At 34.0% G+C, this 62,834-nt stretch overlaps 3 protein-coding genes across 3 annotated transcripts; 2 read left to right on the forward strand and 1 right to left on the reverse strand.

The window, feature by feature from the left end:
- Positions 1-1,342: 1,342 nt before the first annotated feature.
- Positions 1,343-2,425, forward strand: LOC111406814. The gene has a single exon (XM_023036186.1). It carries the CDS (start codon positions 1,343-1,345, stop codon positions 2,423-2,425), a length of 1,083 nt encoding a protein of 360 aa, XP_022891954.1.
- Positions 2,426-21,756: 19,331 nt separating this feature from the next.
- On the forward strand, positions 21,757-27,859 carry LOC111406815. The gene is made up of 7 exons (XM_023036187.1): positions 21,757-21,793; positions 21,866-22,014; positions 24,608-25,300; positions 25,554-26,048; positions 26,292-26,351; positions 26,480-26,896; positions 26,989-27,859. The coding sequence occupies exons 1-7, from the start codon at positions 21,757-21,759 to the stop codon at positions 27,574-27,576; spliced, it is 2,439 nt and encodes an 812-aa protein (XP_022891955.1). The 3' UTR covers positions 27,577-27,859.
- Positions 27,860-59,454: 31,595 nt separating this feature from the next.
- Positions 59,455-61,926, reverse strand: LOC111406147. The gene is made up of 3 exons (XM_023035373.1): positions 61,115-61,926; positions 60,005-60,093; positions 59,455-59,917 (listed from the first exon to the last, which is right to left on the reverse strand). The coding sequence occupies exons 1-3, from the start codon at positions 61,856-61,858 to the stop codon at positions 59,803-59,805; spliced, it is 948 nt and encodes a 315-aa protein (XP_022891141.1). The 5' UTR covers positions 61,859-61,926; the 3' UTR covers positions 59,455-59,802.
- Between the last annotated feature and the right edge of the window lie 908 nt (positions 61,927-62,834).

Consider the following 62,834-nt stretch of genomic DNA (forward strand, 5'->3'; position numbering starts at 1 on the left):
TGATACTCGACATTTTCCGGGAAAAACTGCGATCTGATCGCTTCCTTGAGGAGATCCCAAGAATCAATTCGAATCCTGTGGGCCTGAATGTCCGCATATTTGGTTCGCCACCATAATTTTGCATCTCCACCCAAATACATGGTGGCTGTGGTTATCTTTCTAGCTTCATCTTCGATCGAAGCTGCTAGAAAGTACTGTTCCATATCAAACAAGAGGTTTTCGACTTCTTTTGCATCACGTGCCCCTCCATAGGTACACGGTTCAGGAATTCTGAGTCTAGGAGCATACTCGTGTGCGGGAGCTTGCCCATTGCCCACCGCACGTTGGAGTACTCGCAATTGAGCTCTCAACGCTTCCATTTCATCCTGCAGATCAGGAATGATTGCAGCAGCTTCCGTCATTACTGCGCAAGCTCTTTGGCTTTCATCCAATTGGATGTGTAATCCATGAATCTCAGATTCGGCCATCTCGACTTTTTCCTCGAGACCTTCCACAACATAGCACAACCTACAACCTAGTAGCTGTCTCATCAAGCGCATCCACGCGCTGTTTCGTAGTACCCTTCTTGTGAGGCTCTACCACTTCAGTGGTGTGTGATGTAATTGGATCCATAGCTTTCTTATCGAGGGTCTTGAGCCGCGGCTCTGATACCAACTTTCACGGGGTGCCTTTCTTCTTGGCACAAAAAGGGACACCGTGCGGCAGTAGTCTGCTCCGCTAGACTACCTTCAGCCTTTTCTCGGTCGCGTCGGGACGAAAGAAAATTTGATTGCAATTTTGTAGAAAGCTTACAATTAAGAATTTGAATACATTGAAAGTAAATTGAACATTGATTGCTGAAAACTGAACATTACAATTGATGAAAGCAGAAAATTACAAATGCTGGTGCAGGGGGCGGACACCAGTGAGCTTGAAAGATTTTTGAATGACTAATACCCCCTATAATAGCATTCTGAACAAAAACCCAAGTGACGGGAGTAGACGTTTAAAAGACGAGGAATCATACTAATCTTTTACCAATATCAGAGCTATTTTACAATTAAAATAACTATTACAATGAAACGAAAATTACAACTCAAACTTGAAGTAATATTTACAATGTGCGGCCGAAGTTGGGCAAACTGCGGCTGCGATAGTGTCAAGGGGCTAAGTAAAGCTGCGGTCCTTGACACTTGGGCAGGCAGCAGGCTCAAGCAGCACCTAATAATGCAACAGGTGGTGCTAACACAATGAGCTCGATTGTTGAGCAGTTTCGTCGTTTTAAACCTCATCTTTTGATGGTAAAGGTGACCCTTTAGCAGCTGAGGAGTGGCTTAGAAGACTTGAAGGGATCTTCGAGCACATGAGCTGTAACGACGCTCAAAAGGTTTCATGTGCAAAGTTTATGTTGATTAACGATGCTGGACATTGGTGGGATTCCGAAACACATACTAAAACTGCAGAACAACTATGTAATCTCACTTGGAATCAATTTAAGGAGTCGTTGATGGGTAAATATTTTTCCCGGCCATTGAGGGATCAAAAGGAGGTAGAATTTCTCCAACTCGCGCAAGGAAATTTACCACTTGGGGGGTATGAAAGAAAATTTGAACAACTTTCTAGGTATGCTCCACACATGGTAAACACTGAGCTGACGAAAACTAAAAGGTTTGAAATGGGGTTAAAGCCAGAGATTAAAGGAATCATGGCAGCCCAGCAGTATACTACTTATGCGGAAGTTGTACGTCGAGCACAAGCAATTTCTAATGGTTTAGGATTGGAAAAGAAACCTCAACCCGACACCGAGATTTCTGTAAAGAGAAAGTGGCAAGGTCACGACAAAGGTAGGAATCAAAATCAGAAAGTAAAGATTTGGTCAAACTCAAACAAAACTTTTCCTCAATGCTCCAAGTGCAATAAGCGACACTTGGGAAAATGTCATCAAGGAAAGGAATTATGCTACATTTGTGATAAAAGTGGTCATTTCCTTAGAGGATGTTCAGAGAAGAAGAAAGAAGGTGACCAACTTAAGAAGGGAAAGGCCAGAGTATTTGCTTTGACGGGAGAAAAGGAGGACCAGAACATAGACGTAATAACAGGTATGTTACCAGTATTCGACATACCTGCTATTGTTCTTATGGATTCTGGATCGACTCATTCATTTATTTCTATGATTTTTATGGATAAGATTGGGAATGAATGCGTAGAAACGAATAACATTTTAGAAGTTAGTACACCCTCCGAGGAAGTCATTAATACTGATCAAATGGTTAAAAGTGTTAAGTTAGAGATTGAAGGAAAAGTACTAAAGGTGGATTTGTACATCTTGGGAATGAAAGACTTTGATGTAATTTTGGGTATGGACTGGTTGGGTAGAAATTATATAACTATCATATGCCATAAGAATGAAGTCTTATTTCAAAAACCTGGAGAAGAAAAATTTTGATTCCTTGGAGCAAGAATTGGGACTCTACCCTGATTGATATCTACAATGAAAGCAGAAAAGATGTTGAAAAAGAATATGTGTCGAGGATTTTTATTGAATATAAATAATAAACCCCAGTCCGAAAGAAAAATAGAAGATGTACCAGTAGTGAATGTGTTCGTGGATGTTTTTCCTGAAGATTTACCTGGTATACCGCCAGATAGGCAAATAGAGTTCACAATTGACTTGACCCCTGGGACAACACCAATATTTAAGGCTCCTTATAGGATGGCACCAAAAGAATTACAGGAGTTGAAGATGCAACTACTAGAATTATTGGATAAGGGTTTCATCCGGCCTAGTGTATCCCCATGGGGAACGCCGGTATTGTTTGTTAAAAAGAAAGATGGGTCAATGAGGATGTGTATTGATTATAGAGATATTAATCATTTGGCTATAAAGAACAAATATCCACTCCCAAGGATAGAGAATCTTTTTGATCAATTGAAGGGTACAACGGTGTTTTCAAAAATAGATTTGAGATCAGGTTATCACCAACTCAAGATAAAGGATTGTGACATCCCAAAAATAGCTTTTAGAACACGGTACGGGCACTATGAGTTCACAGTGATGCCATTTGGGTTAACCAATGCACCAGCTATGTTTATGGACTTAATGAATCGTGTTTTTCATCTATAGCTAGATCGATTCATTATAGTCTTCATCGACGATATATTGGTATACTCAAAGGATAAGCAACAACATAAAGAGCAGTTGAGAGTGGTATTAAATACTCTTCTAAAAGAGAAGTTGTACGTCAAATTCAGAAAATGTGAATTCTGGCTAGATCATATTGACTTTCTTGGTCATGTGATTACTGCGTAAGGAATTGAGGTAGACCCAACTAAAGTTGAAGCTGTAACAAATTGGTCTAGACCGACCAATGTAGGCGAAGTTCATAGTTTCTTGGGTCTAGCTTGCTATTACCGGAGATTTATTGAAGGATTTTCTAAGATAGCTGGACTACTGACACAATTAACTAGAAAGGGAGTAAAGTTTCAATGGTCGAATAAGTGTGAAAGTAGTTTTCAAGAATTGAAGCAAAGATTGGTTTTGGCACCAGTATTAACAATATCAAATGGTTCTGAAGGTTTTGTTATATACAACGATGCTTATAAACAAGGTTTGGGATGTGTGTTGATGCAACATGGAAAAGTCGTTGCCTATGCCTCTAGATAGTTAAAATCATATGAGCAGAATTACCCAACTCATGACTTAGAACTCGCAGCAGTAGTTCAGGCACTAAAAATATGGCGTCACTATCTCTATGGTAGTAAATGTGAGATATACACGGATCACAAAAGTCTCAAATACTTATTTACTCAAAGGGAGTTAAATATGAGACAAAGGAAATGGCTAGAGTTGGTTAAAGACTATGACTGCACCATTCTTTACCACCCAGGTAAAGCTAACGTAGTTGCTGATGCTCTGAGTAGAAAGACAGCTGGAAAGTTGACAATTCCAACAACTCAAAAAGAGTTAGCTAAGGAATTTGAAAATTTGAGGCTAGAGGTGGTTACATCTTCGATACAAAAGCCAGCCATTGTTGTGGCTCTAATTGTTCAACCAACTCTTAGAGAATGGATTAGAAAAGCCCAAAAGAATGACCCATTTTTGTGTAAAATCATGACTGGAGTTAGGACAGATAAGCAAAAGGGATTTGCAATTACTGATGATAAGGTACTTCTATATAAAGGCAGAATATGTGTTCCTAAAGATAAGGGATTAAGGAAAGAAATTCTTGAAGAAGCACACTCTACCGCTTAGACAGCCCATCCAGGCAATACAAAAATGTATCGAGACCTTTGAAATACATTTTATTGGAGAAATATGAAAAGAGAAATAGGACTTTTTGTAAGTAAATGTATGATCTGTCAGCAAGTAAAAGCTGAACATCAGAGACCTTTAGGGTTGCTTAGACCACTAGATATACCGGAGTGGAAATGGAAACACATTACCATAGATTTCGTGGTAGGACTTCCGAGATCGGCTAAAGAGAACAATGTTATCTGGGTAATAGTGGATCGTCTTACAAAGTCAGTCCATTTTCTTCCAGTTAAGATGACATTTACCATGGAGCAATATGCACAGATTTATGTCAAGGAAATAGTGAGGTTACACAGGGTTCCTGTTTCTATTATTTCAGATAGAGACTTGAGATTCACGTCAAAATTTTGGAAAAGCCTACAAAATGCTATGGGAACAAAACTGAAATTTAGTATTGCATATCACCCACAGACTGATGGACAATCTGAAAGGACGATTCAGATACTTGAAGATATGTTAAGAGCTTGTGTACTAGATCTTGGTGGTAGCTGGGAATCACACTTGCCTTTAGTAGAATTTGCCTATAACAATAGTTTTCAAGCAACTATAGGCATGGCACCTTACGAGGCACTATATGGTAGGAAGTGCAGATCACCTATCTACTATGATAAGGTTCGAGAAAGAAGGATTCTTGGACCTGAGATCATAGATCGAACAATACAGGATGTGAAAAAGATTTGAGACAGAATTAAGGTTGCTCAAGACACGCAGAAAAGCTATGCCGATAGAAGAAGAAAAGATCTCGAGTTTCAAGTTGGTGACAAGGTATTTTTGAAAGTTGCTCCAATAAAGGGAGTACTTATATTTGGAAAGAAAGGAAAATTGAGATCAAGATTCATTTGACCATTCGATGTATTAGAAAGAATCGGAGATGTGGCATATAGATTGGCATTGCCACCAGAACTTTCAGCAGTACATAATGTTTTTCACTTATCAATATTACGAAAATACTTACAGGATCCTATTCATGTGATCAACCATCAAAATTTAGATGTACAACATGATTGGACCTATGAAGAAATGCCATTGAGGATACTACAAAAAAGGTTCATATATTGAGAAATAGGGATATTCCCTTAATCAAGGTCCTATGGCGTAACCATGGAGTGGAAGAAGCAACTTGGGAAAAGGAAGATGAGATAAAAATCAAGTATCCCGAACTTTTCAACTAATCTAAGATAAATTTCGAGGACGAAATTATTTTAAGGAGGGTAGGTTGTAGAATCCCAAATTTTTTAAATTAATTCGTATATATTTTATTTACCATTTAATAGGAATGCAATGTTTGGTTAAGTCCTTATGCAAATTAATTGATTATCTCTATAGTTGTTTTAGATCTATATGGATATCTTATTAGTTGAGGGACCGAAGTGAAAATAAATATCGAATTCTTTTATACTTTATTAAATGGGCCAAATAGTTAAGTATTGAAGGAGTTAGAATTATCCTACCAACATTCGGTTCATTTTGAAGCTCATAATAAATGGTGAATTATGGACTCGGGAAGAATTTAATTTGGATAAGTTAGACTCGAGTTATAGCCAATTAAGAAAAACTACTTAGTTAATAACATTAGTTGCCAATTCGGACTAAATTACTATATCAATATTAGGCTCACTGGATAGCTCGTAATTAATCATATATATTAGACTCGAGAAAAAATCGTTTTGGATAAGTCAGTGCCAATAAATTATCGTTTAAAGAAGTTGATGGAAGAAAAAGAAAATTAGTTTTCAATTTAATTAAAGTCTTGGAATGAAATCGTGCTATTGCCAGTTTTTTTAATCTTGTAATTGTGTATCTTTGTAGGCATGGTAGGTAAGGTAGGCTTTATTTTAATATTTGTTTGCATTGATTTTGGAGAAATAAAATGGTAGGTTTTACGTCTTTGCCTTGATTTCGGGGAGTTGTCAATTAGTTGTAATTTAATATCAATTAAATACTTAGATTTTTGGGAATTCATAAGAGGAGCATATCACGTGGAATTTGGATTTTTTAAATTGATTTTAATATTGGAATAGAATAGGAATTATGCATGCAATTCATACACTTTTTTTCACATGTCCACAGAATTATGCAATCATTGTGTCTCTTGCCAAAAATCTAATAGAGAATCTCCAAATTAGTTTATATCAATTAGGGAATTGGATCAAATTCTAGAAAACTTTGGACGGAATTTTTGGGGTAATTAACCCGAATATTTGTGATTTGTTCTAAAGTTTACACACCACACTACTTTTGTTCTACTATATAAATGACATAAGACCTTAAGAATTTTACAATTAAATACTCATTCTGTAGTATGCTTCAGTACGTCCATTATCTCTCCCTCTTTAAAATATTCCTCCATATTATTAAGACTTTTTTAAGGGTTTGGAATTTCAATCACGTTTTCTGCAATTTTGTCCTCCACTTTCATCTTCAAAAGGTGAGATACTCAATGCTATTGGTGGTTTTTCCACATCTTTTCAAATGCGTTATTATGTATGAATTTAATTACTTCAATTCAGGCTCCTTTGGGGAAGATCATGATATATTTTAAGGCACAATTTAGCCTTTACGTTATTTTGCAGCGCTTGCTAGAATTATCATTTGTCATGATGTGATAGTTGTCATTGTATATTGGTAAAAGAATTTATTTGTAATTCCATATTTGACTTGAATGTGGAGTAGCAAGTATCTCATTGAGTATAATTCGTTATACTCATCCCCTTTATTTACAATTTTCAGGTAAGAATTAGTATGTTGGATGGCGGTGGATGGATTTGCTATTGGACCAACGGATCCTCATCATGAAGTACTTTAACTTTCAAAAACACTAGAATTTTAATAATAATGGGGGTTTTTTTTTTTTTACTCAATTGTGAGTATATTAAAAATTTCAATTAGTTCTAATTGTTCTAATAATGTTTTGATGAATGATATGTTTTCAAACGTTCCGCATATTTTAAATTTATCTTTTGATTAAATGTTATTCAATTTTTTTACAGAATTTCTCATTATATTAAAGCTATTTATTTCAAGCCCTTTGATATATTCATGTTTCGGGTTATTAGATTTCAGGGCGTTACACCGCCCTATGTATGAAGAAACAAACTAGATTTCAGTAAAAAATTCTAAATATGTATATCTGTTGAAGGTTTCAAGTAAATACATATAATATCATTATTACCAACCAATAATTACTCCAGCATATTGTTATAAAACCTTCATTTTACAATTTCTCAAAGTCGCTATTGTTAAGTAGCTCTAATAAAGGAACCAAATTCTGGTTCAAAAATCACAGTACATTTTAGCAAAAATATTGATAATATTTAAATTTATCAAACTTTCTTCTTGAGACATGTCGGAGAGGATGCAAATAGATGGAAAATTACGTTCCACAAGCACCTTATTAAGCTCCACTGCTTTGTTTACGCTTTTGACAAAGATGACGTCTTGATTAAAGTCCAATGCATCCAAGAAATCATTCAACTTCCTGTTCTTCTCCAGCTCGCTCAATTTTTGTTTGTGGGTAAATTGAGGGAGAAGGCAAAAGATTGTTTCTGGGTTTTGCCATTTGTGGTGGTAGCAATAGGGTAGTTTGTGGTGGTGGCTGTTGTTGGGTGGCGGTGTTTTTACCTTAGTTTGTAGTTTGGGAGTAAAGATGATGTTGGGAAGATGGGGATGAGGAAGAGGATGACGATTTTCTTTTCGATTTTTCTTGATTTTGGTTTTTTAATAATTTATTTGGGACTAATTTTCACTTTTTAGAAACATTTGGAAGTATTGTTGCAATTAGTTTTTTATTTTTCTTTTCTTTTCATTTTGTTTTATTTAAAGATGAGGTATATTCATCATTTCATAACTTTTTTATTGAGATATTAGATGAAAAGGATAATTTCCACAATGAAATATGTAAATAGGGATAAAATAAAAAAATAAAATGAAGGTGAGAACGTTTTTGCACAATGAACTTCAAATGTAGGGACATTTTGTTATAATAACTCTATCAAAGAATATCTAAGGATGGTAAGTGAATAATCCTGTATAAGTTGCATTAAGGAAATGGAAGAATTTTCCTATTTTGAATGTTAAAACCTAAAAATCACCGTTGTCACTTTCTGTTGAAATAACTTACCATCCAGTCAGTTAAAACTGCTGCTGGTTTAGACATGTAAACTTTTTTCATGTTTTTGATAATTTTCTTGACATTTTAAAAAATAAAAATCAATCTACATATTAAGTAAATCAATAAAAATAACAACAAATAGTAAAGTCTTGGAAGATAAAGAGTTTAGTGATTGTATTGCATTGATGAAGAATAATCCTATTTAGTATCACTCATGTTACATTACCAATTTAGGTAACGTTAAGTAATAGACTCAATGAAAGGTAGAATTAAATGATTCATTTAATTATATATCTCATTTAATGTCATATAAGTTCCACGTAGTGTTTTAGCATCATTAATGCTAAATAATATTACTCATTTATGAATGTGAAAGGGAGTTTCAACTCCCAACATATATCCCCCTTTTTTGCCTTTGTAATTTACATCTTGGAAGAATATTTGGAAATAATTGAACAAAAGTAAATTAAATAAAATGTTTGTTATAAAACTAAATGAACAAAAGAGAAATATAAAAGGAAAAATAGAGAGAGAGTCAAAATTCAAATGTATATTTTATTGAGAATCAAGACCCGTACTTATAAGATTCAAAATGAGAGTTACAATCAGGGTGGAATAAACTCTTGTAGAGTAGATATGGCTTATTTATGTATCATGATAAAATCAAATAATCATAATAATTATTTTATAGTTTTACAACACACCCCCTTTGATGATTATTTGCACAATAATCGACTCATTAAAAATCTAGTTTGGCAAAAATTTATTGAAAAATAAAATTATCAAACAAAGGAAAAACAAAAGATTACAAATAATTATAACAAATTGGAGTGATAAAATGTTATCTCATTAAAATCTTGTTATGATAATTCGGTGAGACAAAAGTTGAATGAAGGAAAAAGAGTACAGATATTCCCCTAATATCAATGAATGAAAAATCTTGTTTCAAGCCATTCATGTCTTTTATGTTAATGTCTTCATTATCATAATTCTTGCGAAGTATGTTTCTTGTTATCTTGTCATAAAACAATAACATCTTTATACGAGATATTCATCAACTTTTAATGGTTGTAGTAACATGATGATTCGAAAAACAGTTCTTACTCTCTTCGGGAGTTTTATACATATACAAGTATTATTTTGAAAATAAATGTCTTATAGGTTATGGATATTCATTACAAAAGGAATATGCCTTGTAAAAACTTTATTAGAAAAAATTCTAAAGAAGGAAAAAGAGTATATTATTTTTTTGAATATACCGTAAAAATTACCTCAATAAAAACCTTGACAGGAATTCCCTATGGAATAAACCTTGATCAAGGAAAAATAGTACAACATTAATAGCAATGCCCAATGAGATGGCTATGACCACATTTCAAATTTTTTTATGCATGTCAAGATAAGTCACTTGAATTGTATGTTTTAGGCATATTAAATTCTTCAGGGATAATATTAATAGTCTTGCATTGGCTATAATCACATTTCAAATTTCATGCATGTCAAGATAACAAGATACGAACTTGTGATTGCATCCATCACAATCATTGTGAAATTCACTTTGTAAAGAGTCTTGTACTATATATTATGACTTCATTTTTCTTATTTCCTTTTCACATAAGTATACACTTTTAGATTTTCAGTCTATAGGCTCAAAAACTTCAATTTCTCTATAAATTCAATTTTACTAGGATTATATCTTTTCATTTGACCAATTATTTCTTTGATCGATATGACTCAATGAAATTATTTCGGTATCCTTGCTATTCATAATATAAAGCGATACATTATGTACAAAAAAATTGTTGACAAAAATATTGTCAACAATTTTTTTTTTCCCAATTCAACTTCATTTTCATAAGGATATAATTTATTGAGATATCTCTACTTTCAATATTTCCAATACTTGAATCTCTATGGGGGTTTTACAAGTTAAATATCGTGTGAAAAACTTTGGTGTGGCATGATATCAATAGCAATCCCTAATCATTTAATAGTTATATCATATGTACTATATACAAATAATATCTGGATGGTCAACATGATATGTTACGGGACCCATATATCACCCTACTTAATTTTCAAAATTATAAGGTTTTAATCCAACATTAGTCAGTGATGGTCAATTACCAATTTATTGATACAGAGAACAAGCATTATATGTGAATTCGTTGAACTGTAAAATCTTCTAGTTCTCCATTAAATGTTCATTTAAATTCTCATTTTGCATCATTATTGATCCAATTCATTATCTATTTGAACATGCCAAACAATAAAATATTAGAGTTTTTGAACTTTTGATTTAATACAATATTTTTTTTAATTTACCAATTTTAGTATAGTGTATCAATTAAGAAACACTGTTATAAACTTTGTAGGCTTCTCTTTTATTTATTGGAGAACAAATTACCAATATTAAGTTTGTTTTTCCAAATCACACAATATTGACTCTTTTGGAGTCTTGAATAAGAATTGTGCATTTTTCAGAGCAACACTATTGATTTATATAAATTGATTCAAACAATTTTGCAATATTCTTCTGCATTATTTAAATAACTAAATCATATTTCGTTTTAGAGCAACAACTCATTATTTTAGTATTTTAATATTCTTCTAGAATATTATAATTGCAATGCCATGATATTAAGAAGTAGGTAATATTATTTCAGTTATAACATGTAAATTGAATACAAAAATTGAAAATGCACATCGTAATGATTATAATCTGTACATAACAATTAATTAAAGAAAATGTGTCAGTTTATCAATTGAAATTGATAAGTGAATGCATGTACTAGAATAATTATTTAAAATAATAGTGCAATTTGTGTAAAAGTTATTTCAGCAAGACTCCAAAACTAGACATGCTCTTAGCAATCATACAAGGCCACGATTTCCTCTGAGTGACAAGTTTACCCTCATGACCATTGTCCCCGATCCGTGAAACAATTATCTTCTTATACTAACTGCGAACACAATTATTAAAAATGAAAAATAATTAAAAGCAATCTACACGAGACATCGGTTTTGAAATATAACTTTTTAGCAACTGAAAAGGAAACACATAAAAGGTTAAGAATTTTAGACATGATTGGCTTATACTTATTTATTATTTATTATATAGCTGACTACCACCACTCTTCAGTGTCATAGTTATCTCCCTCCCAACACTCGTAATCATCGCTAAATGAAACATAGCCATCATCAGTAAATGATACCTAGTAGTCATCCGTATCTGGCTCGTACCAGTTATATAGCGCATAATTGTTTATTAGATCATCATTGCAGCTTCCTGATATGTAGTAGTTCAGTTGCTCTCCGTCACTATCTGAGTCGTAGTGGTAAACTTTCTCGTCATCACTATCCGAGTTGCAGTAGTAAACTTGCTCATTTTCACTATCTGAGTCGCAGTAGTTCACTTGCTCGTCATCACAATCTGAGTCGCAGTAGTAAACTTGCTCATTGTCACTATCTGAGTCGCAGTAGTTCACTTGCTCATAATCACTATCCCAGTTGTAGTAGTAAACTTGCTCATTGTCACTATCTGAGTCGCAGTAGTTCACTTGCTCATAATCACTATCCCAGTTGTAGTAGTAAACTTGCTCATTGTCACTATCTGAGTCGCAGTAGTTCACTTGCTCATAATCACTATCCCAGTTGTAGTAGTAAACTTGCTCATTGTCACTATCTGAGTCGCAGTAGTTCACTTGCTCATAATCACTATCCCAGTTGTAGTAGTAAACTTGCTCATTGTCACTATCTGAGTCGTAGTAGTTCACTTGCTCATGATCACTGTCCGAGTCGTAGTAGTTCTCTGCCATCTAATGAAACCACCACTACTTCGGATTTGGCTTCCTTCCACCTTATACATCGACTTCTTTAAGCAACTATGAATAGTAAAAGTCTTGGAAGGCGAAGAGACTTTCTTTGTGAGTAGTGATTCAAAATTTCGAGTTAAAAATATTAAGAACGACGCTTTGAATTGAGATTTTCGAAGAAGAAGTGAGACGGACTATTTGAATTAGAAAAGGAATAAATTGTTGTTGTGTAACTTCACACACATCAGATTTCTAGGGATTGCTTATGTGTGATGAGAATAAAATAAGGAGTTGACTGCTGGAATCAAGAAGCTGCTATCTAAGGGATGTCTGCGTATGTGATTAATTAATTAATTCTGGACTTATGTAATCTTTTCTGCATAAATAACATTCAAAATTTCTTTTTCTTCCCAATTAATACCAATTGTAGTACATAATTTTAAGAATAAGAATGGTAAATTTTTAAGAAAGTAACCCTCTTTCACTGGGTATAATCAGATGAAAATATTAATTTATGTTTTGAAACATAATTTTTTGAGAAGCAATTGTTATACATCCCTTGAGGCCCTACCTGGGTCCCATTTGGCAGCTAAGCTGACGTGGATGAGTTAAGCCCACATGCACGTCCCATGGACGAACCCATGAGGGGTACCAAACCCATGTATAACCGAACCCATAACACCGAACCCTCTCAGGGAAGGGAGTCGAGGCTCTTTGATGAAACACCCTCCTAATCAAATCTACTGATATGATTGACGTGACAATCCCCTGCCACTGTCGCTATAGCCAACCTATTTGGTCAAGTCTATTGCTGCAAGCTATAATTTATGGAAGGAATATAAGTTTAAAAGCTCACATTTAGTATCATTCAAGAGTAATATAAGTTTAAACTCTGATAATATAATTTTGCTCTCTCTCTATATTTTCTACTTTACTATCAATATTGACCCCTTTTCAACATATTGGAGGCTCACATTAAAAGCCCTCACACACTCATATATTTCTTTTCAAAACTGACTTGATCGTCGAAGTGCGCACGGCTGGCTCCACCCCCACCAGTGAAGGCCACGTGTGTCTAACGATTTATCTTAGTATACAGGAATATGGCTTGTTAGGATATGAGAAGTTTTGAGATCTGTTGGCCACGTTAGAGGTATGTTTTTCGAGGTCAATAGCAATAGTCAATAGCTAAAATAACTTTCTTGTTTTAACTTATAAGTGACAATGAAGTGAATGTTTGCGTCGAAGTAAATTTCTACATATATCTAGTTTAAAAGACCTTCGAGGACTTTATAATCGATTATGGTCTCATGAAAGCGAATATTAAATTTAAGAATAATGCTACCTGTACACCTCAAGGTGTATGCACGGGATTAGATCCCTCCTCACATGGACGTGGCTCACAAATATTTTATTGTATATGGGCCTCCTTCCACGTAAGATGTGTAACTCATATGTACACCATTATGTACACGTACCATCACACTAAGATAAACCATTAATCCTATCAAGAAGCGTAAAATCGGGTTTGTCAAAACTACAACTTAGGCCCGACATTGGTAGGTAAGCATCTTACTGGTTTTTTCTATTTTAATTTTCTTTCATTAGAAAATCACCAACAAGGAAAAAACAAAATTTAAAATCTGCTAGGGCAACCATTGCTCCTAGTCTAATTTGATTCTAATTTGAATTCCCTTGCAAGTTGTAAAAAATTCACCGTTTTATTTATACAACGCATATTTTATTCAGTAGTTCTTAAACTTTTAATCAAATACTCCAAAGGTTACTAAACGTGAAAAATTAATTGATTCCCCCCCCCCCCCCCCCCCCCCCCCCCCCCCCCCTTTTTTTTTTCTTTTAATAACTTTCTTGTTTTAACTTATAAGTGACAATGAAGTGAATGTTTGCATCGAAGTAAATTTCTACATATATCTAGTTTAAAAGACCTTCGGGGACTTTATAATCGATTATGGTCTCATGAAAGCGAATATTAAATTTAAAAATAATGCTACCTATACACCTCAAGGCGTATGCACGGGATTAGATCCCTCCTCACATGGAGGTGGCTCACAAATATTTTATTGTATATGGGCCTCCTTCCACGTAAGATGTGTAACTCATATGTACACCATTATGTACACGTACCATCACACTAAGATAAACCATTAATCCTATCAAGAAGCGTAAAATCGGGTTTGTCAAAACTACAACTTAGGCCCGACATTGGTAGGTAAGCATCTTACTGGTTTTTTCTATTTTAATTTTCTTTCATTAGAAAATCACCAACAAGGAAAAAACAAAATTTAAAATCTGCTAGGGCAACCATTGCTCCTAGTCTAATTTGATTCTAATTTGAATTCCCTTGCAAGTTGTAAAAAATTCACCGTTTTATTTATACAACGCATATTTTATTCAGTAGTTCTTAAACTTTTAATCAAATACTCCAAAGGCCCCCCCAATCTTCTTTTGGTTTTCTTTCCAATCAATTACGAATTCGCATATTCATTCCAACCACGCTTCCACTACAAGCTCTATTAACTGTTGAAATACACTTTGCAAACCGCACCCAATATTGGTGAAGTGAAAGCCATATGAGACGGAGTTTAAAAGGCTCGAGCCAAGTAGACAACATATCCCCGTCCAGGCTAACAAAGAACTACTATTATAATGCAAGGAAAATGCTTAACGCGTGACTTGAGGGCCAATACATGACATCTATGTTAATGAATAAAATGTGATAACAGAATCAATTATGAGTTAGTCAATAAAAAGCTACCACATAGTACCCTGTATGAGAACAGTCATCATAGTACTCTATATGAGTATAGTTATACTTTGATAATGTTGGATGTCACTTTGCCAAGGGCCGTTAATACTATATCTTTTGAGTATGTCAAAAATCATATGAAAGTAGTGAATGATCAATAGATGATTCGTCACTTTTAGATATTAAAAGATTATGATCTATGTTTTATTTAATTAAGTTGATAATGAAATATTTGGCCAAGATATACTCATAAGTCAAAAAGAAGTTTTCGACTTATATTAACTTAATAATGAAAGATAAGATATAATCGATAAACGAGATTAACACATTTTCATATCTCGTAACTGATTAGATCAAATTGATGAAATGATTATAATTTCACAATAAACGAACAAATTTGATTTTGTCATATCACATACCATTTCTCATCACATGTGTTGCCCTAAGACATTACTAGATGTAATTCTAGGATGACACATGTGGATTAGTGATAAATTAAAAGGAATGCTTTAATTTATTTATTTTGATTGTAGGTATCATGATTGAGAACCTAATAAGTCACAAACTAAAGAAAAAACTAGAAAAATGATATCCACAAATTAATTATTTAAATTAACAAGTATTGAATAATTAATTAATTAATTGGATCTTTTATTAATAAGCCCAAATTAATTAATTCATGGACCAAATTTAATTAATTATATTAATTAAATATTGGATTGGATTAAGTTATAAGACGAGCTAAGCTCGTTTGAGCTTATATAAATAAGCTGCTAGGATTTAAAAACTATAGAGAATATAATTCATATTCTTACTGGTACAAGAAATGTAAAAACCATAGTTCTCTAAATCTTGATCCCTGTGTGAATTTTCATTGGAGGCCGGACAATTGAACAGCTGTGGATTGCAAATCGTGATTGTTAGAGTTTAAGAAAAGCAAACTAGTTTTCGGAATTCAACAATTTTTTTTTTAATTTCTATCATAGTTTATATTTAAACACAAAACAGATCCTTGGTTGGAATTAAAATTTTACTCAAATTATATTGTGCATGATTAAGTAAATTCCCAACAGTGGTATCAGAGCCTACTTTGTGTTTGTTAGAAACTGTTTTGCATAATGAACAATTAAAAGTTTATTGTTGATTTCTTGTTTCTAGCAATTAAATTAAAAAATCTGGACGTAAAGGCTGGCGACAAAAGTTGCTGCCATTGCAGTGGCAAGGGAACGCACACAGGAGCAATGCAACTGCCGCGTGCTAGAAGCAAGCTCCGCTGTGCATTACAGTGGTGCTCATCGCCGCTAGTGATTGCAATGCAGCTCGCGTGCTATTGCTATGATAGGAGCAGCGCCGACTATTTTTGTTTCAGTGCGTTGTTGTTCAGTGCAGGCATCGTCAATCATTGTCGGGACACCAAGAAAAGAAGAAAGAAAATGGTGTTTCAGTTAGGACTTTCGATTAGGGACAGGGGCCTGTGGTGCAAATTATGAAATTTTAGGCCCTTTGCTATAATTATTTCAAAGGGTCATGATGCAATTGTTTAAATTTAGGGCCTGCTCGTAATTTTAAAAATTTTGAGGGCTTATTTATAATTTAGAATTGGCCCAAAATGTAATTTTCTAAAAGGGCTTTGAATGCAAATTTTCAAATAGTTTTTAAAATTGAATTTCGAATGGGTTTTGACCTATACTATCAATTTTGACCAAAATTATTTTTTATTTAAAATTGAAGACCTTTTATTATAGTTAAAATTGAATTTTAACTTAAATATTAAAGAGTAAAGCCTCTTATCCCGAGCCTATGTGGCTCGGGTTTTCTAGCGAATCCCAATATTAAACGTTGATCCTAGATTGAATTTTATTTTATTTTATTTTGGAGTTTTATCTTAATTTAAAATATTGATTCAATTTAAATTAGAGTTGGATTCTAACTTACTATTTAGTTAAACTTTGACCTTGATTAATTATTCATCCCAATATATTCTTAAAATTAGAGTTGAGCTCTAGCTTGACATTTAATTAGAATTTAATTTTAATTAAATTGTCTCGCCATAAAATTTTTTTGAAGTTAGAATTGGACTCTAATTTAGTATTTAATTAAAATTTGATTTTAATTAAATAAGTTCTCCCTAGTATCTTAAAATTGGAGTTGGAATCTAGTTTTGCTACTTAATTAAAATTTAATTTTCATTATATTCAACCGCCATAAGTTTTGAGATTAGAGTTGGACCCTAATTTGACATTTAATCAAATTTGATTTTAATTAAATAGTTCACCCTATAATTGTGAAATGAGAGTTAGACTCTAGTTTGTTATATATAATTAAATTTTTATTTTAATTAAATATGTCCGCTAATTAAATTAATTGATTAATATGATTGATTAATTATTTAATTGTTTTGATCCATTTACCTAAATTAGTTTAAACGACCTTCATTGCTAGAAACTTGAAATATATAAGCATATAATATTAGACATTATATAGGAAATCATTTATTTGATGAATGTTTATTAGTGGATGATTATGGACTTGACCATGTGGATGTGTTAAATTGATTTTAATCTTATCGCTTTATGAGCTTGAGAGCTCTTAATTTTTTTAGAACCCACGAGTCTGTTATCATTGTTATTACTATGGGTCTGTGAGTCTAGTTTCATTTAGACATGCATGCCAATTAATATAGGATACATATTGTAGCTGGACTAATTAAAGACATAAAAAGAGGAGGAAACCATGAAGATTGTGCATTGATACTAATTTAATGCAATACCCCTAAGAATTAACCAACTAGTTTTCCTTTTTGCTCGAAAAAGCTGAATAGAATTAGTTCATAATCATCCAAACTATTACATATATGTTTATTTGCATGTTTGACGCGCACACACAAACTATATATATATATATATATTGATGAATCCTTCGCATGATAAATCCCTTACTAAAATATTAAGTCAGAATAATTATTTATCTTCCATCATTATAGTGAAAAATAAGAGTCTTAAATCGATCTCAGCTTGTTGAGAAGACTGATTTATAGAGAATATGTTTAACACTATGAAATATTTGACATTTCTAAATTATGGGTTTGACTAAACTAATTTTTTTTAATTTTTTTTTAGTACACTCAAGAAAATAAGTTCTAGAGAAATGTGAAGCTAACATATAAAATATGTGAAGATAAAAAGTTGTCAGCTCAATGATATAGGAGTTGTATGGAGATACAACTAATAATATTATCTACTCAAATGTTTTATTAATATTTGTTGAGTACACTCAAGGTCTTAATACAATAAATGGGGTCCCAGCCCATTGGGGTCACATATAGATTCCGTAAATTTATACAAGAGGGTCATAAATTTGAGTTAAACAATGAAAACATAATTAATTTAATAAAAAAACCTGTTAAATTAATTGATGCATTTCATGTTATTCTTTTACTTTTCATTATTTATATTTATTGAATCATGAGTAACCATGTGTATTTGAGAGACATATTAGATGCCGACAATCAAATCAAAATTTCTTGATTGGGACTGCAATCTGAGAATTGTTCTTAGACATTAAAAAATTGGTTATATCTTTAAGTAGCTCTTTCCAAAGACATCTGCTAATGACTCGATTAAGAAAGATGTAGCTACTATATAAACACTGTGATGACGATTGTACTGCACATGTGTGATGTTTGCAACTATGTTACCTGAGTTACAAAAGCAACATGAGAGTTTAGATCCTAACACATGATTTTCAATTCAAAGAGTTGCATTATAATAATCATATATGGAAGGATATGAGATTTCCAAGCAACTACATCGGTGCAAAATTACAGAGAAATTTTTAGTCAGTGCTCATGTACTGAAAATGATTGGCATTAAAAAGTTGTCTTAATCGAGTTCAATCATAAACCATGAACCAAGTATTGACATGGTTCTGCAATCTCTGTTAGATACGACTGTTTACAATTTATTATGAATTTAACATGAGTAAGCTTTAATGCACACTCATTGAGTTGTTGAACATGTTTAAGATCGTTAAGCCCAATATCAATATTAGTAGTAGACAAGTCATTGATTCCTTTAAGAGTATTAAGAAGAAGTCTAAAGGGCTTTGAAAAAGCATCCAAGATGGCAAGACGGTTAAAGCAAAGAAGGACAATACAAAATCTAATGACCTTTGTTATCATTTTAAAATGATAGGTCATTGGAAGAAAAAATGCAATGCTTATATCTAGTTCATTAGCTGCTTGGGTATTAGACACCAGATACGGATCTCATATTTGGACATGAATTGTTTTAATGTTAAGGACAATTGTCGTTCATTTTTATCTTGATAAGATCTTATTGATTATGATAAATTACAAAATGATATTTATATTCTAAATATCGAGTATTCTATAATGAGTATCGAAACAAAAAAAAAGCATGAAAGTGATAATCTAAATAGCACCTAAATCTGTCATCACAGATTTGGTCACATAAATGAAAATGTAATTCCAAGATTACATAGAGATGTATATTTGGGGTCAATTGATTTTGAATCATTTGACAAATACGAATCATACCTAGTAGACACAAAGATCAAATCTCATTTTGCTTAAAAGGTGAAAAATCTACATAATTACTAGGTTTAATACATAGAGATGTATATGTACTAATATTAATTAATGTTATATGAGGTTTTTCTTATTTCATCACATTTACTGATAATTATTTCAGAAATAGTCATATATTTGAAAATCAAGCAAGAAGCTCTTGAAAAAATTCAAGGGGTTCAAGTTAGAAGTATAGAAATAATTAGATAAAGACATTCTCACACTAAGATTCGATCAAGCGGGGATATTTGAAAGATGAAATTTTAGATTATCTAAAAGAGAATGAGATTCTCTTATGGTGGACTCCTTCACATACACTGCAATATAGTAGTGTATCTGGAATGAGGAATCGTAAACTATTATATATGGTGCCATTAATAACAAGTCTTGTAAATCTTCCAAAATCAATTTGCAGATCATGCATCGATTGTAGCGTGCTACACACTTAATCTTGTCCCATCTATGTTGATTTACCAAACTCCATACGATAGAGAGACAAAATGCCCAACTTTCTTCATATTAAAGTTTGGGATTGTGACGCTTATGAAGTGCATTAAATCAGATAAGTTTGAAACTAAATTCGATAAATACATATTTGTGAGATATTAAAAACAGATATTTGGATATCAATTCTATAAACACATTGAAAAGAAAGTCTTTGTCTCATGGCATATCGTCTTCCTAGAGAAAGTTCATTCTAGGAGAGAACATTTGGAGCAAAATAGAACTTGAAGAAGTTCAAGAATCTAGAATATAGTTGACCAAGTAGATAAACCTAAGTCTGATCCCACACCTGCCGAAGGACATACTTTTGATAAAAAAAAAAATAGAGATTTCTGACAATACGTCAGTTTTATGTAGATCTGGTAGGATCATTCGATCTTCAAGAATGTGCAAATCCATAATTACTAATCAGGCATTACTAATCATGGATGATGAACTTACTAATTGCAAAAAAACAAAGTCAAGTGTCAAAAAGCTGACAAGAGGCCATGAAATTCGAAATGAACTCAATGCTTGTAAATAAGGTTTAGACCTTATTTGACCAACCTGATGGGATAGAACTCATATGTTGTAAATGTGTTTACACAAAGAGGTCCACATGGATGAAAACATCCATACATACAAAGTGAGGCTAATAGCAAAATGTTACAAATAAAGACAAGGAGTTGACTTTGAAAAAACCTTCTAGCATATAGCCATGTTAAAGTCCATTTGGATTTTTCTTGCAATAACTACATACCACGACTATGAGCTACAACGAAAGAATGTCAAAATTATATTCCTTAATAGGAACTTGCAAGAAGAAGCGTATATGACACGACTCAAAAGTTTTTAATCCAAATATGCTTACAAGGTTTGCAAGTTTAATCAATTCTTATATGGAATGAAGTAAGCCTCTTGGAGTTGAAATTTTCGATTTTATAAAAATCAAATTGTTTGATTTTATCAAAATTGAAGAAGACCCGTGTGTTTATAAGAAGATAGTGGGAGTGTTGTCGTATTCCTAACACATATGTTGTAAATGTGTTTACACAAAGAGGTCCACATGGATGAAAACATCCATACATACAAAGTGAGGCTAATAGCAAAATGTTACAAATAAAGACAAGGAGTTGACTTTGAAAAAACCTTCTAGCATATAGCCATGTTAAAGTCCATTTGGATTTTTCTTGCAATAACTACATACCACGACTATGAGCTACAACGAAAGAATGTCAAAATTATATTCCTTAATAGGAACTTGCAAGAAGAAGCGTATATGACACGACTCAAAAGTTTTTAATCCAAATATGCTTACAAGGTTTGCAAGTTTAATCAATTCTTATATGGAATGAAGTAAGCCTCTTGAGTTGAAATTTTCGATTTTATAAAAATCAAATTGTTTGATTTTATCAAAATTGAAGAAGACCCGTGTGTTTATAAGAAGATAGTGGGAGTGTTGTCGTATTCCTAACATTATATGTATATAACATGTTAATAGGAAATGACATCCCTATGTTTCAATCGTTAAAATCGTGGTTGTTAAATAATATCTCTATAAAAGATGTAGGAGAAGTAACTTGATGAAATTGCTTAACTCATTCCAATCTACATAGATAAAATCTTAAGAAGATTTTGTATAGAGAAAATAAAGTGAGAGTTCATGGATACATTGATATTACTTCTGGTCAAACTAGAATGATGGCAAATCTTAATCAAGATATGGTTTACTCTAGCAGTTAGTTGGAAAAGTTCCAAACATGAAACAATCGTAAATTCAATAGAAAAGCCTAATACACCATTGCTTCAGAAGCAGCAAAGAGTTGTGATCTAGATCAAAAATTCATTAATGAACTTGAAGTAGTTCCAAACATTGTTGATCATAAACTTCTACATTGTGATAACAATGGAGCCATCGTGCAAACAAAGGATCTAAGTTCTCATCAGTTGTCTAAACATGTTTTAAAGCGATATCATCTTATCAGAGAGATCATAAAAAGAAATGACATAAAGAAAGAACGAATTCCCACAATTGATAATTTTGCAGATACATTGACAAAAAGTTATTGCAGTATAAAAATGATTGTCATGTACACTCTTATGATATTAGATACATAAGTGATTGGATCTAATGCAAGTAAGAGTTTTTAAGTGTTATGCCCTAAATCCAATCAACTTTGGACATAAATACTTTTAATATATAATTAATGCAATTTTATGGCAGATCTATTAATATTGAATCAAATTAAATAATAGTGTCCCAGGATTTTAAATCTTAGTAATTTGTTAATCACAAAGTTGTGATCGTGAGATACAAATTACATATGTTTAAATCTTAAATCATTCGTGTTCATAAGTAATAATGAAATACAGACATCGTTATTATAAATGGACCATCACGTGTGACATTTCTTACTTGTAAAGTAAGTAGCTGATCTCACAAGTTAAAGTGTGGTGACACTTGAATGAACACGTGGATGTTTTGTTATAGAACAAAATATTGAAGACCTCTAGGAGATTCCACATGGATAACTATCTGAGTATCAGTGATTAATCTCTAACTTTCAATAGTGAAATTGATTCATTGAATTGAGGTCATCATAGTGCTTTATAAAAAGACAATCGTACTTTGATGATGTTGGATTTCGCTCTGTTAAGGACCGCTAATATGATATCACTCAGGTATGTCAATAATTATAGAAGGTAGTGAATGATCAATGGAGGATTCATCAATCTTAAATAGTAAGAGATTATGATTTACATTATATTTAGTTAAGTCGATAATGAAATCCTTTGTGAAAGTGTACACATAATTCGAAAATGAGTTTTCGACTTATATTGACTTAATAGTGGAATGAAAGATATAATCGATAATCAAGATTGATATACTTCTATTTCTCGTAATTGATCGGATCATATTAACGAATGGATAATAGTTTCATGGTAAACGTACAATTTGGTTTGATCATACTACGTGAAATTTTTTTCGCATGTATTGCCCTAACATATTGCTAGATGTCAATTTGGGATGACGGATGTGGATTAGTGATAAATTAATAGGAGTGTTTTATTTTATCGATTTTGATTAAACCAAAATAATAATTCACGCCGTTAGATATCGTGATTGGAAACCTAATGGATCATACGCTAAAAGAAAACTAGAAGAATGAGATTCATCAATTAATTAATTAACAAATGCTGGATAATTAATTAATTGTGTTGCTTATTAATAAGCCCGAATTAATTTTAATTCATGGACTAAATTTAATTAATTGGATTAATTAAATATTAGATCGGATTAAGTTATAAGACGGGCTAAGCCCATTTGGGCTTACAAATGAGCTGCCAAGGTTTGAAAACTGTAGAAAATATAATTCATATTCTTGCCGGTACAAGAAAAGTAAAAAACTCTAGTTCTCTAAATCTTGATTCTTGTGTGAATTTTCGTTGGAGGTCGGACAATGGGACACATGTGGATTGCAATCATGATTGTTGAAATTCAAGAAAAACAAAAGAGTTTGTAAAATTCATAAAGGTATAAATTATATCACTATTTCTATCTAAATACAAAGCATATCTTTGGTGGGAATTGAAATTTTGTTTAAATTCCGCTCTGCATAATTAAGTAAATTTCAAAAGTGGCATCAGTGCTTACTTTTTGCTTGTTATAAACTATTTTGCATAATGAACAGTCAAAGTTGATTGTTAATTTCTTGTTTCTAGTCGTTTGAGCCCCATTTTATGAGAAAAATGAATTATATAATAGTGAATTTTGAAGGATGTGTAATCAAAAAGTTAAAAAAAAAAAAAAGGTTTATGAGTAATATTATTTTAATGAAAAATGTGTGATTAAAAATGAAGAAAAAGTATATTAAATTAATATATTATTTGAGCTCCATTTTTATTAAAATTTATTTTTCTCAAAACTCATTTTCAAATACATATTCTTCCATAATATTATTTTTGTACGTAAATTCAAATTTTTTATCGTACTTTTTAATCACATATATTCTCCAGAAAAAATTAAAAAAAATACTCAAAATTATTTTTTCTCAAAATTTCATTAAAACAAAGGACAAAGAATGAGCATATAAACACCTTATAATAGATTCCACATTATTTTTAATTTTCCAGTCAAAGTGGTAAATCAAGTCTACATCTAACAATGCATTCCGTTCGTCACCTTTTTAAATAATAATAATAAACATGACAACAAGAAATAACAAAACGTTGTCGCTTAACTGATACTTTTCCGTATAAAATAAGCCCAAGAGAATCCGTGTCATGTTTGGTCACCTGTTTTTCTTACTGCTTAAACACGCTCAAGAAACGTGTTTCTTTCTCTCTCTAAATTTCTCTGTATTTTATTTTGTAATGTTGATTGATTCATCACAGAAATAGCATTCCAATAATTCAAATATAGCCCTGCAGGTTAAAATCCTGGGTAACGGCATTTCATTTTGGCCCCTCCACACTGTGTTTCTTAATAGCTATTTATAAGTACAAATGCGTGAAGAATCGTAAATTTTGATTGGAAAACAAAGAATCATAGAAAAAAACCCTTTTTACTTTGGGAAAGTTGTTTGTAACGGATGCTTTGTGTTTGAAGGCGGGGATTCCCGGAATTGCGCCGCCAACAGCCGTCGCTGGTTATGCGGGCCCGGATGTTGTAACAAGCCATCATTCTCAGATCAGTGCAGGCGGACGACCGTCGGAGAAGCAGTCCTTGGAGGCGGCGGCCCAGCGGAGTAATTTTCCTTGGGGTTTTACTTTCAAAGACCCACTTAGATCTCTTTGGACTGGAGGTAAAAATCGGTGCGAGCCGGCGATCGCGGTAGACGACGCTGTTTTTGTGGAGGAAAAGGAGGAGATCAAAAGGGGACGGAGAGAGAAAGAAGTGCAGAGTGGGAACTGGGTTTTCAAGATTTTACGTTTGAGGTCCTTGTTGAAGGAAGTAGACGAGAAAGAGGGTAAATTTGTTGAAGAAATTAGGACTAAATTGGAAGAAGAGGAAAAGATTGGGGGACAGAACGGAAATTATAATGATTATAAAGAAAATGGAGATTGCTGTGAAGGAAATGAAGGATGTGACGTTTGTGGGATTGATGAAGTAAACGAAGAAAAATTTGAATTTGATAGAGAATCATTTTCAAAAATGCTTCGAAAGGTGACTTTGGCTGAAGCTAGATTATATGCTCAGATGTCTTATTTGGCGAATTTAGCTTATTCCATACCCCAAATCAAGGTACGTTTTCGAAAAAGAAAGAATCTATTATTTTTGTTAGCAATTTTTTGTTAGAATTATTAACTGTTTCGTTTTAAGTTGGCGAGTTTTAGATGAATTCTGAAATTTTACTGGTAATATCGATAGGAAACTATTGTTAATTTATATTGCTGGTATGCAGTTTAGGAATCGGTTAGTGCAAAGCGTCAATTTTGTAGGAGTTATGCTTGGTTGAGTTGCTATGGAGAGGCTAATTTTATCTTTGTTGGTACAGCCCAGGAATCTCCTGAGATACCATGGTTTGCATTTCGTGACATCTTCATTGGACAAGAATAAACAGGTATTGAAAGCTGAGAACGAGAAGGTGTTGGCTGCGGACCAACAAAAAGAAGAGAAGAGGGCAGCTGAAATTAACGAGGCATTAAATGAGGATAAGATGAATGGTAACAGAGTTAGTGCATCTGTTGCTTATCGAATTGCTGCCTCGGCTGCTTCTTATTTACATTCTCACACGAAGAGCATTCTTCGTTTCAAGTCCTCAAAATCAGCTCCAGATGAAAATTTGCATGAAGAAATCGACAACATCGATATGATAAATCAAGATATAGCTTCATTAATGGCAACCACTGACTTGGTGACTGCAGTAGTTGCTGCAAAGGAGGAAGTAAAGCAGGCTGTTGCAGATGATCTGAACTCGACTAGCTCATCGCCTTGTGAGTGGTTTGTATGCGATGATGATAGGAGCGCCACAAGGTTCTTTATCATTCAGGTATGTTTGCCGCAGAAATGATTTGAAGTTTTTTGGGTAATATATCTTATTCGGGAGCAGATGAAATTGCACGGTTTATGTATACGAGCCTATAGGTTATAATGAGTAATATTTTTCACTTGGCAAGGATATCCTGTTATATTCATTTCTTTAGTTTGATGTTCCATTCAGAACTTTGGTATACTGAATATAAATCAACAGCTTGGATTGTTATTGCTCAATATTCTGCTTTTCTAACTGCAGGGATCTGAGTCAATGGCATCGTGGCAAGCAAATCTATTCTTCGAGCCTATTAATTTTGAGGTAATATTTAACACTCCTTTTGGAGCTTGTGAACTATTTATTGAAGTTTTTGTGTTTTGGGATTGAAAGGCAAGCGATATCTGTGGAAATAGCGTTAATTAAGGAATCTATACATCTTTTCCCATTAGGGATTGGATGTGCTTGTGCATAGAGGTATATATGAGGCTGCAAAGGGAATGTATGAGCAGATGCTGCCTGAAGTTCGTTCTCATCTAAAATCTCATGGAGGTCAGGCAACATTCCGTTTCACAGGACACTCCCTTGGAGGAAGTTTATCGTTGCTTCTAAATCTCATGTTGCTTATAAGAGGCGAAGTGCCTGTTTCTTCATTACTTCCTGTTATAACTTTTGGTGCACCATCAATTATGTGTGGAGGGGATCGTCTCCTGCACAACCTTGGATTACCTCAAAGTCATGTTCGGGCAATTTCAATGCACAGAGACATTGTTCCTCGAGCTTTCTCCTGCAAATATCCTAATCATGTGGCGAAGTTTCTCAAGGCTGTGAATAGGAACTTCCGCAATCATCCATGCCTTCATGACCAGGTAATTGGCTAATTCCATTCGTTAGACATGTTGTTATGCATTTTGTCAAGTTTCTGTAATTGAAATATTCTTCTACGTTCATGTGTTTACAGAAACTCTTATATGCTCCAATGGGAGAGTTTTTACTTCTTCAGCCAGATGAGAATTTTTCACCGAACCATGATCTTCTTCCTTCAGGCAGTGGTCTTTATCTGTTGAGTTGTCAGGTTTCAAATGTCAACGAGGCAGAGAAGCAGATCCGAGCTGCTCAAGACACATTTTTGAATTCACCACATCCACTCGAAATATTAAGTGATCGCTCGGCATATGGTTCTGATGGAACCATTAGAAGAGATCACCATGTGAAGTCATACTTCAACTCCATTCAGAATGTTATCCGTCAAGAGCTTGACTACTTGAGAAAAGCCAAGAAAGAACAGCGCCACAGAGTTTGGTGGTCACTTTTGGAACCACGGGGAGTAAATGGCGGTATCATCGTGCATGGACCTATCTCATCAGGTAATAAGGGTCGAGGTCAGTTCAATTTCTCTGGTGTGTTTCGAGTCAGTAAAGAGTCTTTGAAAAGGTGCAGTCGGCTAGTTGCATCTCAGCACATGCATTTGCTGGTTGTGCTCTTATTGCCTGCCAAGTTTTTAATATTGAAGACCTATAGCTTGATCCATATTCATTGGTCAAGCTAGTAGCCGTAGGCCAGATGGTCCTTCTTATTACCGTGGGGACACAGTGTCCCGGACGAGAAAGAGGCTGGGATTTTTACTAGTTATGAGTAGAAAATTCTTTATTCATCTGGATATCAAACCAAAGCAACTCGAGTTCCCTGGATTCAGTAGTGGGGGCAGTTGCAAAATTGGTGTTAGAATCACATTACATACGACAAAAGGTTCTAGTTACTCCATTTTTAGTGAAATTTCATGCTCATTGTGGCAGAAAGGAAACAAAGTCACGAGACGTGTAATTAGTGTTTTTTTTTTTTTTTGGCCAAATGATTATTGATTGTGTGATTTTATCTTGGAGATTTGTTTTTGAAATAATGGATGTTTCAACCCAACAACACCTAAGGGGGTGATTAGGTGTATAATGCGGAATAAAATAACAATCAATAAAAAGCAACAAGTTACTAATTACTGTTTCTTGATGATTAAATTTAATAAATATTACCCTAATTGGTCAATCAATCACGTAGATCAAAGCAGTAAAAGTAAACTCAACACAAAATATGGTAACGAGGGAAAGCCTTTTGAAGAACTCTTCACAGGGATAAAAAGGGCAAACATTGTCAAAATGATCTACTAAAAAAGATAAGGAAAAAATTCATATGTCAAGCGTATTGTTTACATCAATTTACAAATTAGGTACAAAGTTTAAAAATTCAAAATTCAAGTTCTGTATAATTAATTGAAAATATTTATTAATTAAATATAATAAAGTCATAATTACATGACTAATGATCATAGATTCATCATTATTGGTCGCAGATTTACTTATTGATCACATATCATCGAATTAATTGGTTATTGATTATTTATAGGCCAAAAATCAAAAATTTTGCAGGTCACAGATCACAAATTATTTCATTGGTCACAGATCAAAATAATTACAAGTCACAAGATCACATATGTTCAAATTTATTGGTCACATATTCTAAATATTTGGTCACATGCACCAAATACCTCCACCACCGATCCCAATCCAGTACCAATTTTGGTCACAAATCACCACCGTGTAATTGTGCTTGCACCGCATAATCGACTATACCACACCAACACCATCGACAAAACGAACGCCAATTCAAATTGTGTAGAGTTAACACCACCACTAATCAGATCAAATCAACACTATCCATATCTCGCGCTAATCCATCACAACCACCGCTGTCATTTCCACGACCATCACCACAACCTTACCATCGCCAACCAACATCACAACCACCATCACTCAAAAACCAACAACAAGCAACCACCACCCCCAAAATTCGAAGCCACTGGATCGAAGTTCGAATAGTACAGCACAACCAAAATTTGCACCGTCGCTCATCAAACAGCGCAGGCTTCATCGATCGTGCTTGACTCTCACATCAACGTGGCAAAGTAGCAGCACTCAGATCTTTGGCCACGATTCCTCAACGGTGATGGCCGTCTGTGAGAGATGCTAAAGAGAGAGAGACGAGGCCGTCTGTGAGAGAGTATAGAGAGAGATATATAAAATGATAGGGTTTGTGTTGGATTAGGTAGGGTGGGTATAATATTTAATGATTAATTTAATACTTGAATTTTGATTAAAACAACTTTGTACTTGATTTTTGCACTTTGAAGTTGAAACACCTGTGTTTTTGTAATTTCCACAAAAGATAACTTACATTTAGTTCACAACTAAATATTAGTAGATTTGGACCATTCAACTTATAAATCATCAAAGAATCTCTTAGATTGTGCCTGCAGAACTTTCTAACAACTATGAACTACTTTTCCCTCAGTGTGGATCATCACGAGCGAACCTCATTATTCTCCAACTGAAACTCCAGTTGTATCTTCCAAATTTCATATTTCTGAAGGATTATCGGTAAATGATTTGGTTTTTGGTGTTTGATGTTTGAATCTTTTGTGATTTGATTTTGTGGTTGAGGGAAGAGATTTATGGAATGTGTATTTTTATCTCTATAGGATGTTCTCTTAAGTTGAAATAAAGGTTCAACATAGTACGAGATATAATTTGATCTCAAGTACAACTAATTAAACTATGATTTTGGACACGGAAATAGTTAATATAATTTGGACCTAACAATTTTCTATAGTTAATATAATTTGGACCTAACAAATTTCTTTCTGTTTTATGTTTTTGTCTTGGTGGAATAGATTGCAATATCATGAAGTTGTGGTTTTCTTTCTCAACAACGAGACATAAAAAACTTGAAGGCATTGATTTCTACTAATGCCCCATGTGGAGTTTGTGTAGAAGTTTGAAAATTACACCCGAATTGAAGGTGGTGCATTGTGCAGTTAGGACCATATTAATGCCCAATGTGGAGCTTGTGTTGATTTGTACCTCAAACTAGTAGACTAGGGAGGCTTTATTTTAGGGCTCAATTCGTCAAAAAATAAGGTCACACTCAAAATTGGCTTAGTACATCACTCCTACCTATATCCGTCCAGCAAGCCAAATGGGTCAGCTCCAATTGTTCCAATTTCATTTTTTTTTTTGGGATTTAGAGTTTGTCAACTGTATGCAATTTTGGAGCTATGTATACAGGCAAGTTCATACCCAGCTCCTGTTTGGTAGCAGTTTTTCAACCAAAAAAATCAACTTTTTGATCGTTATTTCATTATTCCAGTCGTCATTTTTGACACAGGTGGGACATACTTTTCTCTTTAACGGTCAAAAAATCAATTCTCATAATCAGTAACGAACAGGCTTTCAGTATGGGCAAATTAACTGTTCGATAAAAGGTCTCACAGAAGTTTGGCTCCAACCTCCATTTAAACATCAATTTCCTCGACTACACATTAATGACGCATCTCATGAGGAACTCCATTCCCACAATGAGATTCTGTAGGTTGTCGTAAAAAAAGTGCTTAAAACAAGAGACATTTTAAAACAAGTTAGGATATTTTCAACTTCTGACATCCTTGAGCATTCCAAGCTGACACATGACACCAATCCATTGCATTTTGATTTTGTAAAAAAATAATAATAATAAATAAATAAAAATAACGCAACACGCACAAAGAAGGAAGAGTGTGTGTGTATATATATATATATATATATATATATATTGTAAACGATACTTGGCATGATAAAATTAGACACCATAGTGAATATGTATCCAGTCCATTTCTCCCATTTCAACTGAAATACTTCAACAATATATACCAGTAGAGACCACATCCATGCAGGGTTCTAATGGTTCAAAAGAGTCACTAGTTCTTTGATTGAAAATTTATTGAATGTAAACGAGATTTCAACTTTTTTGTTCTTTAATATTTTCTCGTCCATGCTACCAAAAATGCCGTAATGGAAAGAGTCCAAGTTTGTAAACCGTCAAAAATAACTACACAAAGTAAATATCATTGAAGAACTCAATCATCAGGTAAAGAATTTACAGTATAGTACTCATCAGCATATGTAATTTTACCATAAAAATTTGAAAGCACAAAGCATAGGCTAGCAAGACAGAAAAAAAGTGAACCTCTAGTTTTTTCTCTTTTAATTTTTCTTCCCCTCTCCTTCAACTGAAAGAAAATTTCCCCGACACTCGTCCTACTTGACATATTGTGATATTCATTTTGTGTACCATGCTGCACACGAATACCTCTAAAAATGCGCACATTTGAAATCCACTTTTCGAATTTGAAGTTGGTCCACTTCTATATTATACAGACCATTTAGCACATCAGTATTTTATTAGATATGATTGTATCATTTTATCTTTTCTTATTCTACTGACTACCAATTCATCGAAGAAAAGAACTTCGTTATATATTTACCATTTCAGCTTGGCAGCAGAAGCTTTTAAAGCCCTTAGCTCCACTCCATTGGTGTGTACCAAATATGCCTTCGAATTTATGGCAGAAAACAAAGGAAATGTTCAATTACTGTTCAACAAACACACCCAGATTTTGTGGAGCGTCATCTTCTTCGACAAAACTCAACCTAAATGTACAATAAGCTACAAGAGTATGAAAATAACTGTGAAGAATTTACTTATTACTTGCCTCAGGGATGACAAAAAAATACCTACCTTATCAATGTTAACCTCTGAAAAGCCCCGTTATCAATGATAACCTGAAAATCGTTAAATAGAAGCAAGTTTGAGAAAAAGATAACACTGCTTGACATCATTACTTACGGAGTTAGCATTGAAATCCTTATTAGAGTTCTTGGAAGTGGTCATCAAAGAATTGGACGGTCTCTTTATACTTCCACTGCTAAAAATATTTTCCTAGTCATGGGGCATCTGTATAGTATGTCACAAAGAAATACCAAGATACACCGTCGTACAACTTGAGATCTGTTAAATGAATTCAATATAGCTTTTATATCAAGATACAAGTGGTATCCATTGGATATTCCACACGTGGTCTTGTTATAATGGCACACTAGTCTACCATGTCAATCCCAGTCATCATAGACATGGCCACTGACACAAGCTGAAAAACAGCCATTCTATACATAATAGTAACTTGAAAGCAACCGTGCTCCTTGAACAGGACCAAAAACAGGGGCGCCACGGGGGCGTGTTTTTGGGCCTGTTCATCTGGCTTTTTTGACCTGAAAAGTTGACTGAGCACACTTGTTGTAGGCTCTCAAATCTTTCGAATGCACAAAGTATATTTTTTATGCAATATTTTTTTCTGAGGTAATGTTCATAAAAGATGCCAATTATACAAGACGTCAACCACCTCAGAAAACTACAACAACAGGAGGAGAAATCTCACCTCAAGATACCACATCAGCATAAGTGTTGTCACCTTGAAGAATCATTTCGGAGAAAATGTACTGTGTGCTTAGAGAAGCAATCACTGTAATGCCCAAAAAATTTGACTTAAAATTTGATGTGTTACTGATATCATTTCATAGATTATATTTGATGTGAAAAGATTTAATTGGAAATTTAAACGTTAATATACTCGAAATTTAATAACTGAATTTAATCCATTCAAAATATAAAATCATAAAATTTAGAACATCTAATAGAATTTTAAGCAGCTATTAAATGTCTTGACGAAAATTAACTAGTGGTTATTTTTTCTAAAAATCATTACTTGGCAACTTACACACAACTCGGCCACCATCTAAAGTGACTGATCTAGCTTGAAAATATATAATTTGAAGGAATGAGTATTTTAAACTCAATAGGATACGTGCAGTCCAAAATAATATAATAAATTTTAAACGTAAGTTATGACATTTCATACTACCATTTCATTGAAATCAACCGAATACTCTAACACAAATATGCAAACAATTGAAAAAACCCAAAAGAAATCTCGCATTTCGTTTATAATGACCCGTAGGTCAATTAACGTTTCATGCATAAAATTATGCAAAACAAATAATAATGCAATGACAGTTCAACTTGCACATGATATCCAATATTAAATGGACCAAGAAACTTGTAGGATTAAAAAAGCCGTCATACACCTTACGCATACTATTTCTAAACAAAGCTTTGAAAGTAGGTGTGTCTGGTTTATGTTTTGGTTTGACCTGAAATAAATGAATGAAAAAGAAGACCAAACAAGATTATTATATAAGAGAATTTGTTTGGATTTTAAATTTAAATATTCTAATTTTTTATTTTTTATTTTTTTTTATCGATACCCACGGTTAGCAAAATTTAGTGTGGTAGAATTTAAAATTTTATTCCTTATCCATCCACATACACGTTATTACATCATGCTAAAATGAGAAAAACAAAATTCGATATAGGGGTTAATTGGCAATAAATTTTTATAGATCAAATCATTTTCCAAATTTAAAGATAAAAATATAATATTATTTTCTTTTCTTAATTATAATAAAAGTTATAATATTAAGTAATAAAACAACACCCGTTAAATAAGTGTCTTTGAATTGAAATAACTTGGATTTACCTTACATTTTAATAAGCCCAACATATGTTATTTAATGCAAGCTATGAAAAGAGCCAAATATGGATATACTTTTTCCTTCTACTACAATACTTGAATATTTAATCCATACAAAATAAAATAAATGGACCAAGTAATCATACTACAATGCTTTTGTTCCCATAGCCTTGTAGATTTTTCTTCAAAATTTAAAAGTAAACCTTGGGTCTCAATATGAGACGATGAGAGATTGGAAGGTCCTTCCTTAGATAAAAGCTTGATTTCAATCAACAGGTAGAGTGTCAGTGGAAAATCGCCTTTAGTGTGCTTCGATGATTATTCGGATACTTTTGAAGAGTCTTCAGAGAGATATGATTAATGAGTTGCAGTCTTTAAACAAGGTGGGATACGCGATCTATGGGGGCACAACAGACGCAAGAAAGGCATGGCTTTCTTTGAAGAAAGTTGATGGATTTCTTGGGGCACATACTTCCGCTCCTATTGCTCTTCAGGTCTCTTTTAGCCCTCTTTTTTTTCCTCAAGCACATGTCTTCTGGTTCTGTAAATAGCCTTTCGAGCATCTTTATTCGAACTTAGAGAAAGGTACAATCGTGGAGGAAATTCCTACTCCTGAACCTGACTCGGACTTTGTCACTGCTCGAGCATGAGAATTGATCAAAAGCATCCTTAAAAGCAGTTTGACAGATTTTAGAAAATCTAGACTAGAACTCCATAAAACATAACAATATCCTTCAAAGCCGTCCAAGGAGTTGGGAAATGGGTCGTGAGCAACTCTAATGAAATTAGGCCGCTACTAATGGCCCAAATTGGTTTTAAGGTTGAGTCGTATAATTGTGAGGAGTTGGTCATTGTTCAGTTAGTTGGACAAAGCCGACTCATAATTAAACCGAGTTTACATCATAGTCCAGGAGGTCATTTGGCAACAATTTGCCCAACAATCTCAACTAAAAAAATTATTGCTGATAGAGCACAGATTTAGCATTCAGTTATGGAAAGATTTACTGCTATTGTTAACATGATTCTCTTGTAATATTTTCCTCTTTTAGGTGATTTAATTTCCCATTGCACAGCCTATAATTCTGGGATTATATGGTCTTATTTCTATATAAATGTTGACATTAATCAATGGCAAACATACGATAGTTTTCCGCCAAATTGTTTATGGTATTAGAGCCTCTCTGTCAACCAAAGAGAGTCTAATCCTTATCCAAATCCCAGCCGTGTCCTCTGCAATGGAAAAATCCCAAGAGTCTTCTGCAACACCAATAAGTTCAGCAATTGATTCGGAACCAGTGATTGCATCAACCCCTATGAACACCATGGCTCAAAGTAATTTTTTTCCCATCAATGGAAATCTAATATCCCTTAATGCATCTTCTCAGATTCTATTAAAACTTGCAAAGAATGGTGAAAATTATGCATCTTTGAAGTCCCAAATGACCAACCTCTTCTTTGGTTACTGACTTCTTGGTTTTGTCGATGGAACTCACCCATGTCCATCAAAAATCGGTCCTGGATATCTCCTTTGGACGGGTCAGGATCGTCTTGTTCTCATTGGCATTCAGGCCACTGTCAATAGTTCAATTTGCCCGACAATAAACAATTGCACCACATCTATAGATGCCTGGAACAAGTTAGAAACTAGTTATGCTAATCGTTCAAATACCTACATGTTTTCTATTATGTCCTCTCTTATATTAAACAAAAAGGAAGAGAAAACTGTGGCTGCTTATATGAGCAAGGTTAAAAGCCTTGTCGATGATCTAGCTCTCATTGGGCATCTCCTAAACGATGCTTAAATCATGTCATGCACCTTAAATGGTTTGGGCGATGAATTCAAAGAATTGACAGCAGCGGTTCGTATTCGTGATACCCCTATAACTTTTGAAGACCTCTATGATAAACTACTTGATGAAGAATTGATAAGCAATCATGGAGAGCCAAAGGAAGAAGAAATACAAGTTATTGCACAACTCACTCAAAGGTGGTCTAATTTCAGAGGTCGTGGTAATCAAGGTGGCCAGCGAGGTAGCTACAACAACACCACATACCACGTCAATAACAACACAGGTGGGCTAAATTCTTTGTCTAACCATCGACAAATCAATCGACAGCAGTTTAAGCCCTTCTATGGCAGAGGTATAAACCATCAGTCCAATTCTCCTTCATACTCCCCTCTTTGGAATTCATATCAGCATTAGGGAAATCAAGGCCAACGTCGCGCTATTTGCCAACTATGTGACAAAACTGGACACAGTACAAAGGCCAGTCGCCCTGGTAGACGGCCATCTTCCTACATCTCTCGACCTCAAGCGAATATGGTTGAAGGACCTGTTGGAATATAGTGGTGTTAATGAAACCGGATTATTGCATACCGTATATGTAGTTTAGATACCGATTTTAAGCATACCGTATATTTAGCTTACCGTATTTACAAGAAACTCACTGTATATGTAGCTTACCGTATTTACAAGCAACTTACCATATTTACAATTTACCGTATTTGACAGCTCACCGTATATGGCAGCTCACTGTATTTGACAGTGAAGCTTACCATATATGCATTAAATTAGCACAAAATATTTTTATTAAAATAACACAGAATTTTTTTTCAATAGAAAAATCGTATATGTAACATACATATACCGAATTGCATTTACCAACTGTTAGCAAGAAAATTTAGTGTCTATATATATATATATATATTTATTTATTTATTTATTTATTTCCTACATAAATATAAAAACAAGTAATCTGTAAAATTTATGAATCTAGTAAATTGCAAACGTGTAAATCGCTAAATAAATAAATAACTTGCAAAAATAAATTGCAAACATGTAAATTGCAGAAGATGAATAAATTTTCAACCCGAAACCCATGCGAGCACAGTTTCCTTAAAACAGATTCGCTACTTTACCGTAAGTGCTAGAGGTCTAATCCGAGCGTCTATTTCCCGGATACAAAGGTAAAATTCGTAGAATCTGAATACCACAGAAACTATTTTGACGAATTGAGTTTGTATTCGAACAATATCACTACCACGACTAGAGATTATGTATATGCAGACAGAACGAAATCATGCAGTATCCAGACCATAAAATTATACAGAGCTCGAGTATTATCTAGTGTGCGAGATAGAGAGATTTTTTCGTGTGTAAAAATTGCTGGAAAATTGAGATTTAATAAAAACATAAATCTGTCCAATAACTCCATGGTAATAAACACTGGAGTCACTTTAGTTTCTGCTGGAGTTTTGGCAGTTTTTGGAAACTCAAAGGTCAGTTGAAAAAAGCAAAAAATTGCAAAACGTGGACATTCCAAACGGGCTAATTTTTCCTCTATTCGATCCGATATTCGCGTACGCAGGTCGCGTCCGCACACAAGTTCAAGGTCCGAAGGCAATTTCGATCTGTGATTTGCATCCCCTGTGCGCGCACGTGGAGAGAGTCTTTATGCTACACATGATTACACCTTTACAATATATAGTCATATATAAAGTAGTTAATACTTTCTTCATTTTCCTATGTGGAACTAGTGTTATTTTTCCACATAAACCACCTTCCAATGGTCATCTTTAAGCTCCAATTTTTCATTCATCCATTCATCAATTTTGACAAATAAATATATGGTTTCGATGCTCTCACGGAGGAAAACAAGGATCAACTTTGATCTTCCAATTTGGACCAACGGGTCCCATCGAAAATCTTGCCAAAAGTGAGTAATTTACTCATTTTTTTCCAACAATCCCCCACATGAATGAAAATTGGGGAGAGACATGAGACCGTGAGACACGAGACTTGGTGAGCGTGAGACACAATACTATGTGATAAAGTTCAACGGTTGAAGCCTGCATAGGATAGGTAGGTATTACCCTTTGAACCTTCCCTTGTGAAAAGTATATTTACTTTACTAGCTGACCAGTAGACGTGTTGTCCTTGAACTGTTCTGTCGTTTATGTAAACGATGATATACTCCACACATGATTCTTTCTAACACAATTCAATTTTCATTATTATGTTTGTTTTGGCCTTGAACATATGTCTAGTTCTGTGAGAGTTCTTAAGAATTGAGCCCCACACAATTCTTTTAGAAGTAACCCAACTTTTCTCTCACATAGGTGATTTCTTATTACAAGTAACCCGCATTACTTGGCTCGATTTTCGAATCATAAGATTCAGTAAAAGCCTATTGCTTATCCTTCATCTTTACGGGCATCACTGTTACGTCATAGGAATAGACATGAGGTAACATCCCCACAGTGATTTTATTAAGTCTTTACAATTAGGTTGTCCATTTGAACCTAGATCTTGGGATCTCCAGTCAACTATGTTGGGTTTCCTTTGTAACGACTTGTCCATTTAAGGGTTTAAGTCATATTCCTTTTGATGACTTCCCAACTGTAACGCCCCGAGTTTTGGCAATCCGAAACGTTATGAAACATGAATTTATTAAAGTACTTGAAGCAAATAATTTTAATATAATGACAAATTTAGTAAAAATCAAATAACCTTTAACAAAAGATAAATTGAATTTAATAAAATCTACGGAAAGTTTTGAAACCATATCCTTGATCAAACATAAATAAAAACTAGTTCCAACAAACAATAGAATTAGAACTAGATGAAAAATTTAACGTCAATCACAATTGAGTCTAAAAACAAAACTAATAATAATATGTTGTTAAAATTCTAATGTTCTTAAAATTAAAGTACTTCATGACATGAATCTATTGGTCCAATAGCACATCCATCCACCATTGTCCCGCATACTAATGTTTACCTGAAATTCATAAATAAAGAGAGATGAGTATAACGAATTATACTCAATGAGATGTTTGCTATTCCACATTCAAATCAAATATGAAATTAAGCACAAATTCTCTTACCAACATAAAATGAGAATTATCACACTATGACAAATGATAATTCAAGCAAGCGCTGCAAAATAACGTGAAAGCTAAATTGTGCCTTAAAATGTATCATGATTTCTCCCGAAGGAGTCCTGAACTGAAGTAATTAAATTCATACATAATAATGAATCACTGGTATCACTGAGCACCTCACCTCAAGTAATGAATCTTGTATTATAATATGCACTTGGAAAACAAATTGTGGGAAATTGTTTGCTGAGATTTTTCTCTTGGTTGCTTGTGAAATTGAATAAAATATAGTAGATTGCCTTGGGTATAAAGCCTTAGTAATATAAAGGAAAATTTAGAGAGGAAGAGAATAAAGTATGGTAGAATACTTTAGGTATAATGTCATATATATAGTAGACTAAAATACAGGGCAGGGACCGTAGGGTAGTCACACTAAGAGTAGAATTCTAAAACTTCCGTCCACTTTTCCCAGAAATTGGTTTGGACTCCTAGACTCCTATATAATTTGATTGGAGATTGACTATTGGTTTTGATAAGTTCCAAATCCACTACAATTTTAATAAGGAGACACAATAACTGCATATCCTGTCAACACATGGAAAAGTAAGGCAAATTGGTCTCCTAATTGCATATGTTATACTTGTTTTATTCTAACACAAACACACAACCAGAGCCGGACTTGAGCATAGGCTCAACAGGCCGCTGCCTCAGGCCCAGCTCTTCAAGGAGGCTCAAATTTTTTTTTCCCATTTTTTTTGGTAAAACCCACTAATTAAAGTAAAAGAATTCTCCCATAGTTGAGATGCTTTGTAAATGTCTTTTACGTTAAGTTTTAAGTTAGCAATTGGTTGTATAGTACACCGTTGAATTTTGATTTACGTTGATTTTGAGGGCCATATTTATGGAGTTCGCCTCAGGCCCCCACGATCATAGGACCGGCCATGCACACAACTTAAATAAATAACTAATTAATCTCCAATAAAAAAAAATGGCAGAATGTTTCCAATGCGTACAAATTAACTAGTTTAATTAATTATAGTTCTAATTATTCTAATACTAAAATTATTAGAAAACTTTATCATAAATCAAATCCTTCAAGATTAAGGATTCCCAATTAATTTCTATTATAATCAAAATATATTTGTATTACAAAGTAACTAATAATTATCACAAAAATTAGCATGACAAGTAATAATAATTGATATTTTACTTACCCTAATTAGCAAGGATATTCCTTAATTATAATTTTCCATCAACTTCTTTAGACGGCTATAACTCGAGTTTAACTTATCTAAATTAAATTTTTCTTGAGTCCATAATTCACCATTTTTTACGAGCTTCAAAATGAGCCCAATATTGATAAGGTAATTCTAGTTCTTCCAAGAGTTAATTATTTGGCCCATTTAATAAAAGTATAAATTTTTATATTTATTTTCACTTTGGTCCCTCAACTATGAAGATATTCATATACATCCAAATTAACTATAGAGATAACAAATTGACTTTTGCATAAAGTCTTGACTAGACATGGCATTTCTATTAATGGCAAATAAATTATATGCAAACCAACTTAAAAAAATTTGGGATTCTACACCAACTAACTCTCTATTTAACTCTTTGATTAGAGGATCCGCAATGTTATCTTTTGACCTTACGTAGTCAATAGTGATAACTCCAGTTGAGAGTAGTTGTCTTATGGTATTGTGTCTATGACGTATATATCTAGACCTATCATTGTACATGTTACTCTATGCCCTTCCTATTACTGATTGACTGTCATATTATATGCAAATTGATGGCACCGATTTTGACAATCTTGGAATATCCTCTAAGAAGTTGCGTGACAATTTAGCCTCTTCACCACATTTATCTAGAACTATAAACTCAGATTCCATTGCAGATCTGACTATAACTGTTTACTTAGAGGATTTCCACGATATGACAGCACCTCCCAAGGTGAACATAAATCCACTGGTGGACCTTGAGTCATTTATATCAGATATCAAATTAATATCACTATAACCTTCAATGACCGCTGGATATCTGGTATAATATAGTCCATAATTACGAGTATATCTTAAGTACCTTAGTACTCTTACTATTCATTTCCAGTGATGAGCTCCTGGATTACTCGTGTATCTATTCAGTTTACTGACTGTGAATGTTATGTCTGGTCTTATACAACTCATCAAGTACATTAGACTTTCAAAAACTCTCGAGTATTCTACTTGAGAGATACTTTCACATTTATTTTTAGATAGATGTTTACTTGTATCTATCGGTATTCTAACCAAGCCAGTATCATCCTTATTGAACTTTTCCAAAATTTTGTCCACATAATTTGACTGACTTAGAACCAGCCCATCTAATGTTCTTGAGATTTTGACTCCAAGCATAACATTAGCTAAACGCATATCTTTTATGTCAAATCTCGAATTAAACATATTTTTAGTGGATTCTATCATCTTATTGTTATTGCCAACAATAAGCATGTTGTCAACGTAAAGACATAAAATGACATAACCATCTTTAGCGTCTTTGACGTAAACACATTTGTCACACTCATTGATTCTAAATCCATTATCTATCATGACATTATCAAAATTTTCATGCCATTATTTGGGTGCTTGTTTCAAGCCATATAGTGATTTCATCAATTTACAAACTTTATTTTCCTACCCTGGTGAACCCCTCGAGTTGTTCCATATAAATTTCTTCTTCTAAATCTCCATTTAAAAAATAATTTTAACATCCATTTGATATACTTCAAGATTTCGCAAAGCGACAATCGCAAGTATCAACCTAATAGATGTTATTATCGTCACTGGAGAATATGAATCAAAATAATCAAGGACTTCCCTTTGTTTGTAATATTTTATTATTATTTTGGCCTTATACTTTTCGATAGTTCCATCTGCTCTCATTTTCCTTTTGAAAATCCATTTATAGCCTAGTGGTTTGCTTTCTGGAGGAAGATCCACTAGTTCCTATGTATGATTCTGCAGTGTGGAATCTATCTCACTTTTAATGGCCTCCTTCCATTGAGGTCCCTCCGAGGAATTCACAGCATCTTGATAACATTGATGTTCACTTTCCAGCATATAGGTCAGAAAATCAGGATCATATGATTTTTCTATCCTTTCCCGTTTGCTACGTCTAACCTCAATCTCCTCTTCTAGTTCTTCGTCATGACTATTTTCAGTCATAGTCTCATATGTTCGTTTGGAGGAGCTTGCTTCCTCTTTGGACTTGCACGAAAATACATGTTCAAAGAATGAAGCATTTCTTGATTCCAATATCGTGTTTTGTGTATCTCTGAGATTTTAGAGTCATACACAAGAAACCGATAAACAATACTATTGTGTGCATAGCTAATGAAGATGCAATCTACCATTTTTGGCCCTATTCTTACCTTTTTTGGTGTTGGAACGGCTACTTTGGCAAGACAACTTCCTTTCCATAACTCATAAGGAGTATTTTCCATTTTCTTTCAAGGTACCTTATTTAAAAGGTAATTTGCTGATAACACAGCTTCCCCCCACATGTTTTGAGGTAACTCAGAACTTACTAGCATTGAATTCATCATTTCCTTTAAAGTACGATTTTTTCGTTTAGCAACACTATTTTGTTGGGGTGAATAAGGTGCAGTGGTTTCATGTATGATTCCGTGTTGTACACAGAATTCCACAAATGGTGCTTCATACTCACCACCTCGATCGCTTCTTAACACCATAATCTTCTTATTAAGTTGAGTTTCAACTTCACTCTTATAGAGAACAAATTTCTCTATAGCTTCATATTTACTTTTTAGCAAATATGCATAACATATTTGGTGCTATTGTCGGCAAAAGTAATGAAATACTTGTTGTCACCTCTTGTTTATACGAGTTTTAAATCACATACGTCGATGTGAATTAAATCAAGTGATTCTCTGTTCTGTTCAATTGATTTAAACGATGACATTGTCAATTTTTTCTCAACACAAGTTTCACACTTTTGTTTTGAATCAATGTGGAACTCGAGTATACAATTCAAGTTAAATAGTCTTCATAAAGTATCATAGTTAACATTTTCTAGTCTACCATGCCACAAATTGGAAGACTCAAACAAATAAGAAGAAAAGTTTACTTTATTCATTTTTAGTTTAACAACCATTACATTCAGTTTAAACATACCGTCGAAAACATATCATTTTTCCGACAAATATTCCACTTTTTGACAAAATCACTTTGTCTGACTCAAATACAATGCGAAAATCATGCTTATTCAAAAGCGATCCGGACACTAGGTTCTTGCGAATTTTCGACACGTATAACACATTGTTAAGAGTCAGCTCCTTTCCCGAAGTCATCTTCAGAACTACCTTTCCTTGTCCCTTGATTTTAGACGTTGCTGAATTTCTCATAAACAACTTCTCTCCATTCAAATTGTTTCAAACGTAGCAAACAACTCTTTATCAGAGCACACTTGCCTCATAGCATCCGTGTCAATCCACCACTCCTTAAGGTTTGAACCCACCATGTTCACTTCAGGAATGACAGCTGAGAGATTCAGGTCCGACACATCTTGTACCATGTAGTCAACCACATTTACTTTTTTCTTCTTTTTTGGCAATCTACACTCCGAAAACTTGTGGCCCACTTTGTCACAATTGAAGCACTTTCCTTGAAATTTCTTCTTAGAAATTCCACCTTTTGGTCCTTGCTTGATCCTTTTGCCACCGGATGACCAAGACTTGTTTTTTTAGCTCTTACTACTTTGACCATGCTCCACAACATTAGCTTTAGCAGTATTAGGATTGAACCACTTCTTTTCGAAACTCTTGTTGTCTTCTTCAATTCGAAGTCTAACAATTAGTTCTTCGACGTTCATTTCCTTTCGCTTATGCTTCAAATAATTCTTGAAATCTTTCCATGCGGGAGGCAATTTTTCAATAATTGCAGTCACTTGAAAAGTTTCACTCAATATCATCCATTCGGCATGAATTTCGTGAAGAATCACTTGGAGTTCTTGCACTTTACTGATAACTATTTTGTAGTCTACTATTTTATAATCTAAGAATCTGCCGACAATGAACTTTTTCAGCCCCGACATCCTCAGTTTTATATTTTCGGTCCAAAGACTCCCACAGTTCCTTAGCAATTTCCATAGTACTATACACATTGTATATCGTGTCTGCTAAGTCGTTCATAATATAGTTCCGGCACAGAAAATTCGAGTGGTTCCAAGCATCAAGTGCACTGATTGCTTGAACATCTCTCTCACCCTCATTGTGTTTTGGAGCAGTTTCAATCAAGAATCTCGCAAGATTCAAAGTGTTCAGATAAAATAACATTTTCTGCTGCCACCTTTTGAAATTCAAGCCATTGAATTTCTCCGATTTTCTCTATGATTAACCGGAATATTAACGGTATGACCAGTTGTTGGAGTCACTGTTTGACTCACAACATGACTTGACAATTTAGCCACAAATGAGCTTGGCCCTTGAGCCACAGCTGAGCCCATACAGGATTTCCAGTAGGCACAGTTTGTGTCACATTCATATTGGTCGATTCGGTTGCCATTTCTAAAAATCAAACAAAAAATTAGTTTCCAAAATTAACAGTATAAGAAACCAATTTTATTTTTTTTTCAAAAAATCTGTTTTAAGTTTTTTGGAATATAGTGATGTTAATGAAATCGGATTATCGCATACCGTATATGTAGTTTAGATACCGATTTTAAGCATACCGCATATGCAGTATACCATATATGCAGTTTATCATATTTACAAGAAGCTTACCGTATATGCAGGCAACTTACCGTATTTACACCTTACCGAATTTGCTACTTACCGTATTTGACAGCTTATCGTATATGACAATGCAGCTCACTGTATTTGGCAGCGAAACTCACTGTATATGCGTAAAATTAGCACATACTATTTTTATTAAAATAACAAAGAGTTTTTTTCAATAGAAAAATCATAAATGTAACATACATATACCAAATTGCATTTACCAACTATTAGCAAAAAGATTCATATATATATATATATATATATATATATATACTGCAAATTATATTAATCTAATAAATTGCAAATGTGTAAATCACTAAATAAATAAATAACTTGCAAGAATAAATTTCAAACATGTAAATTGTAGAAAATAAATAAATTTTCAACCCGAGGCCTGTATGAGCACAGTTTCCTTAAAACAGATTCGCTCCCTCACTGTAAGTGCTTGAGGTCTAATCCGAGCGTCTGTTTCCATGATACAACGGTAAAACTCGTAGAATCTAAGCACCACGAAAACTACTCCGGTGAACTGAGTTTGTATTCGAACAATATCACCACCACGACTGGAGATTATGTATATGCAGACAGAACGAAATTATGCAATATGCAGACCGTAAAATTATACAGAACTTGAGTATTTTCTGGTATGTAAGACAGAGAAATTTTTTCATGCGTAAGAATTGCTGAAAAATTGAGATTTAATATAACATAAATCTGTCAAATAATTCTATAACAATAAACACTGGAGCCACTTCAGTTTTTGCTGGAGTTTTTGATAGTTTTTGGAAACTCAAGGGTCAGTTGAAGAAAGCAAAAAATTGCAAAACATGCACACTCCAAACGATTCAATTTTTGCTCCATTCGGTCCGACATTCGTGTACGTAAGTCGCGCCCGCACACAAGTTCAAGGTCCGAAGGCAATTTCGATCTGTGATTTGCACCTCCCTGCGCGCGTACGTGGAGAGAGCCTCTATGCTACATATGATTACATCGTTCCAATGTATAGTCATATTTAAAGTGGTTAATACTTTCTTTATTTTCCTATGTCGGACTAATGTTATTTTTCCCCATAAACTATCTTCCAATGGTCATTTTTGAGCTCCAATTTTTCATTCATCTATTCATCAATTTTGGCAAATAAATATATGGTCTCGATGCTCTCACGGAGGAGAACAAGGATCAACTTTGATATTCCAATTTGGACCAACGGGTCCCACCGAAAATGTTGTCAAAAGTGAGTCATTTACTCATTTTTTCCAACAGGACCATGAAACCACACCAACGACAATTGGGTACTTGATTCGGGCGCTGCACATCATGTCACTTCGGACCTACAGAACCTTTCCCTACACTTAGATTATGTTGGTCATGAGGATATTGTAGTTGGTAATGGTAAAGGAATTTCTATCTCTCATGTTGGTTCCTCTTCAGTTGATTCCCCTATTGCTTCCTTTACATTTGATAATGTTTTGTGTGCAACCATGATAACTAAGAACATAATATCTGTTTCCCAATTATGCAAGCAAAACAATACATTTATTGAATTTTTTTCTGATTATTTTCTTGTGAAGGACTTGAATACGGGGGCATCCTTGGCGAAAAGATGAAGTAAGCACAACTTATATGAGTGGCCATTCGCAAACTCACCTATCAAGCAATCAACTTTCACTCCTTCCACTTCAGTCACCCTCTCCTCTCAGCTATGGCATCAACAACTTGGGCCATCATTCTCCTCCAATCCAAAGGAGAATTCTCGTTAGCAATAAAATCCTCTTTTAAGATTCATCTACAAATAAAGTGTGTGACTCTTGTCTCTATAACAAAAGTCATAAGTTATCTTTTAAAAATTCCTCTATTAGATGTGATAAACCATTTCAAGTTATCTATTCGGATGTTCGGGAGCCTGCCCCAGTAACTTCCTTGGGAAATTTTCGATATTATGTTATCTTTATTGACTATTTTCCTAAGTACACATGGTTGTATCCTCTTAAACTTAAATCTGACGTCGTTAGTGTGTTTGAGAAATTTAGAAAACTCATTGAAATTTTTTTTTCATACTATACTCAAAACCGTATACACAAATGGTGGTGGTGAGTATAAAGCACTTTCTCATATTTTAGGCATCAAATACCTCGCATTGCCACCTCATACACCCGAACATGTTGGCTCTGATGAAAGTAAACATCATCATATTGTAGAAATCGGTCTCACACTTCTTCACAATGCTGCCATACCTTTATGTTTCGGGACATATGCTTTCCAAAGCGCCATTTATCTCATTAATCACATGCCCATCCCCATTTTCCGCAATAATACACCATCTCACATGTTATTTCGTCACAAACCCAAATACACTTTACTCCGAGTCTTTAGTTGCCTATGTTATCCTTGGCTTCAATCGTTCAACACTCACAAACTCGAACCCCGCTCCCGACCATGTGTGTATCTCGATTTTTCACTTTCTCACCATTCCTTTCTTTGTTTTGATACTCATTCCAATAGGCATGTTGTCTTCTTTGAGCACCTCTTTCCCTACAAGACTAAATCATATCCTGACATATGTCTTTCGTACCAAACTTTCTCTAAATTTCTATCGACCTTTATAGGAAAACATTTGGATAAAGTCCAAGCACCTACTGATGATTCCATTGATTCTATTGTCTGGTCTTCCTCCACACCACATTTAATCCATACTCCTTCTACTCAGCCTCCGTCTACCACTCCACATGTTTCTTCTCCATTCTCTTCCTGGGTTGCCTCTTGCCTCTTGATGCTCTCCATCACAAGTAAATAACTTACCTGAAACTCTTATCATGGAACCTATACCACATCGTAGCACCAACAGCCCCTCCTCACCTACACCAAATCCCTCTAGCACTTTAACCCCCACACAAGTTAGGACATACACCAACTTGACCAACCAATTGTCCCCAATCGATGTCATTCACATTCACGAGTCAAACCATCTCGTGTGGTCACTCGTGCCCAAAATACCATTCTAATACCTTACCCTCTCCCTCACAAATGAAACCTATATCCTTTACCCAAGCTAATAAGCATTATCACTAGTGTGATGCCATGAAAAAGGAGTTTATTGCTCTTCAAAAGAACAAAACCTGGTCCTTGTATCTCCATCCCCCACACAAAATATTATCGATCATAAATGGGTCTATAGGATAAAAAAGACTCGGATGGCTCTATAGCTCGTTATAAGGCCCGACTTGTGGCTAAGGGTTTCCATCAACGACCCGCTTCACTGAAACCTTCAGCCCGGTTGTCAAACCAGCTACCATTCGAGTTATTCTTACTGTTGCTATAATGAATGGTTGGGTCTTGAGCCAATTAGATGTTAATAATGCCTTTTTGCAGGGAACTCTAGTTGATTGTGTTTTCATGCAACAACCTTCAGGCTTTGTTGACTCTCAATATCTCTCTCATGTTCGCAAACTACACAAAGCTCTCTATCGTCTCTGTTATGCTCCCTGAGCATGGTATACTGAGCTTCGGTCTTTTCTCCTAGCCTATGGCTTTCTCAACTCCAAAAGTGATGCCTCTCTCTTCATCTACAGATCAGGAACCCAAATAATGTTTCTACTTGTGTATGTGGATGATATTATCCTCATCGGAAATGATCAGTCCACTCTTCATATTTTTACTACTCAACTCTCCTTTCAGTTCTCTCTCAAGAATCTTGGCAAACTCAACTATTTCTTGGGAGTTGAAACCACACGGACTTCAAATGGTATGTTCCAATCTCAAAAAAAGTACATTTTGGATATTCTTCAATGGAACAATGTGTATGAGGCAAAGGATGTTAGTACACCACTGCCACTTTCTGAGACCCTCAAGCTTATTGATGGTTCCCTAGTCATGATCTAACTCAATATCGTCAAGTGATTGGCTCCCTTCAATACTTGTCTCTTACAAGACCAAATGGCAGCTATGTTGTTAATAAGCTATCTCAATTCACGCATCAACCAACTTCCACTCATTGGCTTGCTGCCAAACGAGTTCTCCATTATCTTAACGGCACTTATCACTATGGTCTCTTCATCTCTGCTTATTCTCCCCTTGCTCTTCATGCAGTTGCAGATGCCGATTGGGCTGGGGATGCTGATATACGCCACTCTACATCAGCTTATATTGTGTTTCTTGGCTCCAACACCATTAGCTGGAGCTCTAAGAAACAATCCACCATTGCTCGATCCTCTACCAAAGTCGAATATTGTGCTGTTGCTACTGCAACCATTGAAGTGAATTGAATTACCAATCTGCTCTATTGACTAAAATTTTCAATTCATTCCTCTCCGACAATTTACTTTGACAACGTTGGAGCCACCTACTTATGCTCCAATTGTGTCTTCCATTCTCATATGAAGCACATTGCCATTGACTTTCACTTCGTTCGTGATCAAGTCACTCGTAGATCACTTCATGTTTCCCATGTTCACACAGCAAACCAATCTTCTAACTCTCTTACCAAACCGCTGGCTCTGATACAGTTTCTTCTTCATCGATCCAAGCTTAGTGTCCTTTCTAGACCCTTGCGCTTGGGAGGCATGATAGAACAAAGATTTAGCTTTTAGTTATGGAAAGATTTACTGCTATGTTTAACATGATTCTCTCATAATATTTTCCTCTTTTAGGTGATTTAATCCCCATTGTATAGCCTATAATTCTAGGATTTTATGGTCTGATTTCTGTATAGATGTTAACATTAATGAATGACAAACATACAGTAGTTTTCCACCAAATTGTTTAATTGCCTTATCTTCAACTGAGACAGTATATTTTTATTGCTACTGATGCGATCAAAAATGGAATTTGGTTAAAAGGATTATTACATAATTTTGATTTTATAGATAAAGAAGTTGATCTTTGTTTTGACAGTCAATCTGATATCCGTTTAAGTAGAAATCATGTAAAAGCATAATAGATCTAAATAGTTAATATTAGATTCCATTTTATTAGAGATGATAGTTCATGGAGAGTTGTGAAACTTGAAAAGAATTGTACTAATTTTAACCTTTTGGATATTGGTGCCAAAGTGCTTCCGTTGAGTGAATTCTTGGATTGCTCAAGTCAGCTCAATCTTAAGTTCAAATTATTTTCAGGTAAGAGAGTAAAATGATGTTAACCCTAGCGAAACCAGATGTACTGTGAACTGGAACTCTTGTGCCAAGGTGGATCATGTTGGATATGTCATAATTGGTTCCCATTTTTGTGATATGTTGTCAAGTGTCACCTCTTGCAACATTGGATTGAGACCTTGTGGAGGCTTCTCCACTACGTGTCTATTTGACTGGATTCTTTCTGAAGTTGTAACGAATTCAATGTGATTGAGGCCACAAAAATCTCTCTCTCTCTCTTCTTCGAAGATTCTTCTACTTCTTCTCCTTTTGGTTTTTCATTCCTTCTTGAGTGATGATTCTTTAACAAATATTCACTATTCTGGGAGTGAATATTTGACAAGTCTTGGAGAGATTATGTTTGTAGTGTAGTAACCTTTTGATATAGATATTAAAAAAAACCGTTTATATCCAAAAAATGATAATAGACCTTAGTCAAGTAATAGATGGATCATGATAATAGACGCTAGTCAAGTAATAGACAGAAGCGACCAAGATCCTTCCCAAACATAAATCAAAACATGTTTATCTTACATTGATCAGTATCATAAGCACTTCTTGTTTTTCATAGCTCAATCAAATTGCACAAAATTGTTCATAGAAAGTAGGGGAAAAGATAACTAAAACCTATATAGGCTCAATAGTATTTTTTAATGGATACTACTACTACATGAATTGGTTTTCTCTGTCCCATTTTGTAAATTTTTTGGGTCAAATATGGGTATTTGGTGCAAAATGTCCATATCGTTTACCTTCATTATGCAAATCGCCCTTATCATTTCAATTTTAGCATTTATATTGACTTTTTCTTGTGTAAAAAATTGTCACTGCCTATTTTCACCATTAAAGTAATTCCGAATGAGTAATTTACCCCCTTATTTAAATAATTAAATAGAAAAGAAATAATAATACAAAAAAAAGATTTAATTGTAATCAAACTCCTAAAAATTTTAAATAGTGCTAACATGTCCCATCAATTTAAAATATAATAGCCAAAAATTTCGACATCCAAAAAAATAGCTAAATTCCGGCATAGTGCTATTGTGCAATGAGAAGAATGGGTGGTGGCTGATGGCAACGTGTGAAATTGGATGTGGAAGAAGAACCATTTTATTAGTTTTTGTCCCCCCCCCCCCCCCTCACCCTAACTTTTTTATACTTTTAAGTCTCTTTCTTATTATTTGTGGTGGTAGGGGAGGAGGAGGGTAGGGGATGGGGATAGAGGTAGGTTAGGTAGGGTTAATTTGGAAGATGGAATATTTTTTTGTTTTGTTAATATGTTTTAAATTGTTTTACACGAGACTCTTTTGTACTTTTTAAAAAATTTGGAGCTCTAGTTACAATTATTGTTATTATTATATTTTTTTTCTTCTTTTCTATTTATTTATTTAAAGTGAAGGATAAATAGTCATTTTACAATACTTTAATGGAGAAAATATACAATAAAAACCATTGCATAAAGAAATATCAATCTGAGGGTCTGAATACCAAAATTAAAATAATATGAATGATTTTGAGCATTGAATGCAAATGATAGAAACGTTTTGCACCAATTACCCGTATTGGATAGAAAGAATTGATTAAATAATATGGATAGTACTAACTCAGCATAAAGGAAGTCACATTGAATTAGATTATTCTAAACACTCTTAAATAGAAGAAGCGCTTTAATAAAAGAGGAAATTTCATCATCTACATCAAATATAATAAAAATTCTATTTTTACAAGACATTATTTTTTTCCAAATGACGTAGCGAAAGAAAGAAATTCAAGCGAAAACTTTAAGAACAAGCAATTTGGAATCCACTAAATAATAAAGAAAATAAACTCACGAATTTATTAATGAAAATATAATTAAAAAACGAGCTAAACCCTTCTTTATAAGGGTTTATATGAAAACGTAGTTTAGAACAACTAGAGGTAATGAAAAAAAAGTTTAATCAAACTAGAATTGTAAAAAAAAAATGAAAAAAGCGAATTGACAAAAATAGCGCTAAAACTTTAAAAATCAGTTTTCGAGGCCTAAACGAACTCGAACGGCCGAAATTCAACGTACATCACAACGATCCAAAATCAAAATGATTTATTTCTACTAGTACTCTTTTTTCAATATAACCCTTATGTCCCTTCCACTTCCGAAGAACTCAACCCCGAGTTATAATCTGGATACAAAGGCTTATCATCTTTATGAAACTCATACAAATTTGCCACATTGAATGTACGAGAAATACCCATAGACTCTGGCAAATCAATAATGTGGGCATTGTTGTTAATCCGTTTAAGCACTTTGAAAGGCTCATACATTCTTGGTTTCAGCTTATTGTAAGTACCAGTGGGAAATCTCTCTTTTCTAAAAAAAACCATCACCGAATCCCCTTCCTGAAATTGTTTATACCGTCTATGTGAATCTGCTGCTGCCTTATACTTTGCATTAATTCTCTCTAACTTCTGTTTTACCTCATCACAAACCGCTATCACTTCCTCTGCCAGATGTTCAGCAACAACACCTTTATTATCACCTTTAGGCAATTTCACCAAATCCACCACATGGTAAGGCACCTCTGTATACACAAAAGCAAACGAAGACTTGCATGTAGCAGTATGAACTACACTTTGTACGCGAACTCCACTTGAGGTAGTGCAAGATCCCACTGATTTGGTTTATCTTAATAAACACTTCGAACCATGTTACTAAGAGTACGGTTAGTAACCTTAGTCTGTCCATCAATTTGAGGATGGGCAGTGTTGCTTCGATTCAAATTGGTTCCAAACAACTTCCATAAGGTAATCTAAAAGTGCCCCAAAAATTTTGTATCTAGGTCTGATGTGATAGACTTGGGAACTCCATGTAATCTAACAATCTCCCTAAGAGTTTGGCAATATGTGACGCATCTGAAGTCTTCCGACAAGCTATGAAGTGCACCATTTTGGAAAACTTGTCAACCACCACAAAAACAGAATCTACCCCCCATTGAGTACGAGGTAATCCCAAAACAAAGTTCATAGCCAGATCTTGACATATGCCTTGAAAGACAGGAAGTGGCATGTACAACCCAGTATTCTGTACTTGACCCTTTGACACCTGACAAGTATAACACTTTTTGACTATAATTCCAACATCCCGCTTCAACTGTGGCCAATAATACCTAGCCTCCAAACTAGCTATTGTCTTATCATGCCCTAAGTGTCCACTTAGACCTCCACCATATAGATCTCGAATCAATTTTTCATGTAGAGATGAAACAAGGAATACAAAGCTGGTTGCCTTTAAATAGATACCCTTCACTAATATAGAAATCCACCATTGATTTTCGATTCACACACTTATTCCAAATCTCCTTAAAGTCAGGATCATCTGCATATAGCTCTTTTAAGCACTCAAAACCAACATTTTCCTGTAATAATGTGATCAATAAGGAAGCTCTCCGACTTAGTGCATCTGCAACTCTATTGTACTTCCAGATTTATGCTTAATTACAAAAGGAAATTTCTGAAGAAAAGTCACCCACCGAGCATGCATCCTGCTGATGTGTTTCTAACTATGAATGAATTTCAAGGCTTGGTGATCAGTGAACAACACAAACTCATTTTGTACCAGGTAGTGTTCCCATTGCTTTAAAGTCCTAACAACTGTATAGAATTCTTGCTCATAGGTACTCCTCTTCTGCCTGACATCACTTAACTTTTCTGAAAAGAAAGTCACGGGTCTCTTGGTAGAACAAAGTGAACGAAAGATGCAATGACGTTGTCCCTCCTCCTTAGGTGATAAAAGGATTCGTTGCAGTACCAAAGTAAGTCTTTCTACTCCTTCCTCCGTAGCAAACTCTACTCCCGCGTACTCATCCTCCTCATCTATTGCCTCCGGTTCTACGAAATTGACATGTTTTCTCTCAGGATAGTTATTGGAACGATGACCAGGCTTTTGACATCTATAGCAAATTTCTCCCGTGGGCTTAGCGTACCGATTCGTAATCTGAGGTGCTTCCTGAGTTTGACTCCTGTTCCCAAACCGACCATTGTTGTCTACTTTACATCTGTTAGGATTGCCTGGGGCTTGTTGTGGGGCCTTGCCTTTGTCTAAAGGGGTGGATGATGATGATTCGATAGGTAAAGGCCTTATGTATGAAACCATTCTCTTATCAGATTCCATTATCTCCGCTTTCATCACCATGTTAATGGCTTCCTGCAAAGTCCAAATATTCTGCATCCCAATTCTATCTTGAATGGCTACCTTCAAACCACTGGTATACCTGGCTACCTTTTGATTTTCAAATTCTGAAAAATTATTCCGTTCCACCAATCGCATAAATTCATCGGTGTAGTCCGACACTGTACGATTCCCCTGTATGCATCCCAGGCACATTCGATATAAAATCTATTCATAATCTACAGGTAAAAACTGTTCCATCAAAGACTGCTTCATCTTTCTCCAAGTTCGAATCTGACACTTTCCCTATCTCCTTTGAGCATTCTGCAATTGATCCCACCATATTGCTACCACAGATTTCAAACGGAATGCCACCATCTTAACCATCTTGTCCTCTGAAACATCCATAATTTCAAAGAATCTCTCAATCTCCACCAACCAATTCAAGAAGTCCTCGATCTTCATGTTTCCAAAGAACGGAGGAATGTCTGCTCTGATCCGATAATCTTCAAAGGTATTTCGATTAGGATGATGCGGCGGTACTTCGATCTTCTCCTCCGACTCTGATTCACTGTCTTTTACTACACGCCTTTTGTTATTTTCTCTACGAACTACATGCTCATCCACTCGCTCATTATTGATTGCCCGTTGTTCATTCTGTCCATTGTTTTCAGCACCCCGTAGAAACAATTGATGAATTTCTCCGATCTGAGTAGTGAGATCATCAATTCGTTGATTTGTTGCATCTGAATCTACCCTAGTAACTGGTATATCACCCATGTTTATGAATCAAAGATATAGAGACGGAAAAGCCGATTCTTATACCACTTGACGCAGTGAAAGAAAGGAATTCAAGCGAAAACTTTAAAAACAAACAATTTGAAATCCACCAAATAATGAAGAAAATAAACTCACGAATTTATTAATAAAAAGATAATTAAAAAAAACGAGCTAAGCCCTTATTTGTAAGGGTTTACATGGAAACGTAGTTTAGAACAACTAAAAGTAATGAAAAAGAAGTTTAATCAAACTAGAATTGTAAAAATAAATAAATGAATGAATGAAAAAAAAAGGGAAAAAAATGAATTGACAAAAATAACCCTAAACCTTTAAAAATCAGTTTGCGAGGCTTAAACGAACTCAAATGGCCGAAATTCAACGTACATCATAGCGATCCGGAATTAAGATGATTTATTTCTACTAGTACTCTTTTTCCAATAGGCTCCTTATGTCCTACATCACCAATGTACTACAAAATATGTAGTATAAACAAAAAGTGCAATATATACACTCAATCCCATAATTAAGACATCTAGAAGCTTAAATTAGTGTGCCAAACATGCCACATTTCCCCCCAATAATCCCCATTCCCAATCTACCGTTTCACCATTTCATCATTCAACCAAAAAATTCAAGAATCGAAAGCCAAAAATCTTCAATAAACTACAAGAAACATACAAATCGTATCTCAATCTTTTGTTTTCTCTTTATTTTTTGTTCTGAAAATTTTATAAGGAACTACAATATTCTCAGCATTCTGGGGTTTCTTATTTGTTGTACAAACCTTAATAGAGAACGATGAACACATCGTTCACACACCCTCTAGATGGAGACTCAAAGGATAGGTCGATCGACCTACTGATGTTCGAGGCTCACACAACACTGCAGTTGATTTTAAGAAGTCTGATATGAAGGAAAGTTCATGAGGTAGATGAAGCCTAAAGCTGTCAAGAAGAAGAAAATTGTTCAACTACATAAATCTAAGGCAAGTTAACTTTTATCTATCAAAAATCACTTCTTGAAAAATATATATATGTTTAACTACAAAATAAAATTAAATATTTAATCTTAAGGCTTGTCACTGTTTATCGTTTTATTAATGGCAGTATCCCCATATTAACATATTCATTTAGATGTTTACATATCAACAGTCCACGTAAGTTGTCTTTCCTGTCATGTAATCAAGATAAAGTCAGTTCAAGCATTCACAACGGACAATTATATGTAATGTTCACGCATGCCACAGTTGATGAAATTGTCACATGAAATGTAATCACTTACACGTACCGTGCACACATCACAATAATCTGAATAAACATGATTAATTTTATCTATGTCAATCCATGAATGTTAGTATGAACCTGTCTCGTTTGCAACTAGTATGAAGGAGAATATATTATATGGCAAAGAAGACGCTACTGGTGAAGAGATTAGAAATGCAATAGAACTTGCTAATTATGCTGCGAAATTCATTGATAAACTTCCTCAAGTGAATTATTCTTCATTTTATCTAATTCTTTCAGGTTTTCTTTTTGTATATGATTATTGATAAATTTTAATATCTTTGTTGCAAGGACTTGATACAATGGTGGGTGAACATGGAACTACACTATCTGGTGGTCAGAAGCAAAGACTTGAAATTGCTAGAGCTATTCTAAAAAATCCAAAAATCCTTCTTTTTAATCTTGACGATGCCACAGCTGATGAAAATTGTCCATTTTCTTGCTATTTGGCCTGTAAAAGTTGATTCGCATTTCACATGATATCATTAACTTAACTGTGATCATACAGAACTTCGTAACGAACTGCATCAGGAATACACGCCAAGGGATCTTGTTGCAAGGAGCATTAGGAAGAACAAGTATTTTAAGTGCACTACATCAGTCGTCATGAGCGTTGGAGTGAAAAATATCATCCATGCAAAATTTATTCATTGTAAAGATCACCACTACCAGCTATCGTCTGCATTTCAAGTGATACAATGCACAGGATCCCAAACTTTTTACAGCTCCCTATTGCATCAGTTTATGAAAACAGAAAATTGTTGTACTACCCCCACAATGCAAATGTTTAGATGTATACCATTGTCCTACAACCACATGAAAACTAGAAAATATGCAGATGACCACAAAGAGATCAAATGTCAACTTAATAACAAGGATATTTATACTGACATTTTGATACAAATCTCGTAGTTGGTGATGAACATATGATTACAAATCACATTGATCACAAAATCATATGAATCATGATTCAAAATTGATAAAAATATCTCAATAAAAAATGTACCATTCACCATGACACACTACAATACATATTACTATTCGATATATTTAAATAATGACATAAAAACTAATGATTGTTTGTAGTCATTAAATATGTCGTTCTTCTACTCTTTCATACGTGACTCAACATCAGACGCTGGTTATAAGTTCTCCTATTGTATCCCTTTCCCCCGCTCCTTCTACACATTGTCGGGTTCAATGTCTCCAACTTTGTTCGTCCCCTCGTCTTCCTTGGCCTTCCCGCCCGCCTCTTAGATTCAGGTGGAAAAAATATCATCTTGACAATGATCATTATTGAATTTCCACTGTGAAAGGTCTTCAAGTGGAACTATGCACCCAACGTAAGTATCAATAGACACTTTAATGTGTTATCTGAAGCAATATTTATATGGTTACTATCCTTTCTCGCCGATTACAGCAAACACGTGTGGACACGAAACTCCATCAAATTGAAACCTGTTGCATGTGTATTTCATTACCAGCAAGTCAACAATATACCATGTGTTCTCGTCCGACACTTGTACAGGAAATCGTTTGAAGATGAGACCTATGAAAAATGCAATTCAATTTTTAGCAACAATACGATGACAAAGATAATGTTTCTCCTTGTGAAATGTACAAATATACTATTTTTGGTCATGCCGGAAAAGACTATCAACCTTTATTGTTTCAACATGTTATTTCAAGCATTAAATCAAATAGTTTATGAGCAAAGCCTGAGAAGACTATCAAATGTCCAAAAACATCGTTATTTATTTCTTAACGAAAATGTTCAGAAAGATTATATCTTTGCCGAAAAAAGAGTAAACATACTTGTCACCGGCACGAGAGGAATTGGAGGTACAAGAAGTAGCAAATGCAAAATGATTTCATATTATATCCATTACAGTTAAAATATTTCCAAATTTATTTTTCCTAAGAAAAAAGAAACACTTTTTTCTTTTTGAATTTACCATTTCTTTTGCACTCTGGATTAATGACCGCAATTTCAGCCACTTTGAATGTCAGTTACATATGAATATTTTTAGAATTGTGAAGAACAGTAAATCTGGAAAAATTATACCCTCTATGTAGTATGTAATGGATTTAAAATAAGAAAGTAGTTTTTTTATGAAATGTTTTATAATTGATGGGTATATATGAATATTTCCCCTAATAAAATAGTTAAATGGGTCCAGTAGCAACTTTTAGGCCCCATTTGGTATTGCATTTTCACCTCAAAAAATAAATTTTTTGACTGTTATTTCATTATTTCAGTTATCATTTTTTACTTCTTCACTCACATGTGGCTCCCACTTTTCTCTCCAACAGTCAATCAAATGTCCAAAAACATCGTTATTTATTTCTTAACGAAAATGTTCAGAAAGATTATATCTTTGCCGAAAAAAGAGTAAACATCCTTGTCACCGGCACGAGAGGAATTGGAGGTACAAGAAGTAGCAAATGCAAAATGATTTCATATTATATCCATTACAGTTAAAATATTTCCAAATTTATTTTTCTTAAGAAAAAAGAAACACTTTTTTCTTTTTGAATTTACCATTTCTTTTGCACTCTGGATTAATGACCGCAATTTCAGCCACTTTGAATGTCAGTTACATATGAATATTTTTAGAATTGTGAAGAACAGTAAATCTGGAAAAATTATACCCTCTATGTAGTATGTAATGGATTTAAAATAAGAAAGTAGTTTTTTTATGAAATGTTTTATAATTGATGGGTATATATGAATATTTCCCCTAATAAAATAGTTAAATGGGTCCAGTAGCAACTTTTAGGCCCCATTTGGTATTGCATTTTCACCTCAAAAAATAAATTTTTTGACTGTTATTTCATTATTTCAGTTATCATTTTTTACTTCTTCACTCACATGTGGCTCCCACTTTTCTCTCCAACAGTCAAAAAATCAATTCTCAAAATTACTACCAAACGAGCCCTTAGATCTCAAAATCTCCTTTTAACTCTTCAAAAATCATGCCAAACAAGTCCTTAATCCCTAAAAGCATTAAGATTCTGGTGGAATACCTACATTTCGATCATTGTACTATATACGAAAGAGAACATATTTTTAAACAGAATAAAACTTGTTTACAATTATTATGAAAGATTACTTAAAAGTTTGACTTATCAGTTAATTCGAACAAAATACTCTCGCCAGAATCACCTGAACGGCTGTTAACTTAAGCATTTGATAATCAAGCTAAACTACGATTCTCTCTTTTTTGCAAAACTGGGATATTTAAGGTAAGCGAAAAACATGATGTTTGAATGTCAGTTACATATGAATATTTTTAGAATTGTGAAGAACAGTAAATCTGGAAAAATTATACCCTCTATGTAGTATGTAGTGGATTTAAAATAAGAAAGTAGTTTTTTTATGAAATGTTTTATAATTGATGGGTATATATGAATATTTCCCCTAATAAAATAGTTGAATGGGTCCAATAGCAACTTTTAGGCCCCATTTGGTATTGCATTTTCACCTCAAAATATAAATTTTTTGACTGTTATTTCATTATTTCAGTTGTCATTTTTTACTTCTTCACTCACATGTGGCCCCCACTTTTCTCTCCAACAGTCAAAAAATCAATTCTCAAAATTACTACCAAACGAGCCCTTAGATCTCAAAATCTCCTTTTAACTCTTCAAAAATCATGCCAAACAAGTCCTTAATCCCTAAAAGCATTAAGATTCTGGTGGAATACCTACATTTCGATCATTGTACTATATACGAAAGAGAACATATTTTTAAACAGAATAAAACTTGTTTACAATTATTATGAAAGATTACTTAAAAGTTTGACTTATCAGTTAATTCGAACAAAATACTCTCGCCAGAATCACCTGAACGGCCGTTAACTTAAGCATTTGATAATCAAGCTAAACTACGATTCTCTCTTTTTTGCAAAACTGGGATATTTAAGGTAAGCGAAAAACATGATACTATGCCTTCGTCATCAATCAACTTATAATAAAAAACTAAGTATTTGTCAATTGCATTGATATGAACTTCATTAGCTTACAAAAGGCCACTGACTTCCCATGTTATTGTTGACAGACAAGTTAGTTAAAATGCATCTTGATGTTGAATACTGAACACCTTTCCCTCCCTTCCCCTTCATGGGTTGCAGAGAGCAAAATAATTATAAAAATACAGAGACTAAGGCACAGGAAGAACATACACAATAAAGAATTCCTTAACTCTCTTAACAGTTTGCAAGCACCAGATTTGTGCTCATTCTCCAATCTTTCAGATGCTACTAGCTTACAACCCAGATGACTTCCAACTCCTTCCTCAGAACTTCCAAACAGCATACTTCTCAAGGTTTATTCTGTTTTGACTTCATACAGTTTTTGGTAATGCTTATTCCATTTTTCTTACTGGGGGGAATACTCTTAATAAGAATAACTGGCGTGCTTCCTTTTGCCGATTTCCTGGATAGCCAGCAATATTACCATTATAAGAGATAGGATTCTGATAGAACATGTCATGAGAAGAGAATGACTTAGAATGTGACTTACAAGTTCGCTTCCTTCTTTTTGAGAATCTTGCCGGCCGTGTCCAGAGCCCTTTCATGACCTTCCACTGATTTATTTGTCTGATAAGATACCTACACAAACAATGTACAATTAACCTCAAATAATTTTCTTTTTTCTAGACAAATGGAATTCAACAATACAGTAAAGGTTAAAGTAGTGCAAAATATAAAAGGGTCTATTTTTTCAGTTAGGCTAAGTAAGAACCTATCCTCTGTGACACTTCAGTTTTAACCTGTGACTAGACCATGTTCATATTTAGATCACATAAGTGTGGATTGAGAAATATCTCTAGAACATCTAAAAACAAACCCGAAATAGAGTCGGGGAAAATCCTAGGCAAACTATAATTTCAGGCCACAGGAGCTGGAATTTGACAAAAAATGTTAATATAAATCTAGAACATACAATTAAAGACACCATGTAGCCAGATGTACCCAATACAGTAAAGGTTAAAGTAGTGCAAAATATAAAAGGGTCTATTTTTTCAGTTAGGCTAAGTAAGAACCTATCCTCTGTGACGCTTCAGTTTTAACCTGTGACTAGACCATGTTCATATTTAGATCACACAAGTGTGGATTGAGAAATATCTCTAGAACATCTAAAAACAAACCCGAAATAGAGTCGGGGAAAATCCTAGGCAACTCAAAAGGCAAAACACTATAATTTCAGGCCACAGGAGCTGGAATTTGAAAAAAAATGTTAATATAAATCTAGAACATACAATTAAAGACACCATGTAGCCAGATCAAAGGACACCTTGTGTCATATAGTTAAACAAAACTATGTTCAACTCTGAAACCTCAAGAGACATAGTAACCATACAAAATATTACCAATTCACAGTCCTCAGGACATTATTTTTTATGTTAAATAGAAGATTAGACAACTATTATAAGGAGATTCCATACTGCCAGTGATCAAAGAGCTTCAATGTCCTAAGTGAAGAAGTAACCATAAAATTTGTGCTCTGCACATCCAATTAAGCAATTAGACAAACTACAAACTATATACTTAGATCAATGTATCATTATCACAAACAGAAATCATTCGATACATATTATCAATGTAATTAACATTAATTAATAAAACTTACTTCATTCAACTCGAACTCACGCTCTCGTCCACTTGCTTCCTTATCTACAACCTTCTGCTTCTTCTCCCCATCCAAGAAGCTTGCGCTCTGTTTCCTCTTCTTTTTACTACCCACATTCACACTTGAGCCCTTCTTATCGCGAACCTTCCACACATTCTTCTTCCTGTACAACAATTTCTCGAATTTCCACGACTTATAGCTCGTGTCTATAACAGTCACCTCAGTCAGCGAAAATCCTGACAAATTCCCTTTACTCGTATCACCTTCCTCTTCATTTCTTCTTAATACTAAATTCTCACTCGACTCCTTCACCCCAGCCACTTGACTGTTATCATCATCACTTCTTGACTCCTTCTCGGAATGCACGTTAATATTCTCATTAATGTCATTATTCGAAGGAATATAAATTCTAGGGTTTGACTGTTTTCGACAGGGTTTCTTGATTTTTGCAAAATTACCATTATTGGAGTCTCCATAATTGAAGAGGTCGAAGAGGACATTGGTCATTACATCAAACAATTGGTTATCCTCCTTCTGGATTCGATCGAAACCCGGGTCATTTTGGGATGGATTCGGGTCAGGGTTGTGATCCGGGATTGGATCTGGTTGTTTAAGGTCCGGCGAAGTCGGGTTGTTGAGGAAATTCTCAAGGTTGGAAGCGTCGCCGGAGGGGAACCCTCTGGAGGAACGAAGCCGTTCTAGCCAGTTTGGCCCGGATTTCCCCGCCGACACGGAGCAAACCATTGCTGCGTGGAGAGAGTATAAAATGGAAGCTGTCGATTTGGAACGTTTAAGGTCGGGGTCTGTAACAAATAGTCTTCCAAGACTCTAGTACATTATTTATTTTATTATTTTATTTTTTTCTCCTTTTTCGATTGGATGGGGATTAAATCAATAATTAATGGGACATTTGGTTTGCCGTTTCCATGCAGTTCACTAATTTAGTTTTCGAAAATGCTCAAAATGTGTTCGGTCACTTGTTTTCAAAAATATATTTTCGAAAGCAAGAAAAAATTTATAACTCAAAACGATTTTTTTTTTCGTTTTGAGTGTTTTTAGTTATAAAAAAAAACTCAAAATAGACAGTTTTCTGGTTTTTATTTATTTATTTATTTATTTTTAAGGGATGCTCAGTAGTACTTTTAAAACAGTAAATTCATCAGATTTAAAATATATATTATTTGTTAATATATTAGTATAAAATTATTATGCTTTACTAAATAATCAAATTAATTGAATAAATGTAATAAAATAATTTTTAAATATTTATTATTTTATTTTGTAGCAAGAAAAAATAGGAACTTCACCAAGTTTAAAATATATATTATCTGGTAATATATATTAGCATAAAATTATTATGTTTTACTAAATAATTAAATTAATTGAATAAATATTATAAAATAATTTCTAAACATTTAATATTTAATCTTTTATTTTTGTTGCAAGAAAAATAGTAAATTTATCAAGTTTAAAATATATATTATCTGGTAATATATTAACATAAAATTATTATGTTTTACTAAATAATCATTTTAATTGAATAAGTCTCATAAAATAATTTCTAAAAAATTTAAACTAAACACATTTTTCTAGTTTGCTGTTTTTAGAAATCATTTTTCAAAATGACAAACAAAACACATTATTTCAGGACATTCTATTCAATAAATTTGATTATTCAATAAGCAATGATATTCTACAAGGTGTCGTGACCATAATATTT

This window comes from Olea europaea, chromosome 12, assembly GCF_002742605.1.
Source record: "Olea europaea var. sylvestris chromosome 12, O_europaea_v1, whole genome shotgun sequence".
Lineage (NCBI taxonomy): Eukaryota > Viridiplantae > Streptophyta > Magnoliopsida > Lamiales > Oleaceae > Olea > Olea europaea.

What these genes read in the sequence shown, in the direction of transcription:
- LOC111406147 (XM_023035373.1), bottom strand. Translation starts at nt 61,858, where the DNA reads ATGGTTTGCTCCGTGTCGGCGGGGAAATCCGGGCCAAACTGGCTAGAA. An exon ending in GTGAGTTCGAGTTGAATGAA is followed by an intron (nt 60,094 to 61,114) that starts GTAAGTTTTATT and finishes TTGTTTGTGTAG; the next exon opens with GTATCTTATCAGACAAATAA. An exon ending in AAAAAGAAGGAAGCGAACTT is followed by an intron (nt 59,918 to 60,004) that starts GTAAGTCACATT and finishes CTGGCTATCCAG; the next exon opens with GAAATCGGCAAAAGGAAGCA.
- LOC111406815 (XM_023036187.1), top strand. Translation starts at nt 21,757, where the DNA reads ATGGCAAATCTTAATCAAGATATGGTTTACTCTAGCA. An exon ending in TCGAGCCTATTAATTTTGAG is followed by an intron (nt 26,352 to 26,479) that starts GTAATATTTAAC and finishes TTTTCCCATTAG; the next exon opens with GGATTGGATGTGCTTGTGCA. An exon ending in ATCCATGCCTTCATGACCAG is followed by an intron (nt 26,897 to 26,988) that starts GTAATTGGCTAA and finishes ATGTGTTTACAG; the next exon opens with AAACTCTTATATGCTCCAAT.
- LOC111406814 (XM_023036186.1), top strand. Translation starts at nt 1,343, where the DNA reads ATGAGCTGTAACGACGCTCAAAAGGTTTCATGTGCAAAGTTTATGTTG.